The sequence below is a fragment of the Quercus lobata genome, chromosome 3 (genome assembly GCF_001633185.2).
Source record: "Quercus lobata isolate SW786 chromosome 3, ValleyOak3.0 Primary Assembly, whole genome shotgun sequence".
NCBI classification, from domain to species: Eukaryota; Viridiplantae; Streptophyta; class Magnoliopsida; order Fagales; family Fagaceae; genus Quercus; species Quercus lobata.
The window spans coordinates 61,706,616-61,778,704 of NC_044906.1; the positions used below are offsets into that span (position 1 = coordinate 61,706,616).

The following is a 72,089-nucleotide window of genomic DNA, read 5'->3' on the forward strand; positions in this document are numbered from 1 at the left end:
TGATCGAGGTCATCATAGTAAGAGTTTCAATGCCCATGAGCCCATCATTTCCCATCAACATTTTCCTGATGAGAGAGCTATTACTATGAGTATAAGGTTGTTTTGACCTTTGGGTATGCCTTTTTGAAGAAATTTCCTCTTTATAAGTTATTGACTAATTTACTCTTGTGATCCTAGCAATGTTTGTGACTAATTAGGCCAAAAGAAATGACGTAGATTTGTTGGTACTTAGCAATTAGAAATGAAATTATTTAGTGGAACAAAATAATAAAGAAAGAGTTTCAATTATGAAAATAATTTCACATAAATCATTGAAGAAAAAATATTTTTTTTTTTGAATAAAAACCATTTAAAATATAGTATTCTTTGTTTTTATTTGTCTTAATATATCATTTTTTTTCCTTTCTTAAATTGATGTGAAAGATAATATAATATTTCTTTGTATAGGTAGAAGATAATTTATTATATAGCATTTCTCTTTCTTATGTTTGACACTTTTTCGTAATCAAGCATTTTTTTTTATTCCTTAATGTAGTAATCCATTTCCCTAAAACATTATTAGAATTCGGTTGATAGGGGTATACTACAAATGATGTAGAGAAGTAATATTAATTTAGAGGACATGAAAAAAGCTGAAAGGTTTTATAAAACTTGTTTGGATTGAAGGGATTATAAAAAAGAGTAAGATTTAAATACAGTACTTACATACTGTTCCTTAGGTTCTCTCCTTAGGATTATGCCATGTGAATTTTTTCTCATGGGATGAAAGTATTTTTTTTAGTTAAATTACCACATGGCAAAATCTTAAGAGGAGAATTTAAGGAACAGCACCTAAAGCACTGTATCTAAGTTTTGTCAAAAAAAAAAAAAAAAAAAAAAAAAAAAAAAAAAAAAAAACTCACTAAATTTGATTAGATTTAGACTAATTGTCATATAATTAAATGATCTAAAGACTAGAGTCAATCGCCAATCATTGTTCATAGGTTTGATTAGTGCAGGTCGGTTGGGTTTAATTATTACTATAGAATTTAGAGATTTTTTCAATGGGAACACCAAACTGACGTTACAGTAAATACCCAAAAAAAAAAAAAAACTCATAAGTCAGAAACACATGGATTGCTCGGGTCTGACTTTATAAATTCAGCTGTCCAGAAAGGCACAATACAAATTGGGCCAGCTTAGACCCAATTGCAGGATTGTGGCTTTTCACACTATCAATCTTTATTTTTCTTAGTAGAAAAAAAGAAAAAACAAAATGATTGTTGTTCACACTAACCCACACAACACCGGACATGCACACATTTTGCACTAAAATCGTGATTTTAAAGACAAAATTTCAGTGTAAAATGTGTGTACGTGTAAGGTTGTGAAGGATAAGACGTGTCATGTATGTAATAAACACCACCGCAAAAAAAGAAACTAACTTTTTCTTTTCTTAAATTTTCACACTATGAAACTACTTATGTTACTTGAATGCCTCCAACATAGATTCTAAAGTCAATCATCACAAAAACTGTTCCTTTTCAATTCAAGTATCATCCCAATTCATAGAATGTTGGAAGGATATATTCCTCTTTTTCTTTTTGTGTTTTGGACCCCAAAAATGAAAAATGAGTAATGAACTTGATTTTTGGAGAAAATGACATGGGCTATGGGAGTGAGACCATTTCTCTTTCTCTCAACCCCAAACGCACGTCTTGCTTCAGAAAATGGTATCAGCATTATGCATGGCTTGCGCGTAGACCAGCCGCCATTAACTGAAGGCACTAATCTTTCTACATAAAGCTCTCTACCCAGTTTACTAGTCAAAGTTTTCGTCTAAATTTTCAAACGAAAGCAACTGCCCACAACTCCACAAGTGATTATTACCAAACAAAGTGTTTACACGCACCATTATTGTCACCCCCCTTACTGCTACGAAAAGGTTAATCCTGCCAAATAGATGGGAATCCATTGCTAGGATCAGTGGGTCACCTCAATAGACTAGTCTTTAATTAATGAAAAAGAAAAGTCATAAAAAAAATTACTTGAATAAGAAGAAATTCTTCAACAAAATAAAAAATCTAATGAAAAAAAGACCCTTTTTCTATGCGATAGTACGGTTTAGACTCATAAATTTTTTCATAACGGTTAAGATGGGTAAGTTGTGAACTTTATTAGCACGTGAAAATTAATAATAACTTATTTTTAAAAGAAAAAAAAAAAAAAAAAAAAAAAAAAAAAAAAAAAAAAAAAAAAAAAAAAAAAAAAAAAGAAAAAAAAAAGAGAAGTTGGGAAAAAGGCATTAGTATCATACTATCATGTTATTCGAAAACAAAACTGGACAGCTTTTAATTTATGGGTTGGTCAACAGGTCAAATAACTTGCAAGCAATGTTGTTTTCTTAGAACAAAATAAAGAAAAAGAAGAATTCCATAGTTAATGTACAATCAAATCAGCCATATGTTCTTTCTCAAAAAAAAAAAAAAAAAAAAAAATCAGTCAATATGTTAAAATCATACGCGGAGTTAGGCCCGTTGCATGAAAGAATCCCAAACATAGGAAAGCTACGAAGGTGACATGTGGGCCTTTGTTCAAACTTCAAAAGTAGCAATTTAAAATTTAAAAAAAAAAATTAAAAGACGTGGCACTTAGTCAAAATAATTGTTAGAAATAAAGTCTGGTTGGGCAATGAAAGATTTGCTTGAAATATGTAAAGTTTGGAATACTAGAGTTTGGAATATTCATAGGAGATGTGTGTGTGTGTGTGTGTGTGAAGTTTGGAATACTAGAGTTTGGAATATCCATAGAAGATGTGTGTGTGTGTGTTGGGTTCAAGTTATGCCTAATGTAATTCTAAGCAAACCTAATAATTTTTAGTTAGATATGAATTTAGATAAATCTACCGTTAAATTACATTATCTTTGTATATTCTTCATCCCTACAAAATTAAAAGATGATAATCAAAGAACAATAGTCATATTATCAATCAATTATTTAAATTCAAGTTTTTGTAGTTTTAAATAATGCATAAAAAATGAGTTTATAGATCGAATGGTAAATTATATCTGATTAGTATGAAAATTGGTATGCATGTTAAGAACATATAGAACATTTAATTTAACGGTTGGATTTTCAAAATATGAATTCAATAACAAGTTATTGGGTGGTGCAACATTTCTTAGAATTACACTTGGGTGTCATCAAGTTATTTTTATCTTATTTCTTAACAAAAACATGGTAATTTTGAAATTATGTATTAAAGGGAAAATGTTTCTCTCCCATTCAAACTTCTACTATATTTGAATGTGAATTTTAAAAATCTTAAAAACATGATTTTTTACATTTAATTTTCATATTTTTTGGCCAAGATGAGATGCATAGCCATTCATCTGGTTAGAATGGAAACACGTTTTCCATGCCTCAGCCACCTGGAACGGCCTCATCAATTAAACCATGGCCAGGGTAGAGCCCACCACCAAGGTCGGTGGTTACACACCAAATTCAAGCCATGCATCCGCCGGAAGACCAGGCATTGTCATGACTCATGATTATAACAATGGAGAAAGTTATCACCTCCACTTCTCATCTTCTTGCACGTGTCTCCTGTATTGGACACTCAAGGAGGACCACCTCAAGAACTTATCTATCATATGAACCGAGAAAAAAGAGAAAAGTTCGATGTTTTTAAGATTTAATTGAAGTTTTGTGATGATATAATGAATATAATAATTAATCAAAATTCAAATAAATAGATTAAATGTATAAAAATTAGTAAAATGATTAAATTAAAAATTGATAAAGTTTAGCTACAACTTTTAAAAAATGAATATTGCTACATATTTTGAAAATCTAATCACTGGATTGTATGTTTTTTACACTCTTAATACACATGTCAATTTTTGTGTCAATCGAATAATATTTACTATATGATCCATAAATTTATTTTTTATGCATAATTTTATACTATAAAAACTTGCAATTTAAATAATTGATTGAGAATACAGCTATTGCAACATTGATTTTCTAGAAATTTTGCAAGTATAAAAAATATAAGAAGAAAATGTAATCTAATGGTGAATTTATCAAAATTTACATTCAATAAAAATATATTGAGTGAAATTGTAGTTTTAAGATACAACTAAGTTTGTAGCCAAACTTTGTCTATAAAAAATCTAAAAATAATGAAACACATTTAAAAATGTGCTTTTAAAATAATCAAAACATCAAACATTAAGAAAAAGATTAATAGAAAATAATAAGCATGATACATAAACCAAGAACATGTTTCTCATTAATCCTTTAAAGCCAAACAATTCAATCCCAGTAACCAAAACAACTAAAAATGGATATGTTTGGAGTTACTTGAGCCCCCAACAAGAAGGCGATGACTCAAAGTGGCGTGGGCTGACCTACTTCATTTAAAGTATCAATTTTACCCTTATGCTTAAATATATTTCCTTTTGATTAGCAATATAAGGGTCATAATTATCGATCACTCCTCTCCCCTTTCATATACCCAACCTACCTACTTCGTGTTTAAACATCCAAACAAAGGGAATATATATCTATTCTCCTTCCTCGTACTTAGGACATGTTCAATACATTATAATGATGATTACTTAAGAATATGAATAAGTATTTTGAGGAATATAAAAAATTGTAACGAATTGCTATTTAATTTTATGAACTGGCTCTCCTAGAAATGAAATATGGCTTCGTTAATGAATGGCAAGAAAGTGACTTCCCATTGTAGCTATCAAGCAATGGGTAGTCAATCCACGAAATCTTTCCTCTCATCTGTCAATCTGTCTTCGTCACTTGTCAGCTCCATCATGCATGTTGACATAGTTTTTTTTTCTTTCTTTCTTTCTTTCTAAACTCTTCAAATTTTAATTTATTTGCTCGTGAATATCTTTTCATTGTCATAATTATTGTGAATCAATTGGATTGAAGTATGGTAAGATCATGAAGGCAAAGTGTGAATTTGATAGTGCTTGAATTCAATGGTGACATTGAGAAATAGAGGTTATAAATTGGTAGAAACCAACAAAATCATGAGTAAATTTTGCTTCTTAATTTTCTCTCTAATTTTAGAGAATTAGATTTGGTGGGCCTAGGTGGAAAGCACCCAGACCTCCCCCATTTTTCTCTTGTGAACCAAATAGTGAAAAATCCATATTTTTTATTCACCCACTTTTCACACCAATTAAACACACTCTAAAATATAATGGCACTTAAAATTAGTGTTTTCTTGTCATCATGACTCTTGTAGCCGTGAGGTGGTCTATGTAGGGATGGCAATGGGGCGGGGCGGGGCCGAAGGATGGGATCTTCGTCCCCGCCCCGTATGGTTTTGTCTTGCCCCATCCCCGCCCCGCCCCGCATGACGGGGAATACTTTCTCACCCCATCCCTGCCCCTTGGGGCCCCGCGAAACCCTGCTCCACCCCGTAAAACTCTACTTTTTGTTAATTTGCCCTATAACTAGTACAATTTTTTTAATGAAACTTATTTCATTAATAAAAATATACTTGAAATTACAAATTTATCCCATCAAATCAAATCAATTTTTAGAAAAAAAATTGAATAATATGTCCAAGTGTTTAACAAGATAATCATAAAAATAAAATAAAAATTCATAGTATAACACATAACAAAATAAAGACAGAGAATCACATTGGGTAAAATAAAATATGCTAATATTAATATGTTAGTTTAAATAGTAGGGTTTTAGGATATGAAAAATTTACAATTATAATCCTTAGTAATGTGGGGCGGGGTGGGGCGGGGTGGGGCGGGTCTAAAAAGTCTAAACCCATCCCCGCCCCGCCCCATGGTGCGGGGCTAAAATCTTGCCCCATCCCCACCCCACTACCTTTGCGGGGCGGGGAAAATCCGCGCGGGGCGAAGCGGGGAGGGGCGGGTTAAGCGGGGCGGAGAAAAATTGCCATCCCTAGGTCTATGGTTCCAATGCAATTTCCCTAAAGTTGTAAGATTTTTTTTTTTTAATTATTATTTTAGAAAAAACTATTTGTTATGTCCTACTAACAAGCAGTTTTAAATCCATTTTTCAAAAATATTATGTATTAATATTAAAATGTTGCTTGTTTTGATAAGTAAGTGGTTAAAACCTTACATGTTAGAATATCATTCTCTCTCTCTTTTGTGTGTATGTTTGTTACTCAAAAAAATAAATAAATTTAAATCTATTTTAAAAATAATTTTTTGAAGGGAAAAAAAATTATGCTACCTCAAACAAACACCAAGGATCCAATACTCAAAAAAGCAACAAAATAAAATAAAATTATCAAACTGTAGAAAGTGAAGTGTCACTTGACCAAAATTATAGTTTTGTTGTAAACCTTACAGCCATGTAATATTACCCATATGCCATTTACGAAAAAGACAATAAATTCAATAAGAAAATTCTAATAAAGTGTCATAAAGGCCTATTAACTGATTCAATTCTGAAATTTGATTTTTTTTTTTTTTTTTTTTTTTTTTGAGAATCTGAAATTTGAATTGAATGTGAACAGAATTGGAAAGAAAGAGGTAAATTGTGGCAATACTTTAATTGCATGATTGAGTTTGCCCTTACAGAACAGAGAGAAAATACTTGAATTTCCTTCTTCTTCCTCTTTTTGGAATCTAGTGACTTCATATTTCATTACACATAGTTTGCAACTGATTATATCATTTCTTTTTAGAATTTTCGAATTATTTTGTGTGGGAATAGCTTGAGTTCGAACCCCAATGAAAAAGTCTCCTCAACTTTTTGTACCCAAAAAAAAAAAAAAAAAATGTAGTACCAATTTGCGTGTAAATAAACATTTGTGTTTCACTCTCATCTTCCACTATACCTGTCTTATCTCTTCAATTTACAAATAAACACGAATGGATGCAATGTATAAGTGATTTTTTTTTTTTTTTTTTTGGGGTGAAATTTTAAAAGAAATAGATACAACACAACAAGCATAACACAAGGGCTTAATAGAACATAGTCCTAATCTATCTAACTGAATGAGTCCTGTACACGTGAAATTAGGTTTTTGTTTTTGAAAATTTGATTGAAATGGATGCAACACAACAACGTAGAAGGTCGGACATACATATCCTAATAAAACTCTCTCTGTCACAATTAACGTCAAATTTAGGTTTTTCCCACAGGCATACATCTACAAATGATATAATTGAATCATTTGGGAAACTGGTTTAGTAGTAGAAATTTAGAAATTCTTTATAACTTATTACACCTTTAAGTTCGAGAATTATGAATTCAAATAATAGGAATTCGAATAATAGTAAGGCTGCATTCGTTTCGCCTGAAAATGATTTCAAGAAATCATTTTACACCAACTTGTGTGTTTGGTAGCTACAGAAAATTGGGTCAAATGGAAATTGAATTCCCCGTTGACTATAAAATAAGCCTCATCACCCGTAAAACCATTTCAACCCTTATTTTACCTTCAAATGATTTCCAAACTTGGAAAATAGAAGAGAGAGAGAAAGAGCAAGAAGAGATCATGTCGCCTAAAGCACCACAACCCCCAACCCCAGTTCACACCACCGCCCCCAACCCTAGATCGCACCAGTCTCGTCGCTCCCTAGCACCGGCAAGACAGCACCGCCTGAAGTACCGCCGAGATTGCGCCGCCTAAAGCATCTCCGAGATCGCACCCCAACACTTGCAAGATCGCGCCGCTTGAAGCACCACCTAGATCGCGCTGCCTGAAGCACTATCGAGATCACACCCCAGCACCGGCGAGATCGCACCCATGACCCACCCATGCCCGATCTCTCTCTTTCTCGATTTACCTCTCCCTTTCCCTCAATTGTCGATCACTCTCTTTTCCTCCCTCTCTCCGTTTGACCGAGTTTTTGAGTTTAACGAATGTTTTGTTTTGATTTTTGTTTTGATTTTTGTTTGTTTTAAGTTTACATATTGAAATTTTCTATTATGAAATTTGTTTGGAAACTGAGAAAATGTGAAAATTTTGTAGGAAAATAGAATTTTCGAAATGTTACTAAATACTAGAAATCGTTTTTCGGATTATTTTCCATTACAAAACCAAACACCCGGATTTCATTTTTCTTACAAGAATTCATTTACCCTTGTATTCATTTTACACTCAAAATTCGATTTACATTGAACCAAACGTAGCCCAAGTCTCATTAGTTTCTATCATTCTACTTTCCCAAAAAAAAAAAAAAAAAGTCTCATTAGTTTCTGAAACAGTGCCTGTAAGGCAATACAGATATTTAAACAGTGTGGGGACAATAACCATGTGCAAGCCCTTTATTTTTTTTCTTTTACAAATAAAACAGATGTTGAAATTGTGATATAAGAGTAACCCATCAGCTCATGTAAAATTTTGCCAAATATAAAAAGTAATCTAATTTGCATATTTTAAATAAATAAAAAACACCGACATCAATAGATGTAAAATTATACATAAATATACAAGTGTTATAATATATGCACGGTTACTATAACTCGTGTATTTAATATTTTAATATTTTTTGGTAGTATTGGGTTTCTGAGAGAGTGATAGCGAGTGAGAAAATAATAAAAAATTAAAAAAGAATGAATTTTTTATTGAATAAATGTGTAGAATAAATAAATTAATATTAGTATTTTATAAAAATAGATGTGTAAAATAAAAAATAATAATTTTTTTTTGGGTACAAAATGGACAGAAAGTTTACATGATGCTCTAAGTTTCCATTTTTGTCACCCAATCAAACCATTGACATTGAATGATGGGCACGGGTCTAAAAAAAGAAAACAGTAGAAAGTAACCGAAAGCTGAAGTGGCAAATTGTGTAAAATTAATCAAAAAACAAGGCTTAATCTATCTTGCACAAACATCCACCAAACATAGATATTCTGAAACCTCAGAAAAGATGCCTACTGAGTCTACTGACAAAAACAAAACGACCAGACCACCGCAAACCCTAATTGAGAGCCCTATCATATACATTGTACTTGAAAAACTTAAAAAATAAATTAAAATAAATCACAAATATTTAAAAATAACCCTTTTTTAGTAATAAAAAAAATCTTCTCCCCCATGTATTAATAAAAAAAACCCTGTTTTAGTTCCCCAAAAAAAACCCTTTTTGTGATTAGAGAAATATTCTTTCACATATATTAATAATAAAAAAATTCTTTTTTAAGTTTAACAAAAGGAAAAGGTTAATTAATGCAGACAATTATTAGTGAATTATTTTAGGAAGAAATGAATTTTATAGGAAAAGAAGAAAATAATTAATGTTTGAGTAGTTTTAAGACCCCCACACTATTTCATAATTTTTTACTATAATTTTAACGTGATAGATTGTAAGTAGTTGTTTATCATTTAAACAGTTGTGACAAAAGAGTTATGATACTAGATTTTCTCTTAATGTTTTGACAGTTTTTTTTTTTTCCATAAAAATTGCTACAAATGTTTTTAAAAAATAGTTTGTTAACAATTACTACCCTTAAAAAATATGATTAATAAATGTTTTTAAAGTATTTATTAATAAATATTTTAAGAAAGTTCTAATACTATTTTTATAGTAAATATAAAAAACAGTCAAAAAAGCAGTTATTTATTTTTTTATAAAAAATTTCTAAATGCATCGGTTAGCATTTAAATATTAAAAAAAAAAAAAAACCTTTTTGGGTAATAAAAAAATTACTGTATTTTTTAATTATTTTTAATTTTAATTTTTCCTCATAGGGAAAAGAAAAGAAAAGCCACACAAAAGAGGCACAAACACACACAAACACAGTAACACAGTTGCACACAAAAACAAACGCGTCCTTCTTAAGCGGATTCATTCATTTTTTTTAATTGGTTCCCTCTTTATATAAAGCGAAAGAGAAGAGGCAGCGGCAGAGTCCTAAAGATTGTGTGGCTTCTCTCTTTCTCTCTCTCTCTCATTCAGTATAAACCGGGTCTCATTTCATTGCCTCTGAGACTCTGTGTAGTGCTTGTGGCTGTGGTTGTGAGGTTCTAGAGATAGAGAGATAGAGAGATGGCTGAAGAGAGTGTTGTGGGGTCTACTGATGTTCACGTGAAGAGGCCAAGAGAAGAAGAGGAAGAGAATGGGGTCTCATCTGTGTCCATGGAGGTTGAAGGGAGCAACAAGGAACAGCAACCTGATTGTATTTCTGCTGTGATTCCTGGCTGGTTCTCTGAGATTAGCCCAATGTGGCCTGGTGGGTCTTTTTCTCTCTTTCTCTCTTTCTCTTTCTCTCTATTTATTTTTCTAAAACCCCATTTCTGTTTATTGTGGAAATATGTGTTTGGTTGGTTGGTTTTGTATTGGGTTTCTTTGTGTTGTATTGTTTGTGGGGTTTATGGCTTTCTAGTTATATGTTGAGAAACTGAGAGAAAAATGGAACATTTTTTGAAAATTTCATTTTGTTTAAATGATTTTCTGCATCCAAACAGAGCTGTTTATTGATTTTGTATTGGGTTTTATGTTTCTATTGTTTGTGGAGCCTATGCCTATGTAGTTATTATGTTGAGAAACTGAGGGGAAAGTGAAACTTTAATGAAAATCTTGTTTTGTTTTAATGAATTTCCGTAACCAGGCAGGGCATTTTGTTGATTTAGTATTGGGTTTTATGTTGTATTGTTTGTGGGGTTTTATGCCTATGTAGTTATATGATGAGAAACTGAGGGAAAAATGACACTTTTATGAAGTATTTGGTTGATGTATTGGGTTTTCTTTTTAATGTTATATTTTTTGCGGGGTTTATGACTATATAGTTGTATGTTGAGAAACTGAGAGAAAAATGAAACATTTTTGAAAATCTCATTTTGTATAAATGATTTTCTGCACCCAAACAGGGCATTTTATTGATTTTGTTTGGGTTTTATGTTTTATTGTTTGTGGGGTTTATGCCTATGTAGTCATATGTTGAGAAATTGAGGGAAAAATAAATTTTTTATGAAAATCTTATTTTGTTTTAATGATTTTCCGCAACCAGAAAGGGTTTTTTTTTTTTTTTTTTTTTTTTTTTATTTTGTTTGTGGGGTTATGCCCATTTAGTTATATGTGGAGTTTGTATGAGTTTTGTGTTAAATTTTCCATCAGTTTTTTTTTTTTTTTAATTGTATTGGAGAATGTATGCATAGTATATTGTTTGTTTTGTACTCGTATTCATTCTTGTTTAGTTATTTTTCTAATGATTTGTTCAACTTAAAATGATGGTTATAATTATTTCAACTGGTATTGTTAGATAATACTCGTTTTGTTTCAGTAGTTCTTTTCATGTTTGGGGCTTTGTGTCCTCGGGTTATGGCCAATGAGTTGTGGCTCAAATGGCACCTTGTTGCCCAGAAGAACAGGTGGAGGAGGAGCTTGTTGGTTCAATACCCACTCTGTGTGTGACTTTCCAATAGTAGTAATAAAAGAAATCCTTTTCGGGTAGTGTATGTTTATGTGCAGGTTTGAATTTTCATTGATCCTTTTCTGAAGCTTGGTTTGGTGTTTAATGTGTGAATTATCATTTTGTTGCAGACAAATTTTTAGTTATTACTTATGAGCATTTTCTTGTCGGAAATTCCATCAGAAATGTAGTTATAAATAATTGCTAGACATCTGTAAATACTGGTTTGGTTGTTTGATGAGTGAACCTGTCATGTGCCACTCCCTATAGTCTATTGGTAATTTATCTGTTACTTTGAATGATGGAAGATCTTAGGCCAGCAATGATGTTAGAGTTGTATGCCCATATATCTCGCACATACATGTTTGATGTCATTTTTCTATTTGTAGTGTCTATGAAGCTGAATCCCTGTTAAATATTGTAGCCAAATATGGTTTTAAAATAATAGTGCATATTTCTTGATACTGATATGTCTCTTTTGTCAACTCTTATGAATACTACAATCTTCCCTTGACCTTGGTGTATTCAAAATAAATTCCCTTCTATCCACTGTTTCAGATATCTCATCTCGACTATATTAACTGTTCATGCTGCTTAATGCAAAAATCACGAGTTGAGTTTTCTGAAATTATGCAGGAGAGGCACACTCCTTGAAGGTTGAGAAGATCCTATTTCAGGGAAATTCTGAATATCAGAAAGTCATGGTCTTTCAGGTGCGTAACGCTCCAGGATTATAGAAATCATCTTTACCTCCACCTATTTCTGGTCTTCCTTATTATTAACTCTGATCTTGTATTCTTCTGTCAGTCATCAACATATGGAAAGGTTCTTGTCTTGGATGGGGTGATTCAACTCACCGAAAGAGATGAATGTGCATACCAAGAAATGATTGTCCACCTTCCACTTTGCTCAATTTCAAACCCAAAGAAGGTCTCCATATACTTTTAGAACTGAAGAGCTGACTTGATATTCTTCCATTGACTTAATTTCTTTTTGATAATTTTCCAACAATCAATCACCCGCTGATCGTTACCTTATGAGTAATGTCATGGCTAGCACCTTGATGACCCTTGTGATCCATTTATAATTATATAATCTTTTTAGCGTATTTCATTTCATGATTTGGATATCATCATGGCTTACATGTAAAGGTGATTTGTAACGTTATACATATGCATATAATTGAGCAATGGAGGCTTGAAAACTGGTGATAACTTAAAAAATTTGTTTATTACAATTTGGTGCAGGGGACCCTAGAATGATTAACAATGTCTATAAGATGCATTGTCATTAATTGCACCACTGTGATTGTCTTTGGCCTACTGCCTTTAAACTAAACTAATTTTTTTTCTTGGCCTCTTTTTTCCTTTGTCCTTTTCCTGATAGAACTGCAGATGGTTAGTAGTGGAGAAAAAAGTAAAGGAACACATCCATAAAATAGAGAAAAGGCACTTTTTTCTGATAAATACAGTTGTTTTATGGTTTTTTTTTATTTAAATATTTTGTAGATTCCAAGTGTTTTGCGGATTGGCACAACTGGTTCTATTTCGTATTGTAGCTGCTGTTGGAGTTATTATATATTCTTATACTGTTGGAGTTATTATATATAAAGTATTCTTTTTGTTCCCTAGTTTTTCAGTTCACTTATCATATCTTCTTTCTTCAGGTTTTGGTTATTGGTGGAGGAGATGGCGGGGTTTTGCGTGAAGTGTCTCGCCATTCATCTGTTGAGCAGATTGATATATGTGAAATTGATAAGATGGTAGTCGATGTGAGTAATAATTAATTAAAAGTCCATCAAAAAAATAATTGATTAAAAGAATGTCAAATTTTTTGTACTAGTGTTAAGTCAGAACATGATGAGAATAGTTGGCTGGATCTCTCTCTCTCTCTCTCTTCTGACTTTTTTTTAAAAACACTAAAATGAATTTTTGTTGTATTGATCTCTTTTCTACATGAGCTTTAGTGATTTATACATAGATACCCCTATAACATTTATCCATTGTGGAACAACTACTTCAATTGGTAAAATTCATGTTTCCAGGTTTCCAAACAGTTTTTCCCTGCAGTAGCAGTTGGTTATGAGGATCCCCGTGTGACTCTTCATATTGGTGATGGTATGATCAACGAATCTATTTCCTCCTCATCATTCTCCTTCCTATTGTCCATGAACTGATATTTTGATGGTCCAGGAGTTGCATTTTTGAAGGCTGTTCCTGAAGGAACTTATGATGCTGTTATAGTGGATTCTTCGGACCCAATAGGTAAGGATATCTCTGCTACCAATTACATCCTTTATTCCTCATTGTGAACATGAGAAATATATTTTGAATTTAAAAGTTACAATGTTTAATTTGATCAGGTCCTGCACAAGAGCTTTTTGAGAAGCCATTTTTTGAATCAGTGGCAAGGGCTCTTCGACCAGGGGGAGTGGTGTGTACCCAGGCAGAAAGTATATGGCTTCACATGCACATCATTGAGGACATTGTGAAAAACTGTCGCCAGATATTTAAAGGCTCTGTCAACTATGCATGGACCACAGTGCCCACATACCCAAGGTATATTTTTCTGAAACTTATTTTTAATATACCTGTCCTTACTACCAAAAACAAAAACCATTCAAAAGAGATTCCCTTGTGTTTGAAGTTTGAACACATATATGTGAGTGTGCATGCATGTGCACTCTTTTTTTTTTAGCAGGGTTTAGTGCTGCCATTTTTCTTTGGACTAAACTTACTTGCTAAGTCATCAAAATCATGGCATTTTAAAAATGCAAGCTGTGGCTTTACAGACCACCTTACCTTATTTTTGATAAATCAGTTTGTTTTAATGTTTTTATACCCTATGCTAGGAATGGTCATTTTAACACTTAAGGCCCTCTACTGCTGTTTAGCATCTGCATTTTGTTGTGCTTAGTGTGGGTCAGTGGGTGGCGAATGTGAGTGTGCTTATATGATGCTTATGTTTCTTTTATTGATAAATTTGTGTTTCAGTGGGGTGATTGGTTTTATGCTTTGCTCTACTGAGGGGCCTCCTGTTGATTTCAAGCATCCAGTGAATCCAATAGATGCAAATGATAGTCAAAGCAAATCCAAAGGACCCTTGAAATTTTACAACTCAGAGGTGTGATTCTGCTCATCCCAAAGTCTTTTTTTTCTCCCAAATCTCAACACAGGGCTCCTTTAATTTAGTCTAATCTAACAAATCTATCTTTGTTATTATTTTCAGATTCATACAGCAGCTTTCTGTTTGCCTTCTTTTGCAAAGAAGGTAATTGAACCGAAAACAAAATGAGGAAATTTTTTAGAATACAGAGCAGATATGGCTGTTGTAGAGTGCCTTTGATCATCTTCACCAAAATGGTCCATCTAGAAGTAACAATGGAATAAGTTGAGGTTTAAATTGATGTTCTGAGCATTGGATAGAGAGTTGTAGCATGTTTATTGATGGAAAGAGATTGTTTCTGTTCCATATGATCAGTTTTTATTATGGAAATATGGTAATCTTTCTGAGATCTTGCAGTTTTTTTAAATATATATTTTTATGAGTGAGTTTGATCATTCCCAAGAAAAAGGGGGAGGGATATTTGAATCATTCACCTCTGATTTACCTTCCCTTCACGAGGTGTGGCCCTCATTACAAACAGGGCTGCTCCATTAAATTTGTCACTTTTTTTATGCTTGGTGTTTTTTGATTGTGACAATGGGGCCTTACAAGGATTACTGCAATCTATAAACTATAAAGAGCTCTTGAACTGAACCATGGTATTATAATAAGTCAACAAAATAAAATTGAACAGATGTGAGGTTCATTATGCTCCAGCATTCTGGTCCTAACTGGTCTAAACAAACAAGAATGTCCATCAGATTGCAGCAACTAACCTGAAGGAACTTAGAAAGGCACAATTGCCATTTACTAATGTAGTCCTTAGTAGATTTTATTCAAAAACTTGGACATATAAGTATAACCTCTCAATCTAGTTATTGGATTCCAATTGTTTTGAAAAATTCAAATATAATTGTGACCTTTTGCTTCTCATGCCACTCTTACAGTGAAGGTATCATTTAATGACACTCATCCGTCGATAGCCTCAAATTCTCTTCCTACCTCATTTTCTAAGATCTGCTTCTTGCAATCACGGAAATATATCACCCAGACCGCCCACTTAATCAAGTTCCCCTGGCAGAACAAGCAAACCTGTACAACAATTCAACTTCTTCTGTGATTGCATACAATGAAGAGGCATGGGAATTGGGAACCTTAGATAAAGTACCCCAACAAAGAAAACAAGTATTAAAAGAACTCCACAGCTTTCAGTACCCGAGCTTAAATATGCAGGGAGCATTAATGCTTCTGTCCTGTATATCTCCACTATGGAGATCACGATACTCTGTTCCCAACAGCTCTGCATTCCAAGTACACTGTTAACCATAGTGATGCAAGTAACATACAACTTGACAAGAGGACAACATGGAGGGATGTGACAAGAGTGCCTTCAAACCCTGCACTGTTTGTGCTAGTAGAATAGCATCTCGCTGGGAGCCATTGGTTTCTCTTCTGTATATAATTTTGATTCTAAATCAATGGTCACAATCACAGTGAACAGCTTTAGGAGATGGAACACCAGATAATAGAGATCTAGTTGAGTCAAATTATGAGAAGAATAGATAGTCATTCTTCTGGTTTCATGGAGCAGTGTTTCCCAATTATAGTTGAGACTACTAGAGGATTGTTTGAGGATCTGTGAGGTTTCAACCAGAGTTTTCTGAAAACAAATATAGAAGTGAACAAAGAAGAACAGAGGTGTGAGGTGACAAACGTGAAGATGATGAACTTGGATTTTTTTTTTTTTTTTTTTAAATGTGAATTTCAAAGCTTCTTGGAGTTTAATAAAGAATTAAAGATTCTGCTTTGTCAAAATATGCTTGGTCTCCTGCTTCATGATTTCCACTTCCAGTAAAGTTAAATGGGAGGATTCTTTTTAAAAGGAATCAACATGATTGATGGTTATAGTGCAGCAAGAACACTTTAAACACAATTGGCATTGGAACCACCGGTTTGGTTGACCGTGACTTCAAAAACTTGTAACTCATTGTATTGGATTGACAATCTCAGAAAACCGTGGCTTTCACTCATGCACTTAAAACACCAGGGGAAATTTACAAAAGTGAAGTTTTATTTGTTGTACAGTGTACACAAAGTACCTTTTATTCAAAGCTTTAATCAATTCTCTTATATTCCCAACAAAGGGAGTTGCATATACCATAAGAGTAACATGTCTCATGCCACAAAGGCAAGATAAACAACAGCAGAGAGTATTTTTTCCATTGACATTAACTGGATCTACATAAAATTTTCTGAGGAACGGGAGTGATATTAGAAATACATAAATTAAGAACGCAAAAGCTTATCATAATACATTCATAGTTGCAAAATTGACTCCTTACATTGTAAATGCAAAAAACCATTTCCCAGTTATGCAGCAAGTTCAGCATCTCGTTCTACTTCCTCACCAAATTTCTTCTCTAAAGTTCGCTTCTTGCAATCATAGAAATATACCATGCAGACTACCCATTTCAGCACATTCCCCAAGCAGAACAAGCTAATTTGTGCAACAATTCCTATTCCTCCTAGATAGCATCCAAATAAGAGGCATGGCAACCTTAAACCCAGTCCCCAAACAAAGAAAACAAACATTAAAAGCACTCCACGCCCCTTACTACCTTTACAAAAATAAGCAGAAAGAGCCAATGCTTCACCCCCATATATCCCCTCCCACACTGAAATAACAATACTCATATTCCACATAGCACTCCATTCTAAGTATTTTTCTAGTAGTACTAGAAAAACAGCCCCATAAAACCCTGCAAAGAACACTTCAATAATAGAATTTTCCAAAATAAAATAATATGTGACTAACCATATCAATCCAAGTAAAGTACAAGTTGATATGTAGAGAACATATATGGATGTGATAAAAGTGCCTCTCAATCTTACTCCACAAATGGGTTTATGTATCATCTCCTTGAGAGTCATTGGTATCTCTTGTGCATGTATCTTTGATGACAAATCAACAGTCACAATCACAGTGCAAAGCTCAAGGAGATGAAGTGGCACCAGATAAAGGAAACCAAGTTGAAGCAATTCATAAAAAACATGTTTAGTCATCTTGTTGTATATGAAGTTAGGTACAGGCCAACCTGAGTAACCAGGACTTTGCTTTAGGATATCATAGGTTTCAACCAGAGTCCCTTGAAGGAAACTTTCATAGTAAACCATGAAGCCAAAAAGAGGGAGTGAAGTCAGCAAGATGATGATGATGAAGTTGAAGTTCTTGAAAGTGATTATTAGAGCTTCTTTGAGAATATCAAAGACCCCCAGCTTCTGGTTTTGGATATCATGATTCTTCTCAATCAGATTCTCGTTCAGCATAATATGATCGCTGTTCATCTCAAAAGCTTTCTTTTGCAAGCTCAATGTTAACACAGTCGATGGATGAAGATGATGAGAGTGGACTTGACTTTCATTTGCTAACAGAACACAAGATAAGATAGAAAAATGGTGTCATGGACCCAAAAGTCTTTGGCCCACTTAATTAATTAAATAATTATTTTGGAGTATTTTGACTATTTCAACTTAGTAGTTGCGATTCTTTCTCAAAAAAAAAAAAAAAACTTAGTAGTTGCGATTTTTCGCCACTGAGAAGACATTAAATCAGACAGAAAGACTAACCCGTTGGATGGTTTCCATGACCAATTCAAAGCGGATCATTTTATGGACTGTTTAGTTAAGCTAATAGGTTCTTTGCGCCATAATTTATTAATATGAACCATTTATTCCATCCCATCTAAAAGGCATTTCATTCACGCTTTTTTGATAAACTAATATGCCTCCAATATTGCCATACACTAATCCTTCAGTCCCAAATATATACACTGCAAGTTGTGCAGCATAAGCTGCACTATATAATACAACAAAAGACACGATGCCCAAGGCACCTCACAATAGCATTGTTGTTTGTTGCTAATCATATTGATGCTAGTAGTATACAAGTTGACAAGAAGTCAAATGCCAATTATTTAATACGAGTGCCTTAAAACCTTGTGCTGGCAAATTCTAGAATTATAATTACACAAGTATAGAAGTACAATCATAATAATACAGCTAGTACAATGTGTGTAACTGGGCGTGGACCTAAGAATAACAAAAGTACCCTGGTGGATGAGACTTAGTAAAAGATCAAAGTACCCTGAAGAAGATGATGACAGGAAAAATGGTATCCAATCTAGTTATGTTTAGTCTGCTCATGAAACACATTATTATTTGCAATTTGAAATTTTGAATTAGGGCTGAGATTATCAAAATAGATAGGTATGGGAGAGGAGAGAGTCCATATCTTGAAACAATCATTGCAACCAAAGAAGCTCAGAAGTGGTTTCAATCAAGGCTCAATACTTAACCTCTATGCTAGAATGAGCAACTACAGTTTGTCTATTGTTGCATCGTGAAATGAGGGAATCACCAAGTAAGAAGCAGAGACCTGTGGTGAAGTGGCGATCAGTAGTGTCTTTGGTTCAATTGACATCAGTGTAGGCCTGAAGCAGTAGGGATAATCATGAGAGAAGTGGAGCCCATGGTATAAGGTGCCTTTGATATAGCAAAGAATGAGAAAAAATGCTGCAAAGTAAGTGATTCACAAAGTTGCCATGAACTGAATTTCTCAATTAAAAACATATGAAATACCTTCTGTCTTGTCAACATCAGTGTAAACCCGAAGCAAAAGGGATGCTTGTAAAAAGAAGTGGAAGCCATGATACAAGGTGCCTTTAAAATAACGAAAAATGCGAAGAAATGTTGCAAAGTAAGTGGATCACTAAGTTGCCATGAACTGACTCACTTGATGAACAACATATGATCAGGGCAGGTGATAATTAAGCAGACAAGGCTCCTAACTAACTGTCTAAAGAGGTTGGCATCAAGGACTCACTATCCTCGAGAGTGAGATGAGCACTAGAATACGTTGGCCTGTTAGACATAGTAACTAGCTAAAGAAAAATAAGATACCCAATAAAATAACTAAGCATACCAAGAGCATTCATCTTGCAATGTTGAATAGGAAATTGCTTGAGATCATGGAGGCCATCTGAGACATCCCCAATGATGATCATTTTGTCAACATATAGGAGGAGAGGAATAGTATAAAGGGCAAAATTATAGGAACTGGCATTATTCCCAAGGTGAGAAACTATGGAGCTAAACTTAGTAGGGAAAAGTTAACAGATTTTTTTTTTACAGCTTTTTATATTTCCCATGAGAGCGGTATAAACACTTACGTAAAATGATCTATTAACAAATGTCTTAAGGGCACTGGTTAACTAGACCCAACTTAGAAAACCAAGCTTGAAATGCCGGTTTAAGTCCATATAATGCTCAATGAATATAACAAAACTTATGAGACAGATGAGGGAGGATAGGAGGATGCTATATTTAGAGTGCGTTTGGATTGGGCGTTTTCTGCCCAATCATGCGTTTGCGTTTTTCCATTTTGCTTTTTTTTTTTTTTTTTTTTTCACGCGTTTTGGGTGTTGCGGCTACTGTTCATGCACTGTTCAATGAACAGTAGCCGCAAACTTTGACTTTTCAAAATTTTTTGGACCAATCACAGCACATCGTGTATTGTTCACGGACCCACAAATTTCACTTTTCAGCAACTTTTTCATTAAAAATGGGTCCCACGATACTATTCACACATTTAAAAATTATTTCGCTACAGTGTTTTTCAGTTTTCAGTTTCAGTTTTCAGTTTTCAGCTGTATCCAAACGCACCCTTAGTCCTCTTCACTCAGACCATCATTGAGAAAGACATTTTTGACATTAATTTGACAAAGTGTACAATACTATAATAAATGCGTTCATAGAGGAAAGACGGGCAATAGGAGCAAAGATCTCCTTATAATTAATCTTATATTTTTGTTTGAATCCTTTAGTCACAAGACGTTCCATGTATCTCTTAACAAAAGCATCTAGTGAGACTTGATCTTACAATCCCATTTTACACCCAACAGTAAACTCCACTGGAGATAGATCAACCAAATCCCATGTATTTATCTTGGAAAGTGCATGAGTCCATCCAATTACTCTTACGTTGCTGGCTACCATAAAAGGTTAGAGGTAGCCTCATAGAAGGTGCAAGGTTCATGCAAGGTAAACAAAATATGATAATAGTGATAATCATGAAGATGAGATTGTAGTGCTCTTATCCTAGTTGAGAGGCGAAAATTAAAAGGTGGTGTGAGGTCAATATCATCAGCTGGGCTACTATCCTTAGAAGGGACAAATAATTATGTCTCAACCGGAATAGGATCATATGTATATATGGGCTAGAGTGCGAGACTCAGCTAAAGCATGTGAGGGTGTGGTGGTTGGAGTGGTCACAGGCAAAAGTAGATTAGGGTGAAATTGATAGGAGCTGTGGAATGATATGAGCTGTGCTTGCTGAAGTGATAAGCAATGGAAGTTAGTTGCATTAGCAGTTAGCCTTGGCTGCTGAGTTGGCATTTGTTAGTTAGGATTAGTTAGCACTTAGCAGTTGATATTGTTGTAACAGATTTGGGAGGGAATTGTACTATAAGAAGCTATAGCTAATTGTAAAGAATCATCTCAGAAATGTTAAGCACATTGCTCTCTTTCTCTTCATTCTCTTAGCTCTACCCTCTATTCTTACTTCTCTCTTCCAAGGAGGCCTAGTTCCCTCTTAGAACTACTTCAATGACATAAGAATCATTTGATTCTTATCAGAAACCATGAAAAGAAGGGATATGAGAGAGAGAGAGAGAGAGAGAGAGAGAAGAAGGGATGCGGAAATTGAAAAGGCTATAAACATTTTGTATTCCTAAAAAACAACATGAGATATATGACAAGATATCCTAAGGTGCTTGGAAATAGGATCAAAACAACTGTAGCCTTTATGTTTAATAACAAGCCCAAGAAAGCAGTAGAGTTTAGAGCATAGTTGAAGTTTGGTTTGTCCACGAGGCTGCTCAAGGACAAAACACACACTAGTATTACTATTTTCATGCATGATCTAATAAGTATTACTGTTTATTTTAAATATCTATATATACTATTTCACACACATTTGGTGGTGCCCTTGTTATAATTATTAATCACAAGTTGCCTTGCCTGTGTAGAGCCCTTTGAGAATTTTCAAAAAATGAATCTTAACCAAAGTTGTATCTTTTTTCCTATTATTTTCCTTTCTTGTTCTCCTTTGGTGATTTTACCTCTACTCTATTTTTTCCTTCTAGGTTATAGGATCAGATCAAAATCATCTAAAACTCAAACTTGCTGTTTCGTGGCCAGTCCTGAACAGGGAGTAGGACACTCTGCCGTAAGGCTTCTACAATGGGAATTATCTCATTTGTCCTCGAGGACAATTACGGCAAAGAAAGCCTGTAATCGTTGTTCAAATCAATAGAAGTGGACATGGTATTTTCATTCTAAATGGACGGGCCTCTCATAAGTATTTTGGATTGAGTAATGTTACAGTCGAAAGCATTTTTACAAATCACATAGCTCATTGCCCATGGCCCGACTTAGTAGCCCAACGGCCCATCAAACTAATAGGTGGCTTGGGTTGTTGCTGTTGAGGCCTATGGGTAGCCCATTAGTCCAATGGGTCAGGTTGTGGACTAGTTTTTATGCCCATGGGCACTTGAGTAAAAAAATTTAAATAAGTTTTAAATTCTTTAATTACTTCCTTAAAAAATAGATGAATTATTTTCTTATAAAAGTTGATTTGTTTCTTATAAAATATAAAAAAAATAATATGCTAACACAAGTTCATGGGTAGCCTATTAAATCCTACCTGCTAAAGACAAAATGGGCATTGCCTATGGGCAGAGTTGTGGGTTGGTTTTCTCTTTTAGCATAACTTGACCTAGCTCATGAATTGGTCTACAACCCACTATGCCCAACCCATTATACCCACGGGCCAAGTAAAAATGGGTCGGGCCAGCCCAACTCAATCCATTAATGACCCTTAGATGGGGCAAATGTTCATTGATTCTCATATTTGCCCACTATCTACATCATTTTTTTACTTACTAATAACCATTCATCGCATTAGCAGAAACAAACGTGGGACTCTCAAAAATGGAAGAAGGGATAGGCATGGGCATAATATAGGATAGAGTCGAGGTATCTTATGGGGTAGGGTTAGGATTTGTTGTGCAACATTTGTTTATGAAACATCAGTCCCAATCCCACCTATGATGCCAATTGTTGATGTAAGAATTTTGCATAGCCAATCTAAATTCAGAAGTCCAAACACCTACAAAAAAGAGAGAAAATATCGAAGAAGTTTCAAGGGTGAGCCTTTATGGTGAGTTACAATGAGTGAGGTTTTGAATTACTTTTGAAAACTTGGGGTTTAATTTTTTTATTTTTTAACATTTAGGGTTTAATTTGCTACTGTTGAAACAATAAGTCATTAGACCAAAAACTATAAGATTTCATTTGAAATTTTTCTCTATATGAGAGAGAGAGAGAGAGAGAGAGAGAGAAATGTGTGCTAGCAAATTTGTACTTATAGAACTTTTTTTCTTCTTTCTTTTGAAAAGAAAATTACATTTATGATTTACCATCGCGTACCCTTAATACGATGATCACTACACAAGAATAAGTGTTTGTAGAGTGTGAGGGTAAGGGCCGGAGTTTAAATACCTAGAAATGAGTTTCACGCACATATACACTTATGTTAAGTTAAAGTAGAATTTCTATCTCGTACAATTTTTTTTTTTTTTAAATTTTGACTTGGTGATCTCATATTTATGAGGTTAAAAAATTTTAAAATACAAAAAAAAAAAAAAAAAAAACCCTTAAATTTAAGAAAACAAAGAGAAAATATTCATAAAAAAGACAACTAGACCTTTATTTGTAACACCTCTCTAAAATGTTTATTTATCATAAATATGGCAAAATAAATGTATAAACATTTTTCATAATACTTGATTTCATAAATATTTCATGATATTTTAAATACTTGATTTCTCACAAATACATTTAATTTGACCTCTTTTTTAATGAATCAAAATTGCAAAGATTTAAAATAGCAAATATACATATTTTTATAAGACAAAAAAGGATCTAACACATGGTTAGATTGTGTTGATGTGATGTGATTGCTTGTTTTTGTGATATTGCAGGTTAAGAAGTTTAAGCATTTGTATTTTAAGCAAATGGAAGACATTAAGGCATTTAAGAGCAATATTCCCAAATGTTAAGAATTCTCTATTTTAAGGACTTTTAAGGAAGAAAAATTCAGAGTTGAAACAAGTGAAACAACTAATTATTACTTTCCAAAAGCAGGTTGATTCTCTTGTAGGTTAATTACATTGCCTTGTAGAGAATCTCGCTAAGGTAGGACAATAATACCCTTATAATTTTTTTTTTGAAGACTACACCCATATAAATATTAATTTGGCGTTTGACATTAATTTGATGTCTCTATCAAATATTGGATTGTAGAAACTAGAGTAATAAAATAAAATTAGAGTTTCTTTTAGTATATACATTTTTAATAAGATTTGGCATGCCTCTGTTAAATTTAAAAAGGTAAACCTTCAAAGCAAAATATTAACCTATTTCTCAAACACGTGAAAACCAGTATGGCAGTGACAGTTCATGTATATTCTCAATTAAAGCTAAGTATATGTCAAAACAATCATGAAATTTAGTAAATCATATATATAGGAACTCTAAATTTCCATTGATTACTCTAGTTTATACAACTCAATAGTTTATTAGAGACATCAAATTAATGTCGAACACCAAACAATTAGTTTGTGAATGAATGAATATCTATGAGAGTGTTAACATCCTACCTTAGTAAGATTTCATGCAAGACATTGTAGTTAACCTGCGAGAGAAGTAACCTTGTTTCAACTATGAGTCCTGCTTCTTTAAAAGTACTTGAAATTTCACTCTTCAATGCCTTGATATCTCCTTGTTGCTTCAAACAAAAATTCTCAAGCTTGAAATTCTACAAAAGCAACTAATCATGTCACTTGTACACTATCAAACCCATATTGTTAGGAACTTTTTGTCATATAACAATATGAATAATATATATTTGTACATTTGTTTTTGTTATATTAATACATTAATATTGGCTAATTGTTAAAATGTAAACATATTGATTTTTTAAATACATAATGTGGTTGCAAAAGTAAAATAAAGGTTTGTGATTTTGATAACTAAAAATATTGGGTTAAAAATAATGTCTCTAATAAAAGATTCATTCTCAAACTAATTGTTTAATATTACTAAATTATCCAAAATATTCGCTATTAATTATTTAATACATATTCTTTCTTGTATTCTTAAATTTTAAACAATTGATTCATCCATACTAGATTCACACCACTTCTTGAGGATGAGCTGATGAGGTCAATTTTAGCGTGATATATTTCATCTTCTTGTAAAACACACAAATTAATCTTATATTGTAAAGAACATAGTTGCATTATGATTCTACATGTATAGTTAGATTGTTGGACTGATTTTTCTAATGTGTGTCCTTGGAAAAGGTACCATGACATTTGTAAATTTGGTAACCATGACAAGTGTCTTATTGGGAAATGCCATGTGGAAGATATTTCATAGATGTCCATCACTTAAGAAGATTTGAGACACTTGTCAAGGATATAGTTAGTGGAAACCACTCGGCATTACATGAAAGATAGGGTAGTTAATTGTGAGAAATAACTACCCACCTCCTTGCTTCATGGGATCACTATAGGCTGAAAATAACTACCATCCATTGCTATAATAGATGACAATTGTATGAAGAAAAGGAGACCAAGCACATCAAAAAGAACAAAGAGAACATCTTCATGAGATCATGCCTTCTTAGATAAGTGTGTGCTTGAAGACTCATCTATTTTTTTGGGTAAAGGTTTAATAATTTGCAACAATTATAATTTGGAATTAGTACTTTTTTGGGCAATTTTTTTTTTTTTTTTGATGTTTCTTTTACACAGTTTGATGCTTAACCAAACTGCATAGTTTGTGTTCTAAATTTAATCTGTGTTCTATTGTAATAGTAATCAAAGAAAAGTAATGAGTAAGCTTTAACCCACAAACGCATATTAAAAAAAAGATAATCATAAGAAAATAAAGAAATGAAGAAGACACAAAGTCCAAATAATTAAAAGGTTGTTGATTTCTTTATAAAAACAAAATAGAAAAAAGCAATGTACATTGACATACTTGTTGAACTGAAACAATTAGAACTGCACTTTTGTTTTAGATTTTGAATTTAGAAAAGATGATGATGATAGTGTAGAGAAAAAGAACATAAAATTGAGAGGAATTGAGGAAGAAATAAATTGTAGAAGTTGAGTAACTAATGTGACAGTTATCCTATTTTGTAGGCAGTGTTTTACATGGGAGTTAGAGATTATATTTAGCATGTTATCCTTAAGTTTTATCTCTAATTTTTAGTATATTTTTCTTCTTCAAAATCCAAACAAAGAGATTTGAGGGGGAAAAAAAAAATCAAACGTGAGATGAGATCAAGGAGCAAGGGAAACTGGGTATTCAAAAAAAAAAAATGTTAAGTCTTTTTTTTTTTTTTTAATGCAAAAAAAGGAGTTAAGTCTTGATAAAGGAAAAAAAAAAAAAAAAAAAAAAAAAAGAAGAAGAGTGAAAACGTGGAGTAATGCTTAGTTTGAAAATCAACTGGAGTTAAATATGAGAGTTAACCATTGCCTATTTTGTAGGCAAGCTGCAAGATAGGTTTAGGGAGCTTGGGTTTGCACAGTAAGCTTTTAACTACCCTTCTAACTACATTTAGGGTTGGAATGGCTTGGGTTTGCATGGTGGGCTTTTGAAGGCCCATGACTACTAAGGCCCACTATTGAGGCCTTTTTCTCTATTAAGATGTTACCCACGCCTCAAGGCTTGTCTAATTCAGCTGGTCCATTGGCCTTAATTGTAATTAGTAATCACAAGTTGTCCTTTGAGAATTTTCAAAAAAAAAAGAATCTTAACCAAAGTTGCACCTTTTTCCCATTATTTTCCATTTTTGTTCTCCTTTGGTGATTTTACCTCTCCTCTATTTTCCTTGACATAAGCCTTCTATGATGGGAACTATCTCATTTGTCCTTAAGGATAGTCACTGTAAAAAGAGCTTATAATCATTGTTCAAATCCGTAGATGTGGACATGGTTATTTTCATTCTAAATGGATGAGACTTTCATAAGTATTTTGTGTTGAGTAATGTTAAAGCCACAAACATTTGTACAAATTCTTGATGGGGCAAATGTTTATTAATTTTTATCTAGGCTCACTATTAACATCACTTTTTTACTTACCAATAACCACTCACCACATTAGCAAAAAGAGACATAAGTCTCTAAGGAATGGAAAGAGAGATAGGCATGGGCATAGTAGAGGATAGAGTTAAGGTATCTTATGGGGTGTGTTTGGATTTTATGTGCAACATTTGTTTATGAAACATCGTTCCCACTTTTGATGCCAATTGTTGATGCAAGATTTTTGGATAGCCAATCTGAACTCTGAATTCCAAACACCTACAAAAAAGAGAGAAAAGATTGAAGAAGTTGCCAAGCGGAGCCTCTCTAGGGGGAGTTACAATGAATGAGATTTTGAATTACTTTTGAAAGCTTGAGGTTTAATTTATTATTTTTAAAAAATTGGGGTTTGATTTATTACTTTTGAAATAAGAAAGTTTAATTCATTACACCTAAAACTATATGATTTCATTTGAAATTTAAAAATGAAAAATAATGAGAGAAAAAGAGAAATGAATGTGTGCTAGCAAATTTGCACTTATAGCACTTTTTTTTCTTCTTTCTTTTGAAAAATAAAATTACATTTATGTTCTATTAAAATGAGATTTTACTTGGTGATCTCATATTTAATGAGGCTTAAATTATTTAAAATACAAAAAAAAAAAAAAAAACTTAAATTTAAGAAAACAAAAAGAAAAGATTTATAAAAAGACAGTTAGACTTTTTATTTGTAACACCCCTCTAAAATGTTTATTTATCATAAGTATAGAAAAAATAAATCTATAAACATATTTTCATAATACTTGATTTCATAAATATTTCCAACTATTTAAAATAGTCGATTTCTCACTACTCACAAGTATATTTAATTTGACCTTTTTTGAATGAATCAAAATTGCATTTAAAATAACACACACACACACACACACATTTTTATACATATTGTTATAAGGCAAAAGGGATCTAACACATGGTTAGATTGTGTAGATGTGATATGATTGTTTGTTTTGTAATATTTACTGGTTGAGAAGTTGAAAGATTTGTATTTAAAGCAAATGGAAGATTTTAAGGCATACAAGACTGTGATACTATTCTCAAATGTTAAAAATTCTATGTTTTAAGGACTTTTAAGGAAGCAAAATTCAATGAAACAAGTGGAACACCTATTACTCTAAAAATTTGAGGATAATACCCTTATAAACAAGTGAAACAATTATTACTCTTAATTTCCATTGATTACTCTAGTTTATACAACTCAATAGTTAATCAGAGACATATTAATTTCAAGCACCAAAAAATTGAATGACTAGTTATGAAAGTGTTATCGTCCTACTTTAGCAAGATTTTGTGCAATACATTAAAAACTATACATAGCAGTGAAACAACTGATGGTATTCTTTTTTTTTTTTTTCTTTTTTTTAATTCTAAGTCCTGCTTCTTTGAAAGTCCTTGAAATATTTCTCTTCAATGCATTAATATCCTCTTGTTGCTTTAAACAAAAATCCTTCAACTTCTCGAGTTAGAAATCCCACAAAAGCAAATAATCGTATCACTTATACACAATCACACTACAAATTATCAACATATACTAGATCTAGAAAGAGTTGGTATAGACCTGTTTAGGATATCCCAACGCTTTTAATGCTGGCGGTTTCAACCATTGGCAAAGAGGTGAGACGATAGACCCAGCTGAGCTACACCGGCGATTTTAAAACCACTAGTTCAAGATCTAGCAATTTTGTAACCCTATATCGGCAGTTTGTAGAAGTTGTCAAAATATTCCAAGGAACCTATACCAGCTTTATAGCATTTAACATATGTATAACAATATGTTTATACATTTATTTCTTTTTTATATTAAAACATTATTGTTGGCTAATTGTTAAAGTGAAACATATTGATTTTTTTATATACATAAAGCATTTGCAAGAGCAAAATAAAGTTTTGTAATTTTGATAACTAAAAAAGTTGGACTAAATATAATTAATTTAATGTTTCTGATAAAATATTCATTCTTAAACTAATTGTTTAATATTATTAAATTATCCAAAATATTAGCCATTAATTATTTAATGTATATTCTTTCTTGTATTCTTTAATTTTAAACAATTGATTCAACCATACTAGATTCAGTACATATGTGAGTTCCAATTAGTTCAACTGGTAAAAATTTTTATAGTTGAATAAGAGATCTAGGGTTCAATCTCAGTCTACACTAAAAACCGATTGGTGTCTTAGTCTGATGATAAAAAACAAAAATCACAGAAGTGAACGTCATAGGTTGAAACTCTAAAAAAAAAAAAAAAAAGATTCACTACACTTCTTGAGGATGAGTCGATGAGGTCAATTTTAGCATGATATATTTCATCTTCTTGTATAATACACACAAATTAATCTTACATTGTAGAGAACATAGTTGCATTACGATTTTACATGTATAGTTAGATTGTTGGATTGATTTTTTTGGAGAATTTTCTACTGTATGTCCTTGGAAACTTTACCGTGCAAAATTTTCTACCAAGTGACACACTCTTTGAAAAGAATTGAAATACTCTTACCACATCAGAGATAAAAACAATTTAAAAATTGAGACTCTTTATTTATTTTTTCTTTTTTTCTTTTTGAGAACTACTCTTTATTTCCTTTGGCTCAATGCTTCAAGATTACTATTTTTTCATTTGGTTTAATGTTTCAAGACTTTTACTCTCACACACACACACACAAAACTCTTTGCATTTTATTGTAGTGTTTATATTATTATTTTATTGTGTTAAAAGCTAAAATAAAACCACTGATGTTGGACGTTTTGTAATGTGAGAAGGTAAAATAGATATAGTAGCTTTTTGTGGTGCCAAATAGCTAAAAAAATAGCTCAACCAATGTGGATGCTCTTATATTCACATGCCCGCAACCTTTCATGTCATTTCATCACAAATATACCCAAACCAAAAATGATGTCATTTACCTTCAACTTTTCAACGACACCTACATAACTCCAATATTGTCGTACCATTTGATCCTAACACGTATGAGAAGGTAATGACCAAGGAAGGGGCTTGCATTTTTTATTAATCAATGATGGTAGTTTATGGTTTTGATGTTCAAATTGAACGTTGTGGATTTTGTAAAAGTTGTGATTCGCTTTGAGTCTTTGGGTTTTTGGGATTTTGGTTTGGGAAAGTCATAAATGTATTTTGTTTTAGAACTCAAGAGAAAGAAAAAGAAACCTTCTCATTGATTATTTATGAAATTAGCTTTTTTTTTTAGAACTCATAATTTGTAAGTTTCTTTGTAGGTTGTTTTACTGCTATTTTGTGCAATATGAGCCATAATAATAAAAATAAAAATTGATGATAATTTCAAAGTGTTTTCCATTTTTTTAAGAATATGGAAGCCTAACTAAAGGCAATTAAATTTTGATAAATGGATGTATTTTTAGCCAATTTTTATTATTGGGGTCTCTATATTTGGTTGTGAGAATAAAGTAGTTAAGGAAGTTTTTGAGAGGTTGCTTAAATTTATGTAATTATAGGATATAAAATTATTTATGCTTTAAATTTTTATTTATAGACGACTACAGAATTATTTAATCAATTTAAAAAATAAAGTCCACTTTTAACAATAAATATTATAATATGTTAAACTCATATAGTGTTATGCAATTGTTTATAAATAAATAAATATATATATATATATATATATAAAATATGAATTAAGAAAATTAAGTTTCAAAGTAATCATCAATATTGTGGACAAACATAAATATTATATGTACATCTTAATATACATAAAAATAATTTCAAATAAAATCGTAAAATATCCGCGTATCACGCAACACTTCATCTAGTAATTTTAATGACAACATGTATAAATTTGGTAACCATGACAAGAATATCTTAGTGGGAAATACCATGTGGAAGACATTTTTCCATCACTTAAGAAGCTTTGAAACACTTGTCAAAGACCATTTGGCATTACATGAAAGATAGGGTAGTTAATTGAGGGAAATAATTTCCAACTTCCTTACTTTATGGGGGTCGTTATCAGCTGAAAATAACTACCATCCATCTATATATTACTAAAAGCTGAATCGTAGCATTTAATGTTATTACGCTCACATTGAGCCACAGCTATGTCATTCCCATCCTATTTTCTAAATTTTTAATTCAATTTTAAAATAGTTTTCCCAATTTTAAAATACTAATAAAACTAAAATTATTTTCAGCCCTATCTCTACCTTAAAGTCCACTTCTTATACATATAAATCCACTATAAAGCCCAAGCCCACACCCAAAGCCTTTTCAACTAACTCCCTTTATCAAACATGATTGCTTTCATGGTTACAACTTATGTTATTCCCTTCTGTTACACGAATTAAAATTCCTGTCTCCCACGTTTTGTTTCATCGTTTCAGGTTTAGTTCCTTCCCCTTCCCCATCTTTTGATTCTCACAGTTTCAACTTCTATTCTACTGTTTCACTCATGGTTTCATCTTCTTGTTCTACAGTTTCAGCTTCTGTTTTGGCTTCTAACAGTGGCCTCTCTGTCTTCCTTCCTCTCCTCACATCTATATAAATACTGATGTAAGCTGGGTGGTTCAATTGAGGTCTTCCTACATCCCAATTTCTTTTGTACTCTATTCTTTTGCTTGATGGTTTTTTTTTTTTTTTTTCCTTTCTATGTTTGTTTCTGCCTATTTCTTGCTATGGTGTGGATGGTTGTTAGGGTGTTGAATTTGTTATTGCTAGGTTATTTAATTGGATCACTGCTTTTTTGGGTATGTTTAATCGGAGTTCTTTTGGGCATTTTCTAGGTTGGGAAAACCCAGAGATAGTGTGACAATCATGTAGCTAAGCAAAGTTGACTAAAGCTCAAGGTGTGACAATTTGTGACAATCACATTGCCTTTGTTTTGTTCACAGATTTAAATCTGTCACCTTTTAGTTAATGAGACAAAAGCTCATCAAATGGCTGTCCTATGTATGTGTCAAATGGGGGAAGCAAACACAAAAAACAATACACCCCAAAACATAAAATATTAGATCTTTTTTAGTGTATGTGTATTTGCACGTGAGTGTTTGTGTTCATTCATCCAAAAAAAAAAAGTTTTGGTGTTCAAAATGAAAAGGTCTAGGATTTAATTTTGTGAATTCTTATCCGGGTTCATGTGGCTACCTCTTAGAAACTTGATTTTAGGGTACAGTTTCTCTTCTGGATATAAATTTGAAATTCATAAGGAATTTTAAATGCTAATTCATTTTGGTTTCCATTTTGAATTTATAGGTTCTAATTTGAACCAAGATGGAACCACAATAGACTTTGAGTTTGTGTATTTGAACTTTTAGGGGAAATTGATCTTTGGATTTAAATTTTTTATGATTCATTTTGTGGTGGGTTTGTGCATTGAGATTAGAGTTTGGTATTGGTTTCTTTTGAATTGTGGGTTTGGGTTTGATTTAGAGGTGGATTTGTGAATATGAGGTCATATGTTAGATATTTTTACTGATTTAGTAGACTATTGGTGGTGGGATTGGTATTGAACTTGGACTTGGTCTTAACGTTTTGTATTTAAACTTTTGAAGACAATTTCAGGTTTTGCAAATAGGATAGGTTTATATAGTAGAAAGGAGATGAATTGAATCACAATGGTCTTTGAGATTATGTATTTGAAAGTTTAAGGGATTTTGAGAAGAAGGTTTCTTTTTTTAATGATTTATTTCATGGTGGGTTTGTGCATTGAGATTAGAGTTTGGGATATTCTCTGCAAATTTGAAATTTATCATTGAGAATGAATTTTGGGTTCAATGAATTTGGGTCTAATTTAAAAGTGGTCTTGGTCTTAGGTTCTATCCAAATAGAAAAGATTTATACCAGACAACAGCAATGGCTGCCACTGCTGCATAAGATTGGTTTACAAAACTAAGGGGGCCATTGGAAGTTGTCACGGTTTTTAGTGCATAAGATTGTATATTCATGTTGCTAAACTCATCCGAATAGAGATTGTAGTAATGCATGTCAATGACTACATGATTGAAGTTTCCAGCAAATGAGAGTTGCTCCTTTGGATCAGCATTCCCCAACTGGTTTGAAAGGATCACATAAGCACTTGGTGTATACTTTCTCACAACATCATACCCGGATTTATAATAGTTTTTTAGGTTGTCTGGAGTGACTCCTGGTGCATGAGGTTTGTTCATTAACTCAATTGCTGCAAGACTTGGATTGTTGGCTTACCTACGCAAAAACAAGGTCTAATTTAGGATGTAGGGAACATTCAAAATTCATCAGTTGCTCTTATTGGAGTGGTCTATATTGCATATGTGGTCTGTCACTCTTAGATAGCATTCTCAAACCATTTTATCGAAGAAAAAAAAACATTAGCAGTTAATCAAAGATATGGTACTTTATAGTAAGAATAAAAGTTAAGTTTATTGAACCTTTTTGCTATAAAGTCTATGACTGCCACGATATCCTTTATATTGGAATCTCCCCATTCCTGAAATCCATCTCTTGTCCCACTGTGATCATTTCCATTCTATGATCCTCGAACCACATGCAGGTCAGCAATTACTTTCATCCCACATTTCATAAAATTTTCAAAGAAAACATCAATTTAAAGTAATTTGTTACGACCTTTGTTCTTAATAATTTGTGCATCGTGTATCTTAAAAGAGCTTAATTGGGATCATAAGTAAAATTGTCTTTTTAATATATATGGCAGGAAGTTAGAATATGGGAAGACTTTTGGGTCATGGTCATAATTTCAAACACATTGCTAAGATAGCTTAGTGGTTCAACAGCAATTGGTGGTTAGTTTGCTAATTGATGTAATGAGAGGACAGTGGGACTTGGCAAAGTTACAAGACCTATTTGATGTAGCTTCAATTTGTGCCATTGTTAAAATTCCTCTCAATAAGAATTACACCAGATAAGATTATGTGGATAACAAATGCTCAAGGGAGGTTTATTGTGAGGTTAGCATATTTTTTGCAACAGGGGGTGATGTCAAGAACAGAGATCAGTCTAGAAGAAGCAATGAAATTTGAAAATACTATGGAGAACAACTCAGAAAATTTTACCTACTAAATGCAGGTTACAAGAGTTGGCATCATTACTACTTATTACAAGATAATCATGATCTAACATTTTAGGTAGTTTTTCAGGATCATCAAGATCTATTATTGCTTAAGTTTTATAAATTTTTTCTGCTATTAGATAATGCAATTGGTCTGAATGATTGATAGGATGCTTTTAAACCTATATATAATGGTTGCATTATAATGATTTTTAGTTATTTGAGTTTTGAAATTATCTACAAGTTAATTTGTAATTATCGAAATGTTTAATGTTGGCGATGCTCTTTTATTTGTCAGAAAGGAATTGATATTGATATAATGCAGAAGAACATCAATACATGCTGTGCCAAAATTGTATCGCTCTATGACCTATTGCTAGATCAACCTACCGTGCAATCACTTGAAAAAATTCAATAATTCAAGGCTTCATTAAATTCATTGACATTGTACTTGGTTTATCTTTGAAACAATTGAGGCAAAATTCAAGTGCTATATTTGTTTCTTTGGTTGATCTTTGAAATAATTATGGCCAAATTCAAGTGTACTTTTTGGTTCTTTGCAAATATAAGAGGGGAGGAGTCTGGCTTTTTGGTTCTTTGGATCTGAAGGAAAGAGGAAACATTTTGAAAATTAGGCTACTTATTGGCCTTAATAAATAGATAAATCGTCAAATATTTAAAAACAAATTAAAAGTTGCATGTAACTTTGCAATATGAACTAAACATTTCACTTGCATATCTCTTTTTCAACCACAAAGTGTACCAACAATGAGAAGTTCTATTTTGAAAGGGAACTTAACTGGGAAATAAATGTGCTTGCTAGAGGAGCAATGATCTATAAATTTGTTGCTTTCGCAAGACCGGAATGGAGTATATGAATATTAGGAATTAATTTTATAAATAAATAAATAAGTTCTTGATCATTTTTCTCAATTTTCTTGTGCATCGCACAGGTTAGCGACTAGTTTCTATAATAGAAGACAATTTTATGAAGAAAAGGAGACCAAACATATCAAAAAGAACAAGAGAACTTCTTCATGAGATCATGCCTTCTTAGATACAGAATAATATGCTTCTAGTAAAATTGGTACGAGAGAAATCTTCTTGTAGTCATTTTAGTGATCTTCAACATTTGTATTCAAGTGATCTTCAACATTTGTATTCAAATGATCTTCAATTAGATTCAAGTAAGCTTTCATTAAGTTGTGCTCTTTGATTTAGTTCAAGTAATTCCTTAGTTGTTAGTCACAATTCCTTTGTTTTAAATCCAATTTACTTTATTATTGGTATTGCTTTCATGTGTATTGCAATCCCTCCATCTTTAAAAAATTCCTCTTTATTAAGGCAATTACCGAACCCACTCAAAGTTGGGTGCTAGAGAAAATAAATTCATCATGGTATTTATTTTTGTAAAAATGTAATTGAGACCACAGTAGTAGTTGAGACAAAATGGAGAGATTCTTAAGAGTTGCACTTGATGCAAACCGTATTGAAGAGAACATGACCATATTGGATCAACTTGAAGAAGAAGAGGCCAAGTGGAAACAAATTAATGAAAAATTGGTCATATCGAACCTACTTGAATGTTTAACTTTGTGGGATTATCTTGACCCAAATGTAGATTTTGAAATAAAAACAAGAACCTTAACAATTTCAAAATAATGTGCATGGAACGAGGCTGAGGAAAGAATTTCATGAGATAAGCCAATGTCTTCAAGAAAATTCACCAAATGGTCAAACTCAAGAATTAAAACTCAGGGGGCAAGAACTGTCCCATACTTTTAATCTTGAAAAATGTAATTTTGAATGGCAAAAAATTGTCAACGACTCAATGGGCATAAATAACCCATTAGACTCGATATTCTTAATTCAAAAATAAAGAATATGAGAAATTATGGTTGAAAAGTCAAGTTTCCATTAGTACCACTATCTACGAAAATGAGGATCCATGTTGGTAATTTGGATCCTATGATCTTAAATTTTTTTCAAAGTTGTTGGTCCTGTTCAAAGATTATAATGACTCCATGGTTAAAACATTTATTAACCATTTAAATGGCTAAATCATCCATTTGTAAAATTCTGTTATATATATATATGGAGTTGGCTTCAACATCGAGACCGATATAACCTCAAAGTGGTCACAATATTGTTAATCCATTGGATAAATTTGAAAGAAAACCAAGAGTATGAGTCCAGTGAATTGAAAGGCCAGCGAAGTTTATTGATTGTAATAAATCGATGCTATTAACAAAGTCAATATCATGGCTATTGTTTTGATCCTAGTGTCTTGCATGGCTTAAATGTAAGTTTAGCCTGCATATGCAAGTTTGGCCAATTCAAATCTATAAGCCTATACAATTTTTGTTATAGGGTGATAGCCATAGTTTGATGTCCATACTTAGACCTATTTTGGTTAAGATAATAGTAGATCCATCCCAGGTTGCCTTTATCCCAAATAGGAACATGAACATTGCTGAGAACATGCTGCTAGCCCAAGAAGTTGTACATTCCTTTACTCACTCAAAGAAGGAGGTTTAAATGGGGTTGAAACTAGACTTCCAAAAGGCCTACAATTGAATGGAGTTCTATATTAAGGAATCTGCATGATAGTTATAGTGCGGCAAGAACACTTCAAAGTTCAAACACAATGGGCATTGGGGCCTATGTTTTGGTTGAATAGTAGACTTTTACTTTCAAAATCTTGTTACTCATCACCTACTGCATTGACAATCTCAGAAAACAGTGGCTTTCACTTATGCGCTTAAAACACAAACTGGAAAATTTTACAAAATTAAAGTTTTAATTGTTGCATATACATAATTCATGAAATTATCAATTACACCCGAAGAAGAGGGGGGAACCCCAATTTATGAAACTATTGAATACACTCAAAACAAACGCCACTTTATTCAATTCCCCAATAAAGAGATGCTTTTACATAATGCTAAAGAGTCTATACCAGAAAGGCAAGAAAAAAACCAGCAAAGACTGGTTTTTTCAATTGTTATTAACTGGATCTACATAAAGCTCTGCCAAAGAACGAGAATGGTATTAGAAATACATAAATTAAGAACATAAAAGCCTATTATGACCCATTCGTACTTTCAATACTTGGAAATTGACTCCCTAAAACTATTAAAGTTTCTAGATTCTAGTTGTGCTTCAAATATTGATTGTAACAACCAATTCCCAATTATGCATCAATGGCATCAATATCTCTTCCTACTTCCTCATCAACTTTCTTCTCTAAAATCCGCTTCTTGCAATCATAGAAATAGACCGTGCAGACCACCCATTTGAGCGCATTCCCCAAGCAGAACAAGCAAATTTGTGCAACAATTCCTCTCCCTCCTTCATAGCATCCAAAATAGAGGCATGGCAACCTTAAGCTCAGTCCCCAAACAAAGAAAACAAGCATCAAAAGCAGCCCACGCCGCCCAATACCTTTGCTAAAATAAGCAGAAAGCACAAATGCTTCAACCCCATATAACCCCTCCAACGTTGAAATGACAATACTCATATTCCACATAGCACTCCATTCCAAGAATTTTGTTAGTAGTACTACAAAAGCTACCCCATAAGACACAGCAAATAACACATCAACAACAGAATTTGCAAATATAACATAGTAGTTTGTGGCTAACCATATCAATCCGAGTAGAGTGCAAGTTGATAAGAAGAGAACGTAAAATGATGTGACAAAAGTGCCTCTCAGTCTTGCTCCATAAATGGGCTTATGTATCATCTCCTTGAGAGTCATTGGTGTCTCTTCTGCATATATCCTTGATGCCAAATCAACAGTCACAATCACGGTGCAAAGCTCAAAGAGATGAAGGGGCACCAGATAAAGGAAGCTAAGTTGAACCAATTCATGAAAAAAATCTTTGGTCACTGTTTTTACCAAAAATTCAGGTAACGGCCAATTATAGGTGGAGTAACTAGGTGGATGCTTTAGGATATGTGAGGCTTCAACAAAAGTCCTTTGAAGGAAAGTTTCATAGTAAACCATGAAACCAAAAAAAGGGAGTGATGCCAGAAAGATAAAGATGATGAAGTTGAAATTCTTGAAAGAGACTATTAGAGCTTCTCTAAGGATATCAAAGACCTCCAGCTTCTGTTTTTGCAAATCATGACTTTTCTCAAGCAATTTCTGGTTCATCATAATATGATTATTTTCCATCTCCCAGCCTTACATTTCTGATCTCAATGACACCTTTGGTAGATGAAGAAGATGAGAGTGGTCTTGACTTTCATTCGCTAATGGATCATGAGGTCTTTGTCCACTAAATAACTTAATTATTATCATGGAGGACTTGGACTTTTCAACCTACTAATCACATTCTCTTCATGAGAGAGCTAGCAGTGCCTCAGGTAAAGCTAAATAAAAGCCATATGGGCATACACACTTTTGAAGACAGGAGACATATACAATGAAAAAGTAATGCTACTATTTTACAACATTTTTACATCTGGACCAATTGTTACTGGTTTTCATCTGGACCCATTACTAACATCACTTTAACACTTACCAATAACCACTCACCACATCAACCATTTGTAAATAATTTGTATCTCTAGCATTTTTCATAATGAAAATAGAGGTGGGATGAAGATGACTTCCTGCATGATCTTGGTATCTGCAGACCATGTTCCATGTAAAGCTAGGACTTGACTCCTTGACCAAGGGCTGCTAGCTAGGATATAATGAGCATTTGCACACCACCCAGGCCCCTTGTTCATACACTTGTGTAGACCCCAACTAGTTCTTTCAATTTTTTAAAATTCATGACTCCTCAAATGGACAGCTTCCACCCACCCACATATATGTGAGAATTTCACAAGGATTCTGCAGTTTCAATGTTTCGTGAAGTTTTCATATGGTTTCTGACCCTCTCATCCAATAGTAACCCACAATAGATAGTGACCAAAACACCCTAGCTGACTTCATCACAATGAGGATCACCAACAAGGACAAAATGGGTAGCTGACAAAAAAGCTCAATTAATCAAAGTTAAGGAATCTCTGCCTTAAACTCCCAGAAGGGAAGCAAGTGCCTTATCTGGGAGTTTCCTCTTAGTTTCTTTCTCATCAACATGGCCTTACCTTGCTAACATTTTTCACAATTTTTAACATATTCTATTGTGATTGGAATACCATCATTTTTACATAGAACCAGAGTGGTTTATTGCATTTTAGGGCCAGCAACAAAGATTAAAATGAGACATTTTATATTTTTAAATATTATTTAAATAATTTTTAATTAAAATATATTATTCTTGCATTTTTATATGCAAAATTATATATTAAATTTTTGTATTCAAGTTCCTCTAACATTTCTATAGATAATATGGCTAATCAATTTAATCTTTTTTATGACATTGTCGATTTTAGTTATGATTTTATCAACTTTAATCTTGAAAACTTCTTTACGTTGAAGCAACTATAATAAGTATTCTCTAGAAGCCATACGTGCATTTGGAGAAGAATCTAACTTTTTTTTTTTTTTTAACAACTAGTGTATATTATATAAAAATAAAATTTAAAAAAAAAAAAAAAAAAAAAAAAAAGAGACAAAAACATAAACCACCAGCCACATCAGAATCTGGTGAATCGTAAAAATGTTTGTGGACTACATATCTCACTCCCCATCAGATAAAACATAAAGTAAAGGTAGAAACTAGCAATCTAGTTAAAAGCAAAGTAGCAAACACAGATTTGAAAGATTTTTTCAAGGCAAACCTCAAACTTGAAGAGAATGGTTGGAATGGAGAGTCTGTCGCACAGCAAAATTTTAGCAAATATAAATAAAGAATTTTGTTCTGTTTTGTTTTTTGTGTGTGTATGAGAGAGAGAGAGAGAGAGAGAGATTGAGATTAATCTTCTTCTTCTTCTTTTTTTCATTTATGTTAATATTTTGGGTGTGATTTTGTAATCCTACATTGGGCCTTCTTTCCCGATTTTTATTCTTTGGTGTTTTTTTCTTCTCTTATTTATTGGCTATATTTTGGGGTTTAATTAATACATTTTTCCAATCTATTTTTTATAATTAAAGAACCAACATAATTTGAAAAATTTGGGAGCCTTATGTAGTCGCCTAAAGCAACAGTAGACCTGCATGAATTTATCGTTGATACCACTTTTATTTATTATTAGTCACAAACTCACAAGATGTATGATAAACTTTTTTTTTTGGTATATAATATGGTATAACATATAATTTTTTTCTAAAATTTGTTAATGATAATTTGTTCTCCCTGCAAACTAATCAATTTTTAAAAGTATTTTTCATATCTCTATCTCTACAAATAGATCATTCTATTATTTTGGGTGTGTTTAATTGGATTTTTTTTTTATGGGGATTCATATTCTTCTAACTTATGTTACAGTATGTTATGTTTTTCTTCTTTTCTTCTCTTTTCTGTACAACTAAACTTTTAATTTCAAATTTTTTATTCAAATTTCTCATTTTCTTAAAAAGATTACATTATAATCAATACGCACGGTGTGAGATTTGCTGTCAAAAATTAGAGTCCGTTGGCCATATTTTGTGGGAGTGTCCTTTGGCAAGAAATGTATGGGCGATTTGCCGAGGTAAAATTCAGAAATGTCCTAATGATGCTAGGGAATTCTTTGCTCTGTTCCGGATGCTTGTTGATCAGCTTCCACAGCTGGAGTTGGATAGATGGGCGACAATATCATGGGCACTATGGAATGCTAGAAATAATTATATTATTTTGAACATGTTCAGCAATATCCTAGTGTAATCCTAGATGGAGCACTCAGTTTCCTGGCAGAGTATCGGAGGTTGCTGGCTACAATGACTAATTCTTAGTCTCTGTTTTGTTGAAACTTGACAGTTCTGAAGTGTGATTTTGTTTTGTTTTTTGAAAAGATTGGTATTGTGGTGTTGTTTTGAAAGATCTGTATTGTGATGTTGTGGTTTAAAAACTCAATATTGTGGTGAGTGGGACTTGGGCTTCGTTTGGGTATTTTGTCTTAGTTTTTCTCCCTCAATGCTCTAGCGTGGTCTTCTCCATATTGTAAAGCCTGTGGCTCTGTGCTCTATCTAGGTAGGTCGTCTTTTTGTATATGCGCTTTCTTTCCCTAGTGCTGGTATTTAGCGCAGGTAGTATACCTCTTATACGTTTAAATGAATAAAATATCTATCTCTTACCTTAAAAAAAAAAAAAAAAAAAAAAAAAAAAAAAAAAAAAAAAAAAAAAAAAAAAAAAAAAAAAAAATCAAACCAAAACTATAAAGAGAGAGAACTTGTGGTGGGAATTTCCAAAAACACAACACCAATCAACCAAAGTAGAGTTATAAAAATATATATAAAAAAAAAAAAAAAACACAAAAAAATTATCAACTTAAAATAGATTTTCAAGAAAGAATAAAAAATTGATAAACAAAGAATAGCTAATTTATAGAAAGCATATGAGGAGAAGAAGAGTTACAATGAACGGTATAGTTGTAAGCTCTAGATTATTCAAACCATATATGTAATAGAATAATATTATACCACTATAATGTTATCATTAAAATAATAATAATAATAACAGCTTAAAAATGTATTCAAATCATATCAACCCAAAGTAGAGTTCCAAAGAATTGAAAAATTCATCAACCTAAATAGAGATGCAAGAAAGAACAAAAAAATCCACCCATAAAGAAAAAGAGAGAGTACTTACTTTTTGTGTGGAGAAAATATGGATTGAATAAGTTAGAGATTAGAAAGATTATGGTAAAGAATATAGGAAGAAGAATAGACAAAATAAAAGAAAGAGAAAAGGTAATGGTAAGTTAGAGACTAGTGGAGAGATAAAAAGGTAAAAATGAATGAGAAATGTTAGAGAAAGTATAACAATAAAGTGAGAAATTAATAATGAGAAGATGAGTAAAAAAAATGAGAGAGGAAGGGTTGGCAGAATGAGAGAATATCAAAATTAATTGCTACATTTTAATTTTAATATATTATATAGATTACTTGCTATTCTTCTTTACTAATACACATATTAGAGTAGATAGTGGCTGGTTGTTCTAACTGATTCTTTTTTCTTTTCCTTTTTTTATAAATAAAAAAGGGAGGCTTGCACTTGTGATCACTATCCCCCAGCCCTGTCCAATTCTAGAAGGCATTCATTTACGACTTTTGATCAACTATGTCATTTACACAGTTTGATCAACTAAACTCCTCTAGTATCACTATTCATTCTTACTTCAATTCCATATTTATCCTTCTTAGTATATGCTTTGTTCTAAATAAAAATTCTCTAAACTATTTAGAGTTTACTACTCTATGAATCACAATTTGTCACACATAAAATTTTCTTTGCTAATAAATTTTTAATGTTTCATTCAAGATGGATAAGTGCATATTGTTACATTATGGAGGATGAGTTTTATTCTCTTTATGAAGTTTGATGTGCATGTACATGTTTGCATAATATGGACATTAGAAGGAATTTTATCTATGTGAACATAGAAATGGTGTCGCTCCTTAACAAAAGTTGCAGTTTTCTCTTGTAAATGATCATAAACCTAGGGAGGAGTACTAAGCCATAATAGTGACAAAAAGTTGTGAATTTCAATTTTTAGTGTTTAAGATGTACTCAAATGTGTGTTTTCTTGCATTGAGGTAAAAAAGTTTTGGTTTAAGCTTTTATCACTTTAATTTCTTGGAGTATGAAGATTAGTATATTAGGTTTAAGTTAAAAGACATATTTACTTTTTATGCATTCCAGAGTATCAACTATTTTGAATTTGAATATTACAACCTATTGGAGGATTGTAGGTTGTAATTTGTAAGAGATTCTATTTAAACAATTGAAGAATGCAAAGTATTTTAAAAAATCGAGTTTAAGAATCTCACTCAAGCGATGGGCACGAGACCTAGAAATACATCAATGAAGAACATAAAAGCTTAAAACAAAAAATAGAAAAGTTTATCATACAACATTCATAGTAACATGACTTGGAAATTGACTCCCTACACTTATTGAAGTTTCTAGCCATGATTCAAATATTCAAACCAAGTTCAGGGAAGAGATTAGCCTCTCTTCCTACTTAGTGAATGCCACAAACCAATTCCTCATTATGCACCAACAGCTTCGATATCTCTTCCAACTTCCTCATCAACTTTCTTCTCTAAAATCCGCTTCTTGCAATCATAGAAATAGACCATGCAGACTACCCATTTCAGCACATTCCCCAAGCAGAACAAGCTGATTTGTGCAACAATTCCTCTCCCTCCTTCATAGCATCCAAAATAGAGGCATGGCAACCTTAAACCCAGTCCCCAAACAAAGAAAACGAGCATCAAAAGCAGCCCACGCCCCTCGCTACCTTTATTAAAATAAGAAGAAAGAGCAAATGCTTCACCCCCATATATCCCCTCCAACACTGAAATGACAATGCTCATATTCCACATAGCACTCCATTCTAAGTATTTTGTTAGCAGTGCTACAAAAGCTATTCCATAAAACACTGCAAAGAACACATCAATGGCAGAATCTTTGATAATAAAATGGTAGTCTGCGAATAACCACATCAATCCAAGTTGAAAACTATTTGTGATTAACCATATTAACCCGAGTAGAATACAAGTTGATACGAAGAGAATGTAAATTGAAGTGATAAAAGTGCCTCTCACTCTTGCTCCATCGTAAAGCTTATTTATCATATCCTTCATTTGCTTGAGAGTCAATGGTCTCTCTTCTACATATATCTTTGACGCCAAATCAACAATCACAATCACACTGCAGAACTCAACGAGATGAAGAGGCACCAGATAGAGGAAACCAAGGTGAAACAATTTTTGAAAAAGATCTTTGGTAATTTGAAGACTCGTTTCTTCGGTTGAAAAATCAGGAATCGACCTCTTATAGTAGAAGTAACCAGGAGGCACGTTAACGATATTTGAGGTTTCAACCAGTGTCCTCTGAAGGAAAATTTCATAGTAAACCATGAAGCATAAAAGAGGCAGGGAAATCAGAAAGACGAAAATGATGAAATTGAAATTCTTGAAAGAGATTGCAAGAGCTGCTCTAAGGACATCAAAGGCCTCCAGCTTCTGGTTCCGCTTATCATGAATGTTCTCGCCCAGCTTCTGCTCTGGCATAATGTGATTGCTATTGATCTTCGCGTCTTTCTTTTTGGAGCTTAGTGTTCAGTGTTTTGGATCTCAATGTTTAGTGTCAACAAAGTAGATAGATAAAGATGATGGTGGTGGACTTGACTTCCTTGCTCATCTGTTAGTCCATATTGAGAGTGAAAAATGGTGCCATTGACCCAATGGTCTTTCATTTGGCTTCCCCACTAATTCAATTATCAGAGGACTTGGAACTGGTCAAGGTCTCTATTGAGATAAATATATAGAACACAGAGAGAGAGGAAGGATGTTTCCTTGGTTCAGTGGTTGCCATGTCTTATTCAAACTTGAAAGCAGATTGTCTTGGACGGCACGCAGGTCATACATAGCTTTGTTAATATGCCATTTGCATTTCATTTTAGCCTTTTGATCAGCAATTTGTCCTTTTGGAAGGACGTACTGCTTCACTTGCATGTCATTTTACACCATTACACCTATGATAACTTGGTAATCTAATCTTTCTCCATGTCCGATAAACCACATGCCTTTGAATACTTCCTATCAAATACATGTCACTTCCAAGTCGAATGTAAGCGTTGAGACTACAACCACATGCCTTTTTCAGGTTACTCCGATTAAAATTAAGTGGGTTCAAAATAAAAATTTTCATAATATCATTTTCAAGTTACAACATACGTATTAGCTCTCAATTATGACTGCTGGATTCAACGCAGTACTACTCTTTTTCATTGCATTACTACTCCCTTACTGGAGAAAAAAAAAAAAAAACACTGAAAACGATACAGCAGCATAACAAAAGTACAAGTTGATGTACGGAAAAAGAGTACAGAGCTTTGATGTTTCCAACCAAGACCTCCAAAATTCAAATCCCCCCACCCGATTGTAATTATCTAATTATCAATAATAATTAATAAATAATGATATAGGGAAGAAGTACACGTAGATATTAAGAGAAGAGGGGGGATCTATAGAACAGACAGCATGCATTGACTTCACAATAATTGGGGAGTCGTAAAATTAAGCCCGTGTAGAAATTACCAGGTGGAAGGATAAGGACATCATATTTGAAACCAAATCACTAATACTTAAGAATCACAGCATGTATCAAAATAAAATAAAAGAATCACAGCAAACATAAGAGGTACCTAAAGCAAAATAGTCAGGCCAAAAAACAAGCTTAGGAGTAAACACTACCAGCAGACTACAGGAACAGGAAGAGGGAAAAAAGTCACTGATTGCTAATGACCACACCAGATGCAGGCTTACAAGCATCAGGGAATATATGAAGATTACTGAAATAAGGAAGTGTTGTATGCACAAACTACCTAACGATGTAGCAGAAAAAAACTGGGGGTTCTGAAGAGCCTCTAGGTGCAATGAAATCAGCCTTTCATGTTAATTCTCAGCATAGGCTTCCAAGCACCAGGCATTATGTCCATAAATGATCACCGTAAACATACTCAAAAGAAAGAACCCAATGAACAACTTCATCTTCTTCAACCAGCCTTTAGAGAGAGTTGAAGGTGTTAGCTAGAGGAGAAGCTTTGTTGCAGACTAAATCATCAAAAAGGGGTGCAGGCAACCAAGTTTCTCATAAATTTTCAACACATGGTACAAGCTGAACAAGATGCAGATGAGTAGATAATGTCGTGCACAGAAGCAGAGATGGGGAGCAATTAACAGCTTTGTTGCAGACCAGATCATCAAAAAGGTTTGTTGGCAACCAAGTTTCAGCATAACAACACAAAGTACAAGCTGAACAAGATGCAGATGAGTAGATAATGTCGTGCAGAGAAGCAGAGATGGGGAGCAATTAACAGCTTCATCTTCATGAACAAAAAGGTTAACTAAATTAGAAGCTTTGTTGCAGATGACTACACTAAAAAAGGTACCGCATGCAACCAAGATGCAGGAGCAACGACGACTAGATGACTGGTGCTGAGAAGCAGAGATGGGAACCATGTGCACTAAGATGCAGTATGCGGCGAAACGATGCCATTTAGCCGAAATCACACCTCAAAACAAAACATGTAAACTTTTTAGGAATCTCTAATCCAAACAGATCTAAGCTACCAAAGTTAGTTAAAATAAAAATATAATAGCCAATAAGGTGACAATTTAAAGTAGGAAAGAGACCTCCAAGTTTCAGTAAGCTGAAGAGAGAAAGCCAGCGCAAAACGGTGTCCAAGGCACCCCTTTTGGCGGCTAAAACACTTTGTAGATGCTATCCATACCCAAGTTTCTATCATTAACCATTGTCACGACATGAACATAACTAACAATGATTCTTGTTTGTTCAACCATTTCTACAAGAACTACAGTAAAGCAAAGATGGCACCGTAACATCATTCAGCGTGCATTTCAGATCACATACCATCCATCCTTAGTCTCTGCAGAGAAAAACAGAAAGAAAAAAATCAATCATAAGAGCTTGGATGAAAACAATAAACAAATGTAGAATGATGTTCTGTTCAACAATGATAAAGGACTTGTCATGGTTTCTTTGAAAAGTTGTCCCTTCAAAGTGTTGAACTCCCCAGGTAGTTAAACTAGCAACATCATTAACTAGTACAAACAAGACATACCCATTAGCATAAGGTGAATCTTGGCGAGCACGGCGATATGCAGGGGACCTGCTGTAGCTGCGACGTCTAGGAGGCGAAATGCTGCGGCGACGTGGAGATCTTCTGCCACGGGGACTATAACTCCTGCAATGAGATAACAAATACAAACCATCAACATTTGAAATCCAAACTCATTATATCTAATTAACTACAATTCCATTGATTAATCAAATAGATAAAAATTCAAACTTCCAAAATATCATGTCATACATTAAAGAATGATAACAATGAAGGAAAAGGCACTAACTGAAATTTTACATAAGCTGAGAGAAATCAAGCCACAATGTACTTTTCAAGATAATAAAGAATGATTTTGATAAATAATACAAAATCTTGAAAATGAAGAAGATATGCATTGATAATTTTTCACATGCTTCAATTTGTAATATATAGTGGGTAAGAAATTCCCAGACAAACCCCAGTAAATGTTACCAAATTAACAATTGTGGAAGAAGACATAACCACGCACACCCAGAGGACTCAAACACCACATAAGTTAGATTAACAATTGGAATTGAGAAAGGTGACTTGCGGGCTAGGTGAACAAAGAAAATACAAACAAATCCACTATGTTATATTCTCACATTAATCCTTTAAAAAACATCATAAGATGCTTCACCTGTTACATACTATTAACGGTTCAGTATCACATGCATACTCTATAACAAATTCATCTTCCAGCACCAAAGTTAGTACCAGTTGCATGGCACATACATATGAGCCATTTGTTTTTCTTCATGACCAAAACATCATACGATATTGGAATTGCTGATATGGAATGGCAGTCAGATCTTTGGATTTATTAAAATTGATAAAATCTTCAAAACATTCAATGCAAGGTATAAAAATCTAAGCAACACCACACCCTTCAACCCACCTGCGCCCATACCCATAGTCTGGACTCCTCCGACGTCGAATAGGGCTAGGGCTTCGACGTCGTCCACTTCCCAAGCCTCGTGAGCCAATGCGCAAGCGACATTCTCGAGCAAAATGACCAGGTTCTCCACACTCATAACACTTTAAGTCCTCCCCTCCACCACGCCCACGTCCACCACCGCCGCCACCTCCACCGCCACGGCCTCCGCCACCCTTAGAATTATGAGAAAGCTCCACACGCCAACCATTTTTCCCTGTAAAAGAAGAGTCTTGATTTTTATTTTATTATTTTTAAGTCTTGAGGATTGAAGAGTGGGAGGGAAGAAAGCTCTAACTTTCAAATCCTTGACTGCCATTGAAGAAAGTTAGTAAGACACTAGGATGGAAACTTTATACAGAAAATTACCTGGAGCTTATCAGACATAGCCATGACATTTGCATGGGCCAAAGAACAAGCTAGCTAGAAAAGTATCCATAACAACATTGGTTTAAAACAGAAAAACTCAGACATGCTACGTATGATTTTAATAAAATCCATGCACCTCAAATAGCTTATGACCTCAAGATAAGGTAGATGCATGTCAATGACACTGAAGGGACAAAATATCAAAATTGATACCCAGATGCAAGAAAACCAGGCCTTTCGGTTATATAATAGCATATTGCAGTCAACCAGGCCCCAAAGTTCTATCTTCTAAAAGAACAGCAAAGATAATTAAAAAACTCGTGATTTTCATTGATGATTTCTTGCACACATTGGTTAACAAATCACCATCTGTATATAGAAAAGAAATTTGATGGCATGGACATCTAATGTTTTGCTTTTCTTTGGGTAAATTTTAGCCCCAAGAGGAGGAAGGGGAGATTAAAACTAGTGACCTCCACTTCAAGAGGCATGCTCCCCAGCCAATTGTGCCACCCCTTGGTTTTAGAGATCCAAATGTTTCACTGTAATTTCTATATACAGTACTCTAAAGGACTTATTAGCTCAATTCACCTTAGTGTAATTTCCAGTTATTCATATTGACACTTCATAATAATATGTCATCCTTCCAGATCTATCTCTCTCTCTCACATCACGCACAGAGATAAATATCAGTATACTATTAAAAAATTGAAACTTTCTAAGAAATACAGAAAAAATGTTCTTCACATGAATGCATCATTAAAAATACAAGTAACAAGAACAAAACAATGCATTCAAATATGGTAATCAGAAACAATGAGAGAGAGAAAGTAAAGTTAAGCATTTTAAAAAACAATAATGATAGAATCACTGAAGTGATATAGAACAACAAATTAAAGATTCACTATACTGACCATCCAATGCATGTACGGCATCTAGAGCATCCCTGCGATCATCAAACTCAACAAATGCATATCCTGGTGGTCTTCGAGCAACCCAAACACTGCATAATTTCATTAAGAGCTTCAACATCAGGCAGATATAAAGTTTGTTTCTCAAACAGAAAAATGTGACAACAAACAAGCAGACATATGCCGCCGCCACCCCCCCCCCCTCCCACACCCCACAAAAAGGAGAAGGAAACAACAGATTACAATCTATTCAATCAGCATTGCAAACATATAAATATCACAGAAAATAGTTACAATTTATCCCCATCGTGCCGCAAATTAGAATTGCCTAATTCATTCTTTGCTAAGATTCATATGCCATAGCATATTAATATAAATGCAACTTCGAATTGACAAGAGTTCTCTAATTAAAGCAAAATGACTACCAAGTTGTCATTTAATTTGATCATGTCAACTCCAAAACATATTAACACGATAATACCATATATTTCGTCATTGATAGAAAGGCCGTAAGACAATCACTCAATTAAGCCTCAGAAGCACTACAAATTATCACAAAACTGGCACACATCATCAACTAAAAATTTCATTAAAATTGAACCAATTCTTCAGTGAAAAAGAAACCATTTGGGGCTCAGCAAATTGAAACTAAAAGGCCCCATTTCATCGAAAACCAAAACCGGGGCCTTCAAGTTCCATCAATAACCCAATTCCAAGTGCCAAACACAGCAACTAGAAATGGTAAAAGCTAATAAAAAGCAACATAGCATACAGTTTTTCAATAATGAAAATCTGTTTTCACAAAAAAAAAAAAAAAAAACAAACAAACAAACACAAACAATTTAATAATGAAAGTGAACATTTCTTACCTCCGAAGAACACCATACATTCGGAATTCATCTTCGAGATCCCTCTCGGACACTCGTTGATCCAAATTCCCAACATAAACCCGAGACATTGTAGCCACCCAGTGAAACCTAAAGAAGCAACCCAAACAAATAAAACTTTCTACCTCAAAATTTATACCAAGAAAAAGCAATTAGAGACAAAATACTTATTTTCCCGCATACTAAAACCCCAACCAAAAAAAAAAAAAAAACTGAAACTTGAAGCAAAGATCCTCAAAAGATGAAAGCTTTTTTTTTTCCAGGAAAGCACTATTTTCAGGCGAAACAAACAAAAACCAAAAGGTCCGATAAATGATTACAGACAGTGTTAAAGATGAGAGACAACTAGAGTTTTGTTTTGTAGACACGGATCGTGCAAAAGGCGAGTAGATGATAGTAGAGACATAGTAATGGGTTACCTTGTGGAAGAAGTTAGGGTTCTGTGAGAGAGATCGTAATCGATCAGAACCAAAACGAAAACGAAAACGAAATCGAAACCCTAGTGAAATGGGCAGAGCTGTAAAACCCTAGGGAGGACCAAAAGCTTCTGAGACCGTAGTTTAGTTTGAGTGTGCAAAAGTCTTTTAAGTCTACGGAACCATCCTCGGACCTCAGCTGTTTTTGTGTGTGTCTTTGTCTTTTTCTTTGTTCTTTATAGCTTTATTTGGGCCTGTCATTAAGCCCGGCCCATTTACCATATGTTCAAACTAGGGGTCCGTTTGGATTGAACTTATTGTTGCTGAAACTGAAAACTGAAAACACTGTAACAAAATATTTTTAAACATGTAAATAATACCGTGGGACCCATTTTTAATATTTTTTAATACGTGAACAGTGCATGCACAGTGTGTAAACAGTGCATACACTGTTCATAACAGTAAATATTGTCTCCCAAAGTCAACAAATGCGGGCAAAAAAAAAAAAAAAGGAAAATGCAAAACTTGGAAACGTGGACGCAGGATTCAATTGAATCCAAACGCACACTAGATTTTGAACTGGAAGTTCAATCTTTTTTTTTTAGAATCTATTGGAAGTTCAATCTTGTTAAATAACAAGACACTACTTGTTTAGAGCACTAATGTTGGGGCCTGAAAAACCTCTTAGTTGCTATTTTAGCAATCAAAAACATTAAAATAGAGCTTCATTCGAGGATGAGTTTGTAAAACTTTTTAGTATCCATGATCAGTAAGGTTGTGTATATACTACTATCCATAGGTTGTAAACAAAAATATTGATATTTTATTCTCTCTCATACTTTAAAAGAGGGAAACATGATTTTTTATATTATTTGATGGTATAGTTTATATTATGTTAATGAGTGTAAAGTGGTGGGCTGTGCTAGTAGTATTGGGCTGCTTCCTGCTGCACTAGGCCCAAGTTTTCTGGATAAAGGAGTTGGGACCGGTCCAGCTACAACTCAATTTGGTCCGGCTTGTGCGCAAACTATGCCTAGTTTGCTAGGAATGTGCTTGCGACAGGCAAAACTGTTTCAGACAAGTTGTGCTAGACAAACATAATAATAATAAAAATAAAATATCTGGCTACTTAGTAGGAAATGACCAAATGATCCTCAAACACAATAACAGTAATAATTAGAGGTGTTCACCAAACCGCACCAAAACCGTCCGCAAATGACATAACCACACCGCACCGCAAATAATAGTGCACCGCACCGCACCGCACCACACTACATGGTGCAGTGCGGTTTGCGTTTTTATAATAAGAAAACCGCACCGCACCGCACCCTCTCTATATATTAATTATTTTTAATATTAAATATATTATTAATAGTTTAATAACCCTAGTTTTCAAAAAAACAAAAAAAGTTTGATAACCCTAGCAAGTGCTGATTAGGAAAGCCAACCCAAAATAAAGAAAAACTAGCTCAATAGTGTAAAACTTGGACCAAAACAAAAGAAAAAAATAAGTTTTGGATTGGGTAGAAAAAGCCCAAAATTTGAAAAATATACCAATTTCAAATCATTCAAACCGCATCTTATACACCGCACCGCATATATAATTGCAAAAATGAGGTGTGCTGCGGTTATGATTTTGGCTAAACTTTAAATCGCACCGCACCACATCGCACCATACATGTGACTGCAAAAATAAGGTGCAGTGTAGTTAGGGTTTTAGATAAACCGCACCGCAAAGTGCAGTGCTAAAAATGGCCTAAAGTCGCACCGCACCGCGAACACCCCTAATTACAGAAAGAAAAGAACAGAACAAAAGGGAGCAAATAGTAATATGTATTGGTTAATCAGAAGATGAAGAAATCAACTTAAATCCGGTCCGCAGGAGCAAAACTAGAAAGGAAAGAATGTTCCTTCTTAACGCAATTAATCTCTCAGGAAAAGTCCTACCGTGGAGATTAACTACCCTGAGGGAAATGGACCTGAATGGTTAATGCACAGAGCCCCCTTTTAATTTTAACAAAGAGTAGGATTTCGTGAGGGAGAAAAGGAATCAATCTACCGGTGCATGCCTGCCGTTCTAATTCTCACTTTATTTTCTTTTTGGTTGTTTTCTTTCTTTCCTTCCCACTCGTTTCTTTTCTATTTTCTAGTCTCTCTTTTCGAATTCCTATTTCTTAGTTATGGTTCCCGTTGTTGCTCTGTCTTTGTTCACAGCAAGATTCTCTTTTTATAGTGCCTGCCGTAACCGGATTTTACTGTTTTAGCCCTTAACCTCCTTTGTCTAGTCTGGGTGTACTGGCTAACCACCACTAGTCCGTCTGTGTGTCACCCCCTCATCACCAGACAAAGAAGGGTAATTTGTTTGTTTTTCTGCCGTGGCACCCTTTCCTGTTACAGTCTGGGTTCTTTCTCTCTCCCTATCCCTCATGGCATGCACATAGTGGTTCCAACTCAGCTTGCTTCTTTTGGGTAGTAAGTCATCCCAACAGGACACTTCCCTGAAAGAACCTAAGCTGGAACCTCAAAAATAGATTTTTCCCCTCTCCCCACCACCAAACCATGCCCTCTGAATTTCTGACCCACAACCTCACCATGCCCTGTATTGGCAGGGTACAGGCTAGTGGTGCTTGGACCTTGCGCATACCTTCCTTCCATATGTGTCCAAAATCTACCTACTGCTCATTCGTCTGCCGTGATCTGGAGGCTTGCTCGCATAGCTTGCCGTCCATTTTCTTTGACCTTTTATATGGGCTACTTTTCGATTTCCCGCTCCTCTTAGGAGCTGGGCCTTATTTGATAATGGACCTTATATTTCTTTGGCCCACTTCTTAATTGCCCTCATTTCCTGCCATATTACTCTGTTATTCCTGCTGTAATGACTCAATCCTACTAGGCCTCTTTAGGTCAGCCGTTTACTCTTTCCCCCAATGGCTTGGTATGGCCATTGGTTTTCCTTCTCATGGGCTCATGTGTCCCTTTTGTCTTTCTCTTGGGCATCCTTGGCCCACTTGCTTTCTTTGGGCTTCCTTGGCCCTTTTACTAACTTTGCATTCTCATGGGCTTTTACTAACTTCATTGGGCTTCCCTGGCCCAATTACCTTATTTTCATCATTGGGGTTCATGAGCCTGTCATTAACCCCTTACTTTCTTTGTTTGCATTACTTTGGGCTTGTGATGACCCTTTCTCACTTTTCTACATCATATACTGCCCATGGGTATGCTATTTTTCTCTTTCCGGACTTCTTTAAGCTCACTTGTCTCTTCAAGGCCCATTTGTTTATTTCATGGGCCTGTGATTCATTATTCCTGCTGCTTGGGTCTAATGGTTTTGCCATCTGTTTGCCAATTCTTTACTGCCCTTGTCGTTGGCCTTTCTTCTTTCTACTTGGATTCTCACAAATGACCCTCAACAATGAGTTGTATGTAAAAATAGAAATTGTGAAGTTGGATGAGTTGTAAAATGAGATGGTAAAATAGATAAAATATATTTTGAGGTTGTAATTTCTTAAATAAACCCGGATGCTAATGCTTAGAATTAGAAATTCAACCTTTTTTTTTTAAGGATTATCATTTAATGCGTTGCCTTTTACAATTAGAAAAGGTGAAAAAGTACGAGCTTTTAAAATTGTCATCACTTATTTAAACTTTAGTTAAAGTATGGGGTATATTAAGAAATTTATTTGTTGACTATTCAAAGATGACTTCATTTTGGGACATCTGAAATGGAATAAAGACCTAACAATTGGGATGCAGAGAATTTTGTTTTCCCATATATATAGTAAACACTAAAAGTAAAATGTTGTCTCTCTAAACTAATATTTAATAACTGAAATTGTAATTAAAATTATATTATTTGAGTTAATTATAGAATAATTTTTTAATGAACTTAAAAAAATTAGTTTTTCTTTTTCTTGAGAAGATATAAAAATTAGATTCATCAATGTTGTATTGTTAAATTTGTATAAAGTCTTACTAAGAAAATGATTTATTCTTATATATATATATATATATATATATATATATATATATATGTAATTCAATAGTTACAACGAGAAAATGAAGGATTTAAATCCTGGATATTTCCGTTGGAAACATATAAGAAGTGACAACTAGATGAACTATAAGGCTATTGACAAAAAATGAATTGTCCATATCATCAATAAATTACAAGTAATAATTTGATATCTTATAAAATTATTTACAAACTTAATTACATAATCCAATCTCAAGTCTCTATAAATATATTTTAGGCAAAAATACTATTTTGGTCCCTACATTTTAGAGTTACAACCAATTTGATCTCTACATTTTAAAAGCAGTCAATTTGGTCTTGTTATTTTTAACTTACAATCAATTTAGTCTCTGTCGTTAACTCACTAACAGAAAATACTTACATAGAAAAAGGTTTGCACAGTTGGCATGCCTAATATTAAAAAATCAAATGAGATGGTGATGTGTCTTAATTTTAGCAGCTACCTCAACACTTAGTTGGCAAACAAAAGACACGTCAACGTTTAAAAATATTTTTCTTTTATTGTACAAATTCCTTTCCTTAGAAATTAGAATGCCATAATTTCACAAAAAACACGTCCTTAGTATCCATTTGGGAACAACTTATTTTGCTGAAACTGAAAACTTTTTTGTTGAAAGTACTGTAGATAAAGTTAAAAGCTAGCTGAAGTTAGGAGTGGCAATTCGTGTTCGCGTGTTACGTTCATGTCATGTCGAGCCATGAGTATTTGGCAATATGAGTTGACCTAAACCTAACCTGTTTAGTAAACGTGTCAGGAATCCTCAACCCGAACACAACCTATTTATTAAACAAGTCGACTCGACCCGACACATTTAACTCGTTTAATTAACAAGTCATGTAAAAGTCAATACAAATGACCCATTTAATAATCTATTTGATTAATAGGTCATGCTTAACCTATATAATTTTTATCTATTCCCATATATCTAAAATTAAAATACAATTACAATCATAAATATAGTAATAAACATATAAAAACAACCCTAAATTAAGTAATAATAACAAAATAATTAATAAATTTATAAGTTAAACAGGTTCGCATGTTGAATACGAACACGACCCGTTTATTAAACGGGTTAACCGTGTCAACCCGAATATGTCCCAAACTCGTTTAGCCTCAACCCATAACCTGTTTATAAACGGGTTAGTCATCTCGGGTTTGTGAGTGGTTTCGGGCTCGCAAATCGTTTTAGATTTTGCCACCTCTAGCTGAAATAATACAGTGAGAATCATGAATAGTATTAAAAAGTATAATGAGACCCATGAATAATAGCAAAAATAAACTAAATAGTAGCAAAAATAAGGGCACGTTTGGTAGATTATAATAGATATTGTAATGTAATAGATATTCCTAAGACATAATTATTTGGTTGTTTGGTTATATTTTTATTACAATGAATAGTTATTCTTTATGAATAGTTATTCTTCAAAATGAGAAATAACTATTCCTTATCAAAAGTACTGAATATCTATTCCTTTATCTTATGTAATAATTTTTGAAATTTTTTTCCTAAAAAGCCATTAGTTGCCACATCTTCAAAAAAAAAGAAAATTAATTTTCCTTGTTGTTAATTATTAGTTCTATTTGAACACCCTAATATAAGTGTATTTTAGGAAATTTGACTTAAAAATGATTTAATTACACCTTCTTTTTATACTCTACTGAATTATAGATGTATATTCAGGATTCTATTCCTAAATGGTCACAAAACTAATGAATAGTAATACTAATTACATTCCTACTTGATGTATTCCTTATAATACTTATTTCTATTTCCATGTAATAATCATTACAGTGTACCAAATGTGCCCTAAGTCGTAAAAAAAACTGCCTTTTATCTTATTTTTCCCTTATCTCATCTCTACGCTTCTCTCTCTCTCTCTCTCTCTCTCATATATCTTTTGTTCTCTTTGATTCATGGCTGAAGAAGCCAAATCCCATATTCATACAAAACGCGAAATCCAGATCCATTAAACCTAGATTTATCCACAACTTCTCCGACACCATACTTCTTTTGGCATCTCCGATCAACAGTCTTGATATGGGTTTTAAGCTTCACACCATATGAAGGCGATTGGTTAGTGAACCATGTTGTGGTTGGATTCAAAAACCTTAAGGGATTAAGTGTGTTTTTTGAGCTTAGGGTCTGGGTTTCTATCTTCTTCTTCGATGACCCTTCCATTTCCATGGTTACATGGGCTTACTTTTCAAAGCTTTCTCACTGTCTATGTCTTTGGGTCTCCATTACACTACTATGGCTTGGCTTTGGGTTTGTTTGTGTTGAGTGTTCAAAGTTGTAAAATGGGTATTTTCAACATGCACTTGCAAACTGTCATAATGGCATTTGGGCATCGTAGTGGATTTGTGGTGTTGGATGATTGGGTTGTGGTAAATCTAGGTTCGATGGATCTGGGTTTGGGTTTTAGTTTGAAATTGGGGATTTTGGCTGAAACTTTATGGAATTAATTTGGTTTTTCTTGATTGATAGCATAAGATTCGTTGTGATTGAAAGACAAATTGAAGGTTAAAAACAATGTGATCTGTGTTGATTTGTGATTGTTGGACTAGATTAGTGTTTGGTTACCAATAAGTTGCAAGAGAGGAATTAAAAGGAAATTTTGTTTGGTTAGCAAGAAATTGTAAGGAAAAAAAAAAGGATTGAGAAAATAAATAAAATTCTGATTGGTTAAAAAAATTGTAAGAATATTAAAGGCAAAAATAAAGAAAGGAAAGGTATTCGTACAATAAAAAAAATAATTTTAATTGTTGACATTGCTTTTGTTTGCCAACTAAGAGGTGGCTGTTAAAATAGAGTCCAAATCTTCTGTCCCACTTTTCTTGCTCCACCAATAAAAACTTGCCACATGTTCACCTAACTAATTAAATACTACCATTATTGACTTATTAATACTACTATTATTAATTAATGGTAGTAATTAATTAATTAGGTGAACATGTGGCAAGTTTTTATTGGTGGAGTATAGGGTGGAGCAGGAAAAGTGGAACAGAAGATTTGGACTCGCTAAAATAAAGGGTCTATTCGGTACATGTATTTAAATACATGTTTTTAGTTTTTAAACAACATTACACGCATTTTTACACACTTTTTCACTCACACTTATTTCTAAAAAATACAAACAACCTTACTAGAATAACATTACCAAATGGCCCCTAAGACATGTCAGTATCTCATTTAATTTTTAATATTAAGCATGTCAACTGTACCAACCGTTTGCCACGTAAGCATTTTCTATTAGTGAGTTAACAACAGAAACTAAATTAATTGTAAGTTGAAAATAACAATGACCAAATTGATTATTCTTAAAATGTATGGACCATATTGATTGACCCTAAAATGTAGGGACCAAAATAGTGTTTTCGCCTATATTTTAAAGATTTATACAAATAAATATATAAAATTATATATACATTAATCGAGTCTCTTACTCACAAGTTTGTTCACGAACACATTATTATATTTAAACTTGGTCTGCTTAACGGTAATTTTAACTTGAACTTGGCTCATTTGTTAAATGAACTAACATTACTATTTTTTTTCTCAAGCCTAACTCAAGCTATCACCCACCTAAAAGCAACAAAGGGTTATTTTCACTTTCCACCGCGGTTGTTGTCATCACCACCACCATATAATTATGATCTTTGTTGTCATCTTGACTTTTATTGCACCTACATGTTAAATGTTAATGATTTTTTTTTCTCTTTTTTTTTTTCTTCATATAATTTGATCGTTTGGGAAAAGATATTTGAACTCTGGATAATGTTAGATGTTTTCATTGAAAATAGCAGGAAGTCCAATGATTTTCCTTACTAAACTAAAAGGTAGAACATTTTTGTTAATCATTTTCAAGATTGCAAATCAAACACATGAAAATAAACCAGTTTATGTTTCCTTGAAAAAAGTGTTTCCAACTGAAAACTTTAGGGAGATTTAATCATATTTACATGAGGGAGAGCAACGTGGGAGAGATATCTCACATTGAGTGGATTACCTAACTATGATGGACAGTGATTAAGAATATTTGTCAATCTCATCAAAAAAAAAAAAAATTCAATCAAAGTGTCACGTGTGGAGTGTGGTTAAGTTTTCTGTTATATAAGTATACAAAGTGGATTTTAATTTTACAAATTAATGATCACATGCATAATAAAATAATTAAGAATATCTATCACTCTAAAGTTGTCATGCGTGGTGTTAGGTTTCTTCTAGTATTTCATCCCAAAAAAAAAGGTTTTTCTAGTAACATAATATAAGAAGACAAAATGAATTTCCGTTTTACAATATTTAAAGAACACATAACCTCAAAGCTTGTCCACATTTAGCACATACAAATGGAAGCAATTTAGCAATTATTATATATAAAATTATTTTAATATTTTATATTGTAAAATGTGCTCTTATAAAATAAGTATATAAAATTATTTTCTATTATATAAGTGTAAAAAATTATTTTTTTATTGTAAAATGTGATCTTATATCTGTCAAAATTTTTATAAAATTTGCATTAAACATGTTTGAATCTATCTTTTTTAACCCATTATGTGACAATTAAACTAGTTATTAACTCGTCAAAAAAATATTGGGACTAAAATGATATATGAAATGTCTCTTTAGTTGCTACATAATGAGTTAGAGCAAGATAACTCTAAATATATTCGGAGCCAAACTTGTACCTCCTAGTTTTGGATCATTCATATTTTTTAAAATTTCATTACTACTTCTGTGGGGGGTCCGAGCAACTCCTTCTACCACCTCCAGAAGGGTCTAGATGGGACAAGTATCCTAAGAAGTGCCCTGATGCGTATAGGTGGAGGGCTGGGATGCAAGAAAATTGACTATAAAAGGAAGGGAATCCCCAAAAAAAAGGGGATGACCAATTCCCAAGAAAAAAGAAACAAGTAAGAAGAAATGAGGATTACCTTGTAAGAGCATCCGTAGCAGATGTTTCATAAAAAATGTCATTTTGACACACTAAAAGTCTACTTTATTATTTTACCACATCATTTTACAATATCCCATTTATAAGATGTTTTATCGTTCAATTCTATACATTAAAATAATATTTACTACATATTAAAATATATATTATCTCCTCCCCATTATCATCAACAACAGCAACAACATTACCGGCAAAACCACCAGCCACCAATATCCACTACCGCAACAACACCGATAGCCACCACCGGCCATCACCCCCCACAGCCCACCACTACCACTGTCATTGCCCATAGCCCACAGCCCACCACCACCCAAATCAACTGAACCATCACCTGCCGCCTACAATTTAAAAAATAAACACAAAACCCATACCACCCCCACAGCTCACCATCACGTACAGCTCACCCATCATATCAGAACCCACCATCACCACCACTATAACCTACCTCTACTGCAAACCAACCACCACAATTACTCACTAATATCATATCAACCCAAATTGCAGCCAAAAAAAAAAAAAAACCCACAACCAGAGAGAGGCAGAGTGAAAGGCGGATAGAGAGGAGAGGGAAGAGGGTGAGATCAACAGCAACCTCAGGGTGAGATCGGCCGTGACTGGAGAAGGTGAGACCATGAGTGAGATCGGCGAGATCGAGCGTGGCTGAGCGATATTGACGGCGGTTGACGATATTGATGGCGGCTGGGTGAGATCGGCGGTGGCGGCTTTAGAGGGTGAGAGATTGTGAGGAATCGGTGAAAGGAACAGAGGTAAGAGAGAGGGAACCGATGAGAGACAAGATAAAAGAAAAAGTGAAGAGAGAGGAGAGAGAATAAAAAACTATTAAAATTTATACCATTTCTGTCCATACCGTCTCATATTTGAGACGGTATTGTAGCCATATGGCATATTTTTTGAGATTTGGAACATCTGATAAAACTCCGTTTTTGGTGTTTGGTATGCCAAATGTGTCATATTATAGCATTTAACACATTTAACACACCTGTTACGGATGCTCTAAGGAACTAGAACTAAGCTTATTTATAAGAAATTAATCCTCAAACATGTCCGAGGAGGGTATTATCCTCAGTTATCATTCCAATTGCATTTATCTATTACTTTGGATTCTACAGTCTTAGATTTGGACTTATTTTTGTATTGCACTTGAGATAGAGATCCACTCTCTTAAAAATTATATTGTTTGGGCCTTTACTTTTAGCGTCTCTACAGCTTCAATTAAAATATTATTTTTCACACTTTAGTATACAATTTGATACAAACACAATTTGATACAAACTTTTTTTTTTTAGAGAATTCCTAAAATTTAGGATTTTTTTCCTTCACGTTCAAAAAAGAATTACAGTTACTGCTTATCTTTAAAGTTTATCCTTTTTATTTGTTTGAAAAATAAAAAATATATATTTTAAAATTATAATAGATGCAAATTATTAACATTTATCCAAAAAAAAATAAAAGAGTCTCTGAGCATGCGCTCACAAGCTAGTGTATATATATATATATATATATATATATAAAGAGTTGTCTTGACTAATATATTAGTGTCACAACTCAACCTTCGAATAAAATTTTTTGACTCTGCTCCTAGTGAGATGAATGCTCTGCAATGCATGATTGAGTTTGTTCCATAACGTGAATGAGTACAACAGAGTTGGTAATAGTGGTCAAGGAAGTCAATCTCATACTGGAGGCTATATTGGTTTGATTGGTGGAATGAAATATTTAGGTACCGTATACCGTTGCGGGTTTACCGTTATTTTTTTTTCTATATTTATAAATAAATAAATATATATATATATATATGTGTGTGTGTGTGTGTGTGTGTGTGTGTGTTTGTGTGTGTATTATAATAAATATAAAAGTTTACCATAAAACATTTCCTCAATTCAAAACAAATTATTCATGGTTTTAGAGTTTAACAACAATTAAAAGAAACAAAAAAACACAATATAAAAAATAGAAAACTTAATTGTTCATTGCATACTAAAAAAACAAATAATGTTAATAAGTTAATGCAAATAAGTTATCATTCTGCCCTAACAAAAATTCAAAAATGACAAAACTAAAAAAAATACTTTTTTTTGTACTGGCCGGTATGCCTGGTATCGGCCGGTATTGCCCGAAATTAGCTGGTACATGACTAGTACGGCCGGTATTTAAACTAGTTCCAAACGTTGACGTTTCAATACCAGTATACCGGCCAATACGGCCAATTCCAGTACGGTATTGACTACCTTGATCGTGTCCCTTTTTCAATTTTGATATTATTGATCACTTTGATGCTTTTTGTTGGTTATCCATTATGGGCATGGAACAATTGGTCTATCAAGCGTGAGGTATCACATGAGCAAACAATTGAAGGACCACTCCTTACTCCATAGGCTGATTATGATCTTATCGGTTGTCAGGTTGATAGAGGGATAAATCGTAGAAAATGATGAATTTTCTTACCACACAAAGCCAGATTTAGGTTATGTTGTCCAATGCAACCATTATTAAAATAAAAAAAATGATATCATGCACAAATGTGAAACACGCCCTAATGTAAATAGGTGGTTATATATACCCGTTACATCATATATCATCTCGACATGGAAGGCTAAATTGTGGTCATGGAAGGTTAGATCTGGGCATTGTGGTGCTTTCATTCGTCTTTGTCCCTCCCCATGCTTTCCCTTTCCTTTTTATGCATTGTTATCATTCTTCTTTTCTGTGCTTAATTAATAAAAAATGCTATAACCACAATTTTTTTTCACAATTTATCACGTGACGAATTGTAGTAAAAGTTGTGATCGTAGAATTGTTTCCTAGCTAACTCACGTAGTCACGTTACTCAATGGAATCAACTGATTATGATTGACAACTCGAAATGGAAGTGGTGTAGCTGAAATGCCTTCTTCGTTCTTTGGGATTGGTTGTCGACTTTAAAAACCTGATCTTACGAGATCGAGTGATGGGTTGATTCTCAACTTGACAGTCTTGACTAAACTCGAACCATACTCAGCCTTAGTGGGCATCCGCATCATTAATAAATTTTCTCGTCCGATAGTTAATATACAATATTAAAGTGCAACCAAATAAGAAACAACTATTAGGATAATATAGTTTATCAAATAAAAATCTATTAGGATAATATAATTAAATAGTTATTCCTTTTCTTTCGATATCAAACAAGGTCAAATTATTATCAGTGAAGCGTATCATTGTTAATGATAATATTATGCTTTAAATGAACCTTGCTAGAAGTTTTTCAATTAACATCAATTATTCTAATCTTTTTATCCAAAAAAAAAATTACGGCGATTGAAGTCAGTCATCATCTTCTTGTTTTCTGTAATGTGTGTGTGTGTGTGTTTATATGTTTTCAATTTCACCCATAATTTTTTTTTTTTTTTTTTGCCAAGATTCACTTATATCATCTCTGACATTTTAGCATATCATCATGATATTAATAGCCACCAAATAATCCACTTAACTGACCATCAATATGAGAACTTTATCAAAGTTTTTTTTTTCTTTTTTTTTTTTTGCCAAGTTACAATTATCATGATTCATGATTGTTTCATGTGCGTATGTGAGAATGATATAAGAATAAGATTTTTTAGTGTTAAAAAATAAAACCCAAACATTTTTATACTTATTCACTAAAATAACTTATCTAGTAAAGAGACTTATAGTTCAAGTGACATCTCATGATATTTCCAAAGAGACATTTAGAATTCAAATCCTTCATTTGTATTTTTTTTTAAACTTATATCACAATAAAAATAGAAAATGATAATTCAGTTTTTTCCCCTCTATATTAACTCAAAAGCTATCCCTATAGTGTTTTGGGCATGAAATACTTGCAACAATTTTTGTGAAATCTATCTAGCAATTTCTAATGATGAACACATTATCATTCACTTTTATAAGATAGTGATATTTGTCTTTCGGTTATTAATATAAGAGCAAGACTTAGGTACAGTACTTAGGTGTTGTTCCTTAGGTTCTCCTTTTAAGATTCTGCCATGTGGATTTTTTCTCATGGGATAAAAGTATATTTTTTAGTTAAGTAGTCACATGACCAAATTTTAAGAGGAGAACGTAAGAAACAGTACTACTGTACCTAAGTTTTATCCTTAATATAAATAGTTAAATACAAATGATAAGATAATAAATATGTAAATTGTTAAAACATATGTGGATCATGTTAAGAACATATGTCATTTAGAATTAGCTAATCATTTGACAAAACGCACTTTACTTGTAATTGGATAGATTTAGGATGTGTTTAATACTTCAAGAACAAGAGTTCAAGTTCAAGTATTGAAGCCATGCAAATCTATTCAAGAATCAAGTGAAGAAGTGCTATATTTTAAAACTCGACAAATAGTTCGACAGATGTATCTATCGAGATTCAAATGTGAAGCTCGATAGATAAGCTCGACAATTGTATTTATCGAGAATTACGAAAATCAGTTTTTCAGATTTGATTTCATACATATCCATGTGTATGTGTTTAGGTTTTCCTTTCTCACAACCCTAAACATATATAAGAATTATTTTAAGGGTTGTCTCACTTGATGCAAGTAGATGAAAAGGTTGTTGCACTTGTTGTTACAAGTATATTGTGACCAGAGACATATGCCCTAATTCATCTTTCTCTTAAAGAAACTGCTGTGTTTGTACACTGTAGGATTTTGTAACCAAAAAGCTTATTGATCTTCATCGTGTGGATGAGCTGAAGAACTTTGCAGCTAACATCCTTTTCAAGTTGGTGTGTTAGTCACGTACTTGGATCCGTGTATCGATTGGTTAGTCACGTACTGGGAGTCGTGCATTGAAAATGAGAGATTGTCACTACAGAACAAGTCCAATTAGGTATTGGGATAATGGTTTAACTGTAGATTGGTATAAGGTACTAGGATTCCTTTACTTGTAACCATTTGTTTTAATAATAGTAGATTCTCAGGAGTGTTGACCCAGTAGGGTTTTGCCTCGGTGATTTTCTCCATTCGTAAACAAATCACCTGTGTCAAATTTATTTTCCGCTGCATTTAACTTAGTTGATGATTTGTTTGTGCTACCACGCTTATTGCATGTAATTGAATCTAATTAATTTCACTTGGCTAATTAATTTGATTAAGTTACTAAAGGGGTAATACATTCTTAGCCTATCATAATAAATAAGTAAATAAACAAATATAGATATCATATAGTCGTAACAAAACACTCAAACTCACACATAATTTCACAAGATGCTTGAATGTCAAGTTGTGATTGGATTTCAATACTTACACTTACACTTGGGACCACCACTGGTATTCATTGGGGTGGAAAAAATTGCACCAATTACAAGGTGATACTTAAGCATGTTTGGATTTGGGTGTATCTCTATGACTCTATCCCACCTTTTGTTTTCCACTTTATGTTCCACCAATTACAACTTCTCATGTTTTCATTTGATTTTCCTTATACAATAATTAAAGTTTAAAATGAAAAAAAAAAAAAAAAAAAAAAAAAACAACAACAACAACAACAACAAATGTATGACAAGTTGTGATTAGTAGAATATAAAATGGGATAGAGAATTTGTATTAGACTCTAGACTTACTCATTACCACATAAGCTTTTGTGGCTCCCATTTTACTCGTCAATATTTTGATATATAATTTTTTTAATTGAGTTTAAATTGTGTTCTATGTTTAAACCCTCAATTAAAATCTTGCCACATCATATTATCTTTAAATGATAGAATAGATAGTTCCATATACAAACACAATAAATATCTATTAATAATTACATAATTATATATTTTAGTTCCATATAAAAACATAAATAATAAATACCTATTAATAACTACCATAATTATATATTTTAATTTCATATAAAAATACAAATAATAACTACCTATCAATAACTATCATAATTATAAATTTTCATATTTAATAATTAATATTTCATTTACAAACACAATCAAAAAAAAAAAAAATCTATTAATAACTATCCTAATTATCAAATTTCATATTTATTTGCATATTAAAAGAAAGATAAAATCATATTTTATTAAATTTTTGCGTACATTACACAAGTTGTAACTAGTTTCAATATAGGGGGAAGCTTAAAAAATGAAATTTAAAAAATCAAACCTAATCCATTCTAATTTTGTATCAAGTGTACCAAATTAAAATTCATACTTTACTAAATCATATAAATTTTTTAAAAGTATTAAGAAAGATTCAAAAGAGAAATGATATGTCCACAATATTTTCACAACATTTTTACAACAAATCTTAAGTGGCAAATTATTACTAGTTGTTATTGTAAAAAAGTAATCTTGGTGTTAGGTTCAAATTTGAACCAATAATAACTAACCACCTATGATTTGTTGTGAAAATGTTATAAAAATGTTATGGACGTAACATCTCTCGATTCAAAAACAAATAATAATGAATGTTAAATTTATATAAAATGCTTTATATGTATAATATTGTAATTATCTTAAAATACGCACATGCATATACATTATTTACAACCTAAGGATATATATATATATATATATATATATATCCAAAATAGAAAATTTTAAATATCTACTTTTCTGCGTTGTTTTAAAAACCAAATCGGATCGATTAGTTCAACTGGTTGAACTAGGAATCGAACATGGAACCAGTTCGGTAAAAACCGAAAAAACTATCAAGAAATAGGTCAAGAACCGAGAACCAATCCCTTTTCTGGTTCTTTGACCGTTCCAATTTTTAAAACCATACTTTTCTATACTTAGAGAGAGGAAAAAAAAAAGAAAAGAAAAAAAGAAGCTTATTACCTAATTGAAAGTGATTTAACAATAAGACCAATTAAAAGCACGAAGGTAAATTAGACAAAAAAATGAGACTAAATTAGGGTACAAGTTCAGGCAGGTTAAAATGAGACTAATCAAAAGGACACTTTTGTTTATAGGTGATTTTAACTTTATTTATATATATTTGTTTTGCTTCTTCTGTGAAATTGATTATTAAACTAATAGAGTATTGGAATTAATAATTGGATTAAAAACTTAAGAATTTATGTGTTATTCAACTTTGATCTCTAACTGTTTTTTTTGTTTTTTTTTTTTTTTTTTTGGGGGGGGGGGGGGGGGGTTCATTTATATTGAATAGAAATATGGAAAAAGTGGTTAGAAAGTATGTTTACAGTTTTTATATTTTTTTAATGTTATAAAATACAGGTCATTTTTAGTTGACTTGAACATTCAAAGTCTAGATAAGAGTCATAAAAATAACAACCCATTTTAATCTAACAAGTTTCTAACCTAAACCCGATTGAGTCAAACCCAAATACAATTGGCTTGACTAATTTGTCAGGTCTACACACCCTCACACTGACACACAAACTATAATTACTAGTATTTACAACATAAAAATTGTTACACGTTTTATAAGAAAAATAATGGTAAAATATAAAAAATACTATGAGTTTTGAAAAATGCTCCTCCTGCTTCCTTCTCCGTAGACAAGTGGTTGGAAATAAGAAAAGGCTTAAAGGAACATGAAGCTTTTAAACGGAATTATGTGTCATTTGTGCTTAGGAAGCAAACATAATATTTTTGAAAATTTTTGTTCCTGTAAGTGCTCAGAACAATGGTGCCTTATCCTTCCAACTAAGCCCAAACAATAGAATTTCTTGAAGGAGAGAGTGAGAAAACACTTCCAAGTGCAATTCTAAACTAAATCCTGACGAATAACCAATGAGACTAGAGTGATAGAGAAGTGAAGTATAAGTAATGATTGAGAAAAATGCTCTCCTTTGGTAAGTTTGATGATTGGTTTCTTATATATGAATGTTCCAAATTCAAAACTTCCTTCTTTTTCTTTTTTCTATTTTTTATTTTTTATTTTTTTAATATTCCAGAAAAAAGCCCTCTCTTTGTAGGAGGTTCCCTCCCTTTTATATCCTCCCTTCTTTCATCATAACCCTCCACTTGTAAGTCTTTAAACATTTTTCAGGATACTTGTCCCATCACAACTCTACTAAAGGTGGTAGAAGGGGTTGCTAGTTGTGAATTTACTGTTTAGGTGTCATTTCTACATTAATGCAACTGATATGGTTGGTATGAAGCATTCAATGTGGAGGTGGGAAGTATATCTTTCATGAAACTTCTTGCCACGTCCATTGCTCCTTCCTCGGTCCCTCCTTCTCTTCCTGGGCCTTCGTTAGATACTAACTATATTTCTGCTTCCATCCTCGGGCAGGTGGGTTCCTCGGATCTTACTCATCTCCTCGAGCTAGTTTATACAAGTTTTTCCTTAGTCTAATCCTCTCTGCTCCTCGGACCCCCCACAATTACTATCTCACATTAGCCCAATACTCAAGAAAGAGAGCTAAGTTTTATGCAATCTGTCCCAAAACCTTAAGCTAATTGGAAATAGTAAATTCAATCACTTAACCACATAAATTTAACAACCTCCATCATTTGTGGGCTCAAACTACTTTTTAATATGCGAAGATATGGATCGAAATTAGCTTATGCTTTGATATTGTGTTAAATTACCGATACTCTCAAAAAGTTAAACTATTGAAAAATTGTAAATTTAATCACATAATTCTAACACAGGCCACTATGTGGCGGTTAAAAAAAAAAAAAAAACCATTCACATGTGTTATTTAATTAAGTCAAATTACTCATTAAAAATGTCAATATGACTAAGTATATATGATTTTTTTTTTTAACATTGTGTAGCATAAAAATTCCTGCAACTCAGATAGTATAAAAACCTTTTCTCAAGAGTAATCCCCAAATTTTTATTTTTATTTTTTATAATGAAATAATTCCCAAATTTACTGACAAGGAATACTTGAAATAATAAAGATAATTTATGCTAATAATAATAATAACAAAGATATTACTGCGCACCCTTAACGCAATGGTCACTTCACAAGTATTAAGTACTTATAGGGTGTGAGATGTAATAATCAAGGTTCAAATCTCCAAAAAATACTTTACACACATTTACATTTGCGTTAGACTAGAGTAAAATTTACATCTTACCTAAATAAATAATAATAATAAAGATACCAATTAAAACTTCATTAAACTCCTGACCAACTCAAGTCAAAGGAATTACGGCTCAGTTGAGCAAGTGACCTAAAATTACTGAGAACAAATGGAGAAAGAAATTGACCAACCAGAGCTATTTATGTCTGAGTCTCAACCAGTAGCCAATGGAGAAAAGAGCTGTGTCATAAGGAAAAGGTTTTTATTTAAACTTCAACACCAGTCCTGGCCAGTTCAGTGCTAAGGAGTTGGGACTATGGTTGTTTCTATGTCCCAAACAGCCAACAGCCAGAAATTGTGAGACACAATTCATTTGAATAAACAATGAGAGGTTGCAGCAATTTGCTTGCAAATTTGTGCATCAATAGCAAATTTTTGTTCAGGTTTTATAAGAAAATCTTTTAATGTTTACTAGTTCTGTGGATTAGTACTGAAGGGTGAAGCACTTGAGCCAAGTGGATATCGTTTTTTTTTTTTTTTGGGTACAAAAGCTGTGATTTTTGAAGTGTTTTTGTACAAAAGCTGTGATTTTGGGAGGTGGGATTGGTGGAAATATGGAAGAACATGATGGGATTGAAGAGAGCAGTGTGAGGTTGACGGGTAGTAGTGTTAATGGTAGTGGTGGTGGCAGTGACTCCAGGTGGGTTGATGGTAGTGAAGTGGATTCAGAGTCACCTCCATGGTCACTGCTTGATGAAAGTGAGACCAGAGAAGGGCAAGGACCTTTAAGGAGGAGGCTAGTGAAGAAGGCCAGGAGAGTGGACTCTTTTGATGTTGAAGCCATGGAGATTGCAGGAGATCATGGCCACCATACCAAGGTATCATATACTTGCTGTTGTTTCAAATTGTGTACTATCTTATTGGCAATTTGAAGAAACCTGTTTATCCATTTTTTACTAAATACTGGTGGTCATTAGAAAATAATACTTGTGGCTGACTCTGTGTTGAAGATCTATAGCAGACTCCAAAATTTTGGTACTAAGGTTTGATTGTTGTTGTTGTACTTGTGCTAATTTTGTACCATCTTATTGGCAATTTAGAGATACCCATTTATCCATTTTTACTTTATACTTGTGCTAATTAGAAAAGAAATAAATGTGGCCAATTCTGTGTTGAAGATCCATAGCTGGCCCAAATTTTTGGTGCTAAGGGCCTAAGGCTTTATTGTTGTTGTACTTGTGCTAATTAGTTGTGCCATGTGATATTTATGTTCAAATTCATCAGCACGGTTCTTCTCAAAAAAAAAAAAAAATTCATCAACACGGTCTTACATTTTATGAAATAGGGGTAGAATATATTATGGGAGTTTGGAATAAAGTTAATGCTTTAATCAAGAAAAGTATCTTAAGAGTGATTTTCTTTCATTTTTTAAAGAAAAAAAATCTGACTTTTCAAATTGTGTACTATCTTATTGGCAATTTGGAGAAACCTGTTATCCATTTTTACTAAAATCTGTGGTAAATTGGTAATTAGTGGTTTCATGTGATGTTTATTTTCAAATTATCAACAGGGTCTTAGATTTTATGAAATTAGGGGCAGAAAATATAATGGGACTTTGAAATTAAAATAATTGTTTAATAAAAGGAAAAGATTGAACTTTCTGTTAAACAGTTTTATCCTTAAAGTAGGGTATTGGCATAGAGTAGTAGCCGTAAATTGAAAAAGATAAACGGAGTGGTTAAGTTGAGTGACCTCAAGTACCTCCTATCATCATGTTAGCAGGCTTTAACAGATTTGCTTTATGATGCACTCGGTGTTGGGGACTTAAAAGAGTTATCTTGAAATGTGGGAGGACTTAAATTGTAGGCAAGAGCAGTCAATCTGGCTTTGCGTTGCCCATCTGGTGGAGTTTTTGACTATTGTTCTTTTAAGTGAAACCTCAGGCATTGGTTCCTCAGTGGGTAGGTGTTATTATGGTCATGTCCATGTAGGGTCTTCCATGGACTAGTCACCCCCTATCCTTTTTTAGGTAAAAAAAGATGAAGCGAAACACTAGTTAAGTGAACATTTAGAAGATGGCAGCACTAGCAGCGAGACAACTTGTATATATTAGTGAAGGTGGTATACTGTTAAAATCCAGATGTAGCAAGAAACTCTTACATTACATATTAGTGTCCTATTCTATGATGAGTGTGAAACAACTTAGGAAGTTCTCATAATTTAGTGTCTTTATCACTTCAAAATTGACATTCCATGTGAAGAGCGCAAGGCTTCAGAGGCAGTTGAGAAGGAATAAGCTTCAACAGTCCCAACTGCAAGTCTACAAGGAGAAAGCCCTCATAAATTACACATGCACACACACACTATCATCAACCCACAGCCAGAAATACTTTACTTGATCCTGTAACAAAGAATTTACATGTCAATGTAATGGACTGTTCCTCTTATACTAAGTCTATTGCTCGCAATGAATCAGGATATCTCCATGTGGCACACTATCACATTAGCTTTTCAGACACTTGGTGTGGTATATGGCAACTTGGGTACAAGTCCTTTATATGTCTTTGCTGATGTGTTCAGCAAGGTTACCATCAAGTCCGATGTTGACATCTTGGGGGCTTTATCACTAGTGATGTACACAATTGCTCTTCTTCCTCTGGCAAAATATGTTTTTGTGGTACTCAAAGCCAATGATAATGGGGAAGGTAAGTGTTCTCTATTTTTAGTTACTGTCTCCTTTTATTTGCTGTCATCTGGTAGAGCATGTGATTGTTAATAAATTTATGGTTTCAATTGTAGGAGGGACATTTGCGCTGTACTCACTGATTTGCAGGTATGCAAATGTTAATATGCTGCCTAATCGCCAGACAGCTGATGAACAAATATCAAGTTTTCGACTCAAACTGCCCACTCCAGAGTTGGAAAGGGCTTTAAAGATAAAAGACTCGTTGGAAAAAAGATCATCCTTGAAAACGTTTCTCTTGCTAGTGGTTCTTATGGGTACTTCAATGATTATAGGAGATGGCATTCTAACCCCAGCAATATCAGGTACATTGTTGCATATATATATATATAAAGATTAGGCACTGATACTAATATTCCTATTACTGAGGAAATTCCATTAGAAATACCTAAATTCTACCAGATGTATCGTACCACTAGGTATTTCATATTGTAATTACACAGTTTGTTTAGCCCAGAAAGGATTCATGTTTTAGTCTTTTATGAAAATATGTATTCATTAGTTTTGAATTAAATAAAAAGAGTCAAGATAAGAAGTAGTTCCATATTTTACAAAATTTGACAAACCCAAAAAAGAAGAAGAAAAAAGCTATCTCTCTAGTGCACCTCACCCAAGGTTCACTTCGCTAGGTCAATTCATGCTTCGTTGCCTTCCCCGCTTACTATTTACAGTTCGCTGTTTTTTTTTAAAATAAGCCCCCACAATAGTATATTATCTTCTGCTGGGTCTTTACTTCTGCATACCAGGGTTTGGTCCTTTGACCATTCTACCTATGTGATGAAATCTGTGTCTGTAGTTTTGTTTGCTGAGCTGTGCCAATTTCCTCTGCTTTGGAATTATCTAGATATCATAAAGTTTTTCCACCTACCCAACTTTTCAGCCTAGGGTCTCTTTGCTTGCAGACAAAGTCATGCATGTATAAATTTTTTTTTTTTTTTGATAAGTAAAAAAGATTCATTGATATCAAAGAGAGAGAGACACCCAAGTAAACAGGGAGAATACAGGGGTGAACAAAACAAAAACGAATATTACAAAAGTCAAGTAAATCCAAAATAGAAGAAAAAAGTTGGTTTCTCCACACAGAGAACCAGTCAAGTAAGGTTTGGAAAAATAGAAGCTTGAGATTAGGCACGGAACGCTCAATGTCTTCAAAACACCTACTATTTCTCTCCTTCCAAATACACCACATCAAACAAGGAGGAACGACCTTCCAAATATCTCCATTACGATGACGACCAAAACGACCTTGCCAGCAAGCAAAAAGCCCAACAACAGACATTGGCATGACCCAACAAACTCCAAATAAACCAAAAACCATATCCCACAGCTCCGAAGCAACCGGGCAATGAAGGAATAGATGGTCAACACTTTCATTA

The 72,089-nt window shown here is 33.2% G+C and overlaps 6 protein-coding genes across 7 annotated transcripts in view; 2 read left to right on the forward strand and 4 right to left on the reverse strand.

Annotated features, from left to right (window-relative positions):
• Positions 1 to 9,720: 9,720 nt before the first annotated feature.
• On the forward strand, positions 9,721 to 14,961 carry LOC115982669 (spermidine synthase 1). The gene is made up of 9 exons (XM_031105337.1): positions 9,721 to 10,188; positions 12,004 to 12,080; positions 12,175 to 12,297; positions 13,034 to 13,138; positions 13,412 to 13,484; positions 13,560 to 13,631; positions 13,730 to 13,925; positions 14,361 to 14,490; positions 14,596 to 14,961. Exons 1-9 carry the CDS (start codon positions 10,005 to 10,007, stop codon positions 14,659 to 14,661), a joined length of 1,026 nt encoding a protein of 341 aa, XP_030961197.1. The 5' UTR covers positions 9,721 to 10,004; the 3' UTR covers positions 14,662 to 14,961.
• Positions 14,962 to 16,645: 1,684 nt separating this feature from the next.
• On the reverse strand, positions 16,646 to 17,932 carry LOC115981662. The gene has a single exon (XM_031103950.1). The coding sequence runs from the start codon at positions 17,815 to 17,817 to the stop codon at positions 16,843 to 16,845; it is 975 nt and encodes a 324-aa protein (XP_030959810.1). The 5' UTR covers positions 17,818 to 17,932; the 3' UTR covers positions 16,646 to 16,842.
• Positions 17,933 to 36,641: 18,709 nt separating this feature from the next.
• On the reverse strand, positions 36,642 to 38,906 carry LOC115982040. Its single transcript, XM_031104516.1, has one exon. The coding sequence runs from the start codon at positions 37,936 to 37,938 to the stop codon at positions 36,952 to 36,954; it is 987 nt and encodes a 328-aa protein (XP_030960376.1). The 5' UTR covers positions 37,939 to 38,906; the 3' UTR covers positions 36,642 to 36,951.
• Positions 38,907 to 42,637: 3,731 nt separating this feature from the next.
• LOC115982670 lies at positions 42,638 to 44,930 on the reverse strand. The gene has a single exon (XM_031105338.1). It carries the CDS (start codon positions 43,873 to 43,875, stop codon positions 42,850 to 42,852), a length of 1,026 nt encoding a protein of 341 aa, XP_030961198.1. The 5' UTR covers positions 43,876 to 44,930; the 3' UTR covers positions 42,638 to 42,849.
• A 1,001-nt stretch (positions 44,931 to 45,931) lies between these two features.
• LOC115982672 (serine/arginine-rich splicing factor RSZ21) lies at positions 45,932 to 50,217 on the reverse strand. The gene is made up of 6 exons (XM_031105339.1): positions 49,990 to 50,217; positions 49,553 to 49,660; positions 48,687 to 48,775; positions 47,368 to 47,620; positions 46,452 to 46,574; positions 45,932 to 46,256 (listed from the first exon to the last, which is right to left on the reverse strand). Exons 2-6 carry the CDS (start codon positions 49,639 to 49,641, stop codon positions 46,250 to 46,252), a joined length of 561 nt encoding a protein of 186 aa, XP_030961199.1. The 5' UTR covers positions 49,642 to 49,660; positions 49,990 to 50,217; the 3' UTR covers positions 45,932 to 46,249.
• A 17,893-nt stretch (positions 50,218 to 68,110) lies between these two features.
• Positions 68,111 to 72,089, forward strand: part of LOC115982673 (putative potassium transporter 12) — an 8,884-nt gene continuing 4,905 nt past the window's right edge. For both annotated transcript variants that reach the window (XM_031105340.1, XM_031105341.1), the window contains exons 1-3: positions 68,111 to 68,848; positions 70,447 to 70,675; positions 70,770 to 71,018. In XM_031105340.1, the coding sequence (XP_030961200.1) occupies positions 68,585 to 68,848; positions 70,447 to 70,675; positions 70,770 to 71,018 (742 nt within the window). In that variant the 5' untranslated portion in view covers positions 68,111 to 68,584. The remainder of the gene's footprint in view (positions 68,849 to 70,446; positions 70,676 to 70,769; positions 71,019 to 72,089) is intronic.

What these genes read in the sequence shown, in the direction of transcription:
- LOC115982669 (XM_031105337.1), top strand. Translation starts at nt 10,005, where the DNA reads ATGGCTGAAGAGAGTGTTGTGGGGTCTACTGATGTTCACGTGAAGAGG. An exon ending in CAATTTCAAACCCAAAGAAG is followed by an intron (nt 12,298 to 13,033) that starts GTCTCCATATAC and finishes TTCTTTCTTCAG; the next exon opens with GTTTTGGTTATTGGTGGAGG. An exon ending in GACTCTTCATATTGGTGATG is followed by an intron (nt 13,485 to 13,559) that starts GTATGATCAACG and finishes TTGATGGTCCAG; the next exon opens with GAGTTGCATTTTTGAAGGCT.
- LOC115981662 (XM_031103950.1), bottom strand. Translation starts at nt 17,817, where the DNA reads ATGAACAGCGATCATATTATGCTGAACGAGAATCTGATTGAGAAGAAT.
- LOC115982040 (XM_031104516.1), bottom strand. Translation starts at nt 37,938, where the DNA reads ATGGAAAATAATCATATTATGATGAACCAGAAATTGCTTGAGAAAAGT.
- LOC115982670 (XM_031105338.1), bottom strand. Translation starts at nt 43,875, where the DNA reads ATGCCAGAGCAGAAGCTGGGCGAGAACATTCATGATAAGCGGAACCAG.
- LOC115982672 (XM_031105339.1), bottom strand. Translation starts at nt 49,641, where the DNA reads ATGTCTCGGGTTTATGTTGGGAATTTGGATCAACGAGTGTCCGAGAGG. An exon ending in ATGTATGGTGTTCTTCGGAG is followed by an intron (nt 48,776 to 49,552) that starts GTAAGAAATGTT and finishes GAAATTATGCAG; the next exon opens with TGTTTGGGTTGCTCGAAGAC. An exon ending in TGCCGTACATGCATTGGATG is followed by an intron (nt 47,621 to 48,686) that starts GTCAGTATAGTG and finishes CTTCTTTTACAG; the next exon opens with GGAAAAATGGTTGGCGTGTG.